The following is a 59,995-nucleotide window of genomic DNA, read 5'->3' as shown; positions in this document are numbered from 1 at the left end:
ACCTCAATTACAAAAGTATATTTGACTAGTTTTCCACTTACACCAGAAATGACCTTGATAGACATACAGTAGTTTACCTTCTACTACCATAAAGAGTTAAGGTCTCCATACACATTAGTGCATTGTTGGCCAAACCTGAAGAGAATGGTGGGTTCAGCCAACTGTTTGATGGCTATGGGGAACTCCTGACCCCCCTCCACCCATCCTTTTGTTCTCCTGGCAGATAAGCTGACACCAGAAATATCTGGCAGCAGCTTTCTCCCTTTTCCTCAATAACTACACATTTACTTTCAGCTGAGCGTCATGTGTATGTGTATGAGGGAGCTGTGAGGGAGTCAGGAGACCGGCAGCTGACTGACAGCTTTTGAATGTGTAAGGCCGCCTTGAGGGTATATTCACACAACCTTATAAGCGTTTTGAAAAATCTCAACTTTATTTTAACTTAACTTTACTAGAAAACATTGCTAAGTTCTTTAAGGCGTTTGGCATACATATCTACTAATGCATGAAGTCTTCTTGACTAGCTTCCCATAGTATATCCTTCCAATGCTGTTCCTTTACATGCTACAGATTGTTCTTAAGATATCATGTGGCAACACCTCACTGCATTCATTGTGAGATAATTATATACTGGTTTTGAAATGCAGAAGGTACCTACCATGCAGATTGTACAGTCGTGGCCAAAAGTTTTGAGAATTACATAAATATTAGAAATTGGAAAAGTTGCTGCTTAAGTTTTTATAATAGCAATTTGCATATACTCCAGAATGTTATGAAGAGTGATCAGATGAATTGCATAGTCCTTCTTTGCCATGAAAATTAACTTAATCCCCAAAAAAACTTTCCACTGCATTTCATTGCTGTCATTAAAGGACCTGCTGAGATCATTTCAGTAATCGTCTTGTTAACTCAGGTGAGAATGTTGACGAGCACAAGGCTGGAGATCATTATGTCTGGCTGATTGGGTTAAAATGGCAGACTTGACATGTTAAAAGGAGGGTGATGCTTGAAATCATTGTTCTTCCATTGTTAACCATAGTGACCTGCAAAGAAACGCGTGCAGCCATCATTGGGTTGCATAAAAATGGCTTCACAGGCAAGGATATTGTGGCTACTAAGATTGCACCTCAATCAACAATTTATAGGATCATCAAGAACTTCAAGGAAAGAGGTTCAATTCTTGTTAAGAAGGCTTCAGGGCGTCCAAGAAAGTCCAGCAATCGCCACGATCGTCTCCTAAAGAGGATCAGCTACGGGATCGGAGTGCCACCAGTGCAGAGCTTGCTGAGGAATGGCAGCAGGCAGGTGTGAGCGCATCTGCACGCACAGTGAGGCGAAGACTTTTGGAAGATGGCCTGGTGTCAAGAAGGCCAGCAAAGAAGCCACTTCTCTCCAAAAAAAACATCAGGGACAGATTGATCTTCTGCAGAAAGTTTGGTGAATGGACTGCTGAGGACTGGGGCAAAGTCATATTCTCTGATGAAGCCCTCTTTCCAATTGTTTGGGGCATCTGGAAAAAGGCTTGTCCAGAGAAGAAAAGGTGAGCGCTACCATCAGTCCTGTGTCATGCCAACAGTAAAGCATCCTGAGATCATTCATGTGTGGGGTTGCTTCTCATCCAAGGGAGTGGGCTCACTCACAATTTTGCCCAAAAACACAGCCATGAATAAAGAATGGGTACCAAAACACCCTCCAACAGCAACTTCCTTCCAACAATCCAACAACAGTTTGGTGAAGAACAATGCATTTTCCAGCACGATGGAGCACTGTGCCATAAGGCAAAAGTGATAACTAAGTGGCTTGGGGAGCAAAACGTTGACATTTTGGGTCCATGGCCTGGAAACTCCCCAGGTCTTAATCCCATTGAGAACTTGTGGTCAATCCTCAAGAGGCGGGTGGACAAACAAAAACCCACTAATTCTGACAAACTCCAAGAAGTGATTATGAAAGAATGGGTTGCTATCAGTCAGGAATTGGCCCAGAAGTTGATTGAGAGCATGCCCAGTCGAATTGCAGAGGTCCTGGAAAAAGAAGGGCCAACACTGCAAATACTGATTCTTTGCATAAATTTCATGTAATTGTCGATAAAAACCTTTGAACGTATGAAGTGCGTGTAATTATATTTTACTACATCACAGAAACAACTGAAACAAAGATCTAAAAGCAGTTTAGCAGCAAACTTTGTGAAAACTAATATTTGTGTCATTCTCAAAACTTTTGGCCACGACTGTATATGTTCATATGTCTTAAGAACTGAAGCTTACTGGTTTCTATGCAATATAGCAACTTCTTAAAACCCTTAACAATAATTTAGCCCCTATCCACAGCTGGACCCCCACCAATCAGAAGAATGTGTGTTCTGTGTTTGAATGGAGTGGCAGTCAAGCATGCACATTGCTGCTTCATACAAACTCTACGAGACTACCAGAGATACTCAAGTGCTGTACTCAGCTATCTCCAGCAGTCCCATAGAGATGAATGGACAGTATGTATGCTCAACTGCCACAACATTTATATCAGTGGATTACCCCTTTAAATGTGCATTGTATTAGAACTCTCATATAATTGTCCCTGCAAGCAACCCATGTTCAGATGTATGTCCCAGTGTAAATCACATGTTCTCATGTCATATGTCTGCTGCAACCAATCACTGCCTCAACAATGAGGTTTCGACTGCACTGACATGAGCGCTGCGTCCAATGATTGGCTGCAGTTGAGATAATGTCAAGTTAATAAAGACTGGTTGCAAACCATGGAGACATCAGTACAGGAAGAGTAGACAATCTGAAAGGTTAGTATAAGTCGTTTATTTTATTTTTTTACACAATAGTCATCTGATTTAGAAAAATGTATTGGAATTCACAGTAAAACAAGTCCCCAATGTAAAAAAAATTATCACATAACGTTCATATGTGTTTCTTTTGCTACCTATGTTAACATTTCCACACCACTAAGGCTACTTTCACACTTGTGTTTTTGCCTGATTCTGCAGGGATCAGCAAAAACACTTCAATTTGTGATAATACAACCGGCTGCATCCGTTATGAACGGATCTGGTTGTATTATCTTTAAAATAGCAATGACAGATCCGGCATTAAAACCATTGTAAGTCAATAGGTGCCAGATCCGTTTTCTATTGTGTAATTTCGGATCCGTGTTGCTCCGCATCCCATGTTTGCTGTGGTTTTTTCTCTCCGGTATGAGAACACAACCAAACGGAACAGAATGCATTTTGGAGCATTCCGTTCTGTTTAGTTTTGTCCCCATTTACAATGAATGGGGACAAAACGGAGGTACCAGAACTCAATACCAGAAAAGTTAAAAGCAAGTGTGAAAGTAGCCTAACACACCAAGAATCATGCAACATGAAGCTCCATGACTCAGAAGCTCTTGTTCCTGACTAAACCAGTGGCAAGTATCTGGCATTATCTGCAGATAATGAATCAAGTAAAGATTATGGGGGTCATTTACTATCAGAAATAGGCCTATATTAGGCGTCTTTCTGGCGCAGATTCCAGAGCAAAGGTTATTTGCGCCATAATCTGTGCTTTTCCCCTCTCACACCAGGTCTAAAAAAAGTGGGCATGGTGTGGGTGTGGAAGGGGACAGGGCGATAGGCCTGTCTCATTCATTATTCTCTACGCTTGTTTTAGGCATAGAAAATGGGCTACATTTAAGCCATCTAGAAACCTGGCTTACATTTAGATGGGCGGTGGATATGCTTAAGTTATGTAGAGGACTGCACCTCTTCATAACTTCGACAGATCGAAACGCCAGCTAAAGGGCTTATTAAGACCAGCGTCTAAAACGCCGGTCTTAATAAATGACCACCTATGTCCCCCTGGATTATTTATTTTAATTTATTTCACTAACTTTATCAATGAAATATAAAAAAAGCAATAAACTATGTAGACCAATCATTAATTATTGTTAACATTAAAAATATTGGCAGGTGTTAAGAAATTTAGTGAAATAAAGTAATATATTCACTTAATCCCAAATAACTACACTAGAGATGAGCAAATCAATTCTTTACAAATTGAATTCATTATGAAAATTTGAATTTTGGCTAATCCAAAACTCTTGTCATTTTTTTCTGTATGAACCGCTCAAAATAATTGCCACCATTTTACAGATCGGAAGACATAGAAGAAGGCATGTGCCACTAAAAAGCGATCATTTTTAGATTGTTTTTAATTTGAAAAAATCTGAAGTTCAGTGTGTTTTTAAACATTTTTATTTATTTTTTTACCACTTCCTAACATCTGTTTATCCATAGCCATATATGTTCCTGTTACTTTGACATTACTAATGCTGTCTTGGTGTTAAAGAGCTTGAAACAGGTTAGATACAATCCTCGAAAACTTCAGAGTGTCATACAGGTATTTTCAGAACAATCGGGACACTTGATTCAGACCAAATTTGTTTGATAGCCTGACAGTCTGATAGCCCATCGACCAATTCGGATGAAAATCTAATTTTGGGAAATTCGCTTGTCTCGTAAAAGGTACCATTTTTACCTCTGCATTTGCACACTGCAGGATTTAGTGCAGGTATGACAACAGATTTCCTTCCTTCTTTAATGATTGCCATGAAACAGAACCATTGTTTATCCATCATTGACTCCTGGTAAACACTATTGGGTTGATTTACTGTTTCAAATGTGTTGCAGATAAATTATTTGCTTCGGTAGACAAGGGGGTGGAAAGTGACATGATTTAGCAGTGAAGGTGGCATGGCTTTAGATGTGCCAAAATTTAGGCACAGAATTTTGGAACAAAGTAAGCCACTTAAGAACTAAAGGTGTACGAGATTTTCATCTATCATCAGTCATTATGATAAATCTGGTGCATTTTTATAAGCTACTAGCTGTTTTAAGGGGTTGTCAGCTTTTATATATTGATGACCTATCCTCAGGATAGGTCATCAATATCAGATTAGTGGAGGACCGACTGCCGGCACACCCGCTCATCAGCTGTTTGAAGAGAACTCAGTGCTCATATAAGTGCAGCCTTCTCTTCAATATTAAATTGCTTGCTGTTGACATTGCAGTAGCGAGCAAGTGTGATTACAACTCCGCTATTGAAATGAATAAGGATGGTGAAGTTGAACAATTTCAACGGCGCACAGGTCAACAGTGGAGAGAAGGCAATACTCATACAAGAGCTGCGTTCTGTTAAAACAGCTGATCAGCGGGGGTACCAGCAGTAAGCCCTCCACTGATCTGATATTGATGACCTATCCTGGGGATAGGTCATCAATATAAAAAAGCTGACAACCCCTTTAATTTGGTACAAAAATAATTTCAAAATTTTTTCCAGTCACAACAGAATACAGAGGGATTATCTATTCAGGATTGTCATCTATTGGCCAGAGTAGGGAATGAGTACAGAGGGTGCCAACTGGTTCAAGGCCCTTTTACATGGACCGATGTACAGGCAATTATCAGGACTGAAAAACAAGTACCTGATAATTGCTCGTCCCCATACAGATTCATTGTTTGCCAGCAACACATTCCTTGTTTACACAGCACAAAGTTCTCCTGGCAAACAATGCTTTTATGTGATGCACATTTGCAAGTTGATCGAAGGCATTTTTACACAGGGCAATTATTGGGAACGAGCATTTGTTTTCATCCCTCATAATTGCCGAGATCCTCAACCCATGTGAAAGGGCCTTCACTTCCTTTTCCTTATGGTGGTTCTGCAGTGAAAGTGAACATTTACTTCTAGGTTTCTCCACAAGTTACAGCTAGTCAATGGGCATCCCGTCAGAGGGGTACTTTGTAAAGCACTTGTTTTCAAGGGGACAATCTAATAAATAGTTTCCCAAAAAGGATAGCCCTTTTTAGAATTTAACTGAACAAGCAAGGTGGACAATCTTTCCTTATTTATTCCACTTTGTGGGTGGTTTACAACACAACTGAATATGCTAAAATTCAGCAAGTGCAGAATAATTTAATTGCTGATTTGTTCATTATTGAAACTGTAACCTGCCATGTCTGTAAAATCTTGGCAATCTGTACCCTGGTTAATCTGCTCTGTCAGTTATCCAAACATTCAGCTCATGTTCATCTGGTTGCTTGGCAGTTAGTGTTTTGTTTTTCTGCTTCGCACACCAGGCCTGCACTAGGTGTACCCTGCCCGAGCTGGAGCCTATGACTATTTCTGGACAGCTAAAAATATTGTACAGCGTCCCTCTTCCAAAGTATGTGGACTGGCCTTATAGCGACCTTTAAAACTTAAGAATAATATACACCATGCACAAAGACCTTTCTGACATATACAATACTTGGAAGAAGAAATAATGCTGTATATTAAGGGGTATACCCGAAAACACATGAGAAGTTGCAGGTTGTTCAGCACTCGTCCAAAAAATACTGCATAACGTCTTTATTTAATCTCAGGACATAGTAGAATAAAAACATTTTGCAAAAATAATGTCCTGAGATAAAATAAAGACTTTTTATACAATATTTTTGGATGAGTGTTGAACAACCTACAACTTCTCATTCATTTCTACTGGGAATCAGCCCTGTGCTTGTCCACCCCCTGTTGAATCAGGTGAGCTGATCCTGTCTCTTCTTTTCATCTAAACTGGAAACCGTTGTCTGTAGCAGAAATACATGTGTACGATATATTATATTATTATATACATCATTACTTACATTCCACCTTATAACCAAAGAAGAGTTAAAGACTATAGACACGGTTGGGGGCAACACAATCTATCAGAGAGCTGCTCTGGCTGCTCAGTCTGCCTTTATCTGTGTTTTCCTAAAAACTCATAATTAATTATAAATATATCATTAGAGCTAAATTCTTACCAGTTTGTTAAACATTTATCTTACATAAAAATAGAGAGTAAGCAGCATGTTATAGAGCAGAAGTAGAAGAGTAGAATGATGTATAGTTTTATGGGAAAAGATTCAATAAAATGTGTGATTTATTCATTTAAATTCCTGCTCATTCTGGGCTTTGAATTCCAGGAGGACCTATCAGTGATAACAGCCTTCCCTTTATGACTGTGTATACAGAGATAGTTGTCATCACTGATAGGACTACCTCCTTGACTACAAAGCCCAGAATGAACAGAAATATAAATGTATAAATTACATTGGCAGATTACACAGTATTTTCATGGTGACAGGCTTCCTTTAAATAACTGTGTATGAGCTGTCAGGAGTTCGCCAATTTTTACTTCCTGTGAAAGGGCATATCTGGGTATTACTACTGTAAAGGTGCACATCTGGGTATAACTACACTGCGTGCAGAATTATTAGGCAAATGAGTATTTTGACCACATCATCCTCTTTATGCATGTTGTCTTACTCCAAGCTGTAAAGGCTCGAAAGCCTACTACCAATTAAGCATATTAGGTGATGTGCATGTCTGTAGTGAGAAGGGGTGTGGTCTAATGACATCAACACCCTATATTAGGTGTGCATAATTATTAGGCAACTTCCTTTCCTTTGGCAAAATGGGTCAAAAGAAGGACTTGACAGGCTCAGAAAAGTCAAAAATAGTGAGATATCTTGCAGAGGGATGCAGCACTCTTAAAATTGCAAAGCTTCTGAAGCGTGATCATCGAACAATCAAGCGTTTCATTCAAAATAGTCAACAGGGTCGCAAGAAGCGTGTGGAAAAACCAAGGCGCAAAATAACTGCCCATGAACTGAGAAAAGTCAAGCGTGCAGCTGCCAAGATGCCACTTGCCACCAGTTTGGCCATATTTCAGAGCTGCAACATCACTGGAGTGCCCAAAAGCACAAGGTGTGCAATACTCAGAGACATGGCCAAGGTAAGAAAGGCTGAAAGACGACCACCACTGAACAAGACACACAAGCTGAAACGTCAAGACTGGGCCAAGAAATATCTCAAGACTGATTTTTCTAAGGTTTTATGGACTGATGAAATGAGAGTGAGTCTTGATGGGCCAGATGGATGGGCCCGTGGCTGGATTGGTAAAGGGCAGAGAGCTCCAGTCCGACTCAGACGCCAGCAAGGTGGAGGTGGAGTACTGGTTTGGGCTGGTATCATCAAAGATGAGCTTGTGGGGCCTTTTCGGGTTGAGGATGGAGTCAAGCTCAACTCCCAGTCCTACTGCCAGTTTCTGGAAGACACCTTCTTCAAGCAGTGGTACAGGAAGAAGTCTGCATCCTTCAAGAAAAACATGATTTTCATGCAGGACAATGCTCCATCACACGCGTCCAAGTACTCCACAGCGTGGCTGGCAAGAAAGGGTATAAAAGAAGAAAATCTAATGACATGGCCTCCTTGTTCACCTGATCTGAACCCCATTGAGAACCTGTGGTCCATCATCAAATGTGAGATTTACAAGGAAGGAAAACAGTACACCTCTCTGAACAGTGTCTGGGAGGCTGTGGTTGCTGCTGCACGCAATGTTGATGGTAAACAGATCAAAACACTGACAGAATCCATGGATGGCAGGCTTTTGAGTGTCCTTGCAAAGAAAGGTGGCTATATTGGTCACTGATTTGTTTTTGTTTTTGAATGTCAGAAATGTATATTTGTGAATGTTGAGATGTTATATTGGTTTCACTGGTAAAAATAAATAATTGAAATGGGTATATATTTGTTTTTTGTTAAGTTGCCTAATAATTATGCACAGTAATAGTCACCTGCACACACAGATATCCCCCTAAAATAGCTAAAACTAAAAACAAACTAAAAACTACTTCCAAAAATATTCAGCTTTGATATTAATGAGTTTTTTGGATTCATTGAGAACATGGTTGTTGTTCAATAATAAAATTAATCCTCAAAAATACAACTTGCCTAATAATTCTGCACTCCCTGTAGTGTGAAGGGGCACATCTATGCATAACTAGTGTGATAGGGCACATGTGGGCATTACTACTGTAAAGGTGCACATGTGGGCATAACTATTGTGAAGAGGCACATCTGGGCATAACTACTGTGAAGGGGCACATATTGTATAACTAGTGTGAAGGAGCACAACTAGTGTGAAGGTGCAGAAGGAGCACAACTAGTGTGAAAGTGCATGTGTGTGCATAACTGGGCACATCTGGGCAGACCTAGTGTGAAGGGGCACATCTGCGCATAACTAGTGTGAAGGGGCACATCTGCGCATAACTAGTGTGAAGGGGCACATCTGTGCATAACTAGTGTGATGGGGCACATCTGGGCATTACTACTGTAAAGGTGCACATGTGGGCATAACTATTGTGAAGAGGCACATGTGGGCATAACTATTGTGAAGAGGCACATCTGGGCATAACTACTGTGAAGGAGCACATCTTGTATAACTAGTGTGAAGGGGCACATCTGGGCATAACTAGTGTGAAGAAGCACATCTGGGCATTACTACTGTGAAGGGACACCTCTGGGCATAACTAGTGTGAAAGGGCACATCTGGGCATAACTAGTGTGAAAGGGCACATCTGGGCATAACTGTTGTGAAATGGTGCATCTGGGCATAACTAGTGTGAGGGGGCAAATGTAGGCATAACTAGTGTGAAGAGGCATATCTGGGCATAACTATTGTGAAGGGGGAAATCTGGGCATAACGAGTGTGAAGGGACACATCTGGTCATAACTAGTGTTAAAGGGCACGTGTGGGCATTACTACTGTAAAGGTGCACATCTGGGCATAACTATTGTGAAGGGGCACATGTGGGCATAACTATTGTGAAGAGGCACACCTGGCCAAAACTATTGTGAAGGAGCACATCTGGGTATAACTAGTGTGAAATGGCACATCTGGGCATTACTACTGTGAAGGAACACATCTGGGCATAACTAGTGTGAAAAGGTACATCTGGGTATAACTATTGTGAAGGGGGAAATCTAGGCATAACCAGTGTGAAGGGGCACATCTGGGCATTACTACTGTGAAGGGACACATCTGGACATAACTAGTGTGAAAAGGCACATCTAGGCATAACTATTGTGAAGGGCATCTCTGGGCATAACTAGTGTGAAGGGGCACATCTGGGCATTGCTACTGTAAAGGTACATATCTGGCCATAACTATTGTGAAGGGGCACATCTGGGCATAACTGTTGTGAAATGGCGCATCTGGGCATAACTAGTGTCAGGGGGCACATGTGGGCATAACTAGTGTAAAGAGGCACATCTGGGCATAACTATTGTGAAGGGGTAAATCTGGGCATAACGAGTGTGAAGGGGCACATCTGGGCATAACGAGTGTGAAGGGACACATCTGGTCATAACTAGTGTGAAGGGGCACGTGTGGGCATTACTACTGTAAAGGTGCACATCTGGGCATAACTATTGTGAAGGGGCACAACTATTGTGAAGAGGCACACCTAGGCATAACTATTGTGAAGGAGCACATCTGGGTATAACTAGTGTGAAATGGCACATCTGGGCATAACTGTTGTGATGGGGCACATCTGGGCATTACTACTGTGAAGGGACACATTTGGGCATAACTAGTGTGAAAAGGCACATCTGGGTATAACTATTGTGAGGGGGGAAATCTAGGCATAATCAGTGTGAAGGGGCACATCTGGGCATTACTACTGTGAAGGGACACATCTGGGCATAACTAGTGTGAAAAGGCGCATCTAGTTATAACTATTGTGAAGGGGGAAATCTGGGCATAACCAGTTTGAAGGGTCACATCTGTGCATAACTAGTGTGAAGGGTATCTATGGGCATAACTAGTGTGAAGGGGTACATCTGGGCATTGCTACTGTGAAGGGACACATCTGGGCATAACTAGTGTGAAAGGGCAAATCTGGGCATAACTGTTGAAATGGCGCATCTGGGCATAACTAGTGTGAAGGGGAAAATGTGTGCATAACTAGTGTAAGGGGGCACATCTGGGCATAACTATTGTGAAGGGGGAAACCTGGGCATAACTAGTGTGAAGGGGCACATCTGGACATAACTAGTATGAAGGGGCACATCTGTGCATAACTAGTGTGAAGGAGCACATGTGGGCATTACTATTGTGAAGGGGCACACCTGGGCATAACTATTGTGAAGGGGCACATCTGGGTATAACGACTGTGAAGGGGCACATCTGGGCATAACTAGTGTTAAGGGGCACATCTGGGCATTACTACTGTGAAGGGACACATCTGGGAATAACTAGTGTGAAGGGGCAAATCTGGGCATAACTGTTGTGAAATGGCACATCTGGGCATAACTAGTGTGAAGGGGCAAATGTGTGCATAACTAGTGTGAAGGGGCACATCTGGGCATTGCTACTGTAAAGGTGCATATCTTGGCATAACTATTGTGAAGGGGAACATGTGGGCATTACTATTGTGAAGGGGCACATCTGGGCATAACTACTGTGAAGGGGCACATCTGGGCATAGCTATTATTAAGGGGCACATCTGGGCATTATTACTGTGAAGGGACACATCTGGGCATAACTAGTGTGAAGGGGCAAATCTGGGCGTAACTGTTGTGAAATGGCGCATCTGGGCATAACTAGTGTGAAGAGTCAAATGTGGGCATAACTAGTGTGAGGGGGCACATATGGGCATAACTAGTGTGAAGGGGCACATCTGGGCATTACTACTGTGATGGGGCACATCTGAGCATTACTACTGTGATGGGGCACATCTGGGCATTACTTCTGTGTTGGGGCACATCTGGGCATAACTACCGTGAAGGGGTACATCTGGGCATAACTAGTGTGAAGGGGCACATCTGGTCATCATAACTACTGTGAATGGCACACGTGAGCACAGCTATTGTGGTGGCAAAAAGAGGGAATAATTATTGTGTGGGGGCATTAAGGGGACTAGGTGTGAATGGGTGTGTATGATCATATTTTGGGTTACAGGCTTAGCTTATTATGAAAAAATTTGCTGCTGTGCGCTTTGTGCGGCACACAAAATTTCACTCTTTGTACTTTTCAAAAGTTGGGATGTATGCTTAAAGGAGTTGTCCCACTGACCAGCTCATATCTCCAGAGCGGGACCCTGAAGTGAAGGGAGAGCAAGCCATGCATGTGTGGCAACTACTATGGGAACGCTTGCTCAGCTGTTTTCAGAAATCCTATAGCAGTGAATGCATATAAGGGGGGCTGCCCCTTCACTTTGCTGACCCTGCTCTGGATATCCTAAAGATAGGCTATAAATATCCCAGATGGGACAACCCCTTTAATTATGTGAATCACAGCATCAGCACAAGAAGGAAAATAAAAGTGAGACACAGAAATGGTCAGAGACAGGCGTATGCTATCACTATATAACCAATAATACTGCCATACCGTGACCATATAGTGGTCAGATACCAGTTCTACAGAGGTGATATACAGAGTATAATCATACCACACACCTTACAAGAGAAATGTGTACTATAGATGCAGAAATGTACCCACATAACACTCATGTGAAACTGGCCATAGAAGCATTTCAACTGTATTGTCAGGTCCTCTTATGTTAATGTTGAACATTACATATGTACACAATGCAGGTGAAAATGAGACATATGTCAATCCAATTCAACCAAGGGATGGGAGGGGATTGGAATTAAGGGAAGTGAGAAACTAGAATTTATATTTACTTAAAGGGCTTCTGTCACCCCACTAAAGTCATATATTTTTTTTTGGGCTAGTTAAATTCCTTATACTGCGATATATGAAAATATAATGGTCTTACTTACTTTCCTTCAGCAGTTTCTTCAGGGCGTCTACTTGCTGGTAGCCGCCGCAAAAAAACGCTGTGTTGATTGACAGGGCCAGCCGCGATCTCCTCCTCCGGCCGGCCCTGTCAGCATTTCAAAAATCGCGCGCCTGTGTTGATTCGGCGCAGGCGCTCTGAGATGAGGAGGCTCGCCTCCTCAGAACTCCCTCAGTGCGCCTGCGCCGATGACATCACCGAAAGAGAAGACGTCATCGGCGCAGGCGCACTGAGGGAGTGCTGAGGAGGCGAGCCTCCTCATCTCAGAGCGCCTGCGCCGAATGAACACAGGCGCGCGATTTTTGAAATGCTGACAGGGGCTACCCTGGCTCACTAAACATAACCCCACTATTGATTGGCAAGCAAGGCAAATAAATGGTTGGAGTGAGTTTTGCAGAGAGAATTGCCTCACGGCGTCTCTTTCAGAGGTTTCTACCAAGACTGTGCCATCTTTTCTCTCAGAATTTTCGGATGTGTTTTCCAAGAGTGATGTTCAGGAGTTGCCCCCTCACCGGGAGTACGACTGCCCTATTAATCTCATCCCAGGTGCCAAGCTGCCAAAATCGTGACTATACAATCTCTCCCAACCTGAAAGAGTCGCTATGCGTACCTATATCTCTGAGAGCCTGAGAAAGGGACACATCCGACCCTCGAAGTCATCTGTTGCCGCTGTTTTTTTTTGTTAAGAAAAAAGATGCTTCTTTAAGACCTTGTCTGGATTTCAGGGAGCTGAACCATATCACGATTCGTGACCCATATCCGTGTCCTCTGATCCCGGACCTGTTTAACCAGATTGTTGGGGCTAAAGTTTTTTCTAAGTTGGATTTAAGAGGGGCATACAACCTGGTCAGGGTCTGGGAAGGGGACGAATGGAAGACGGCCTTCAATACCCCTGAGGGTCATTTCAAGAATTTGGTTATGCCCTTTGGTTTGATGAATGCTCCGGCCGTCTTCCAACATTTTGTGAACAGCATTTTTTATCATTTAATGGGGAAATTTGTACTGGTGTATCTAGATGACATCTAGATTTTTTCTCCTGATTTCAAGACTCATCGGGACCACCTACGTCAGGTCTTGCTGATTCTGCGGGAGAATAAATTATACGCTAAACTAGAAAAATGTGTGTTTGCGGTTCCGGAGATTCAATTTCTTGGTTTTCTTCTCTCCGCTTCTGGTTTTCGGATGGACCCTGAGAAGGTCCGCGCTGTGCTTGATTGGGAGCTTCCTGAGAATCAGAAGGCGCTGATGCGGTTTTTGGGTTTTGCCAATTATTACAGAAAGTTAATTTTGAATTATTCCTCTGTTGTTAAGCCACTCACCTCTTGTATGATGTTCTTTGTTTTGGTTTCACTTTCTCATCTCCTTTCCTTCTGCCAGGTGTCACTTATTTCGACTAATCGTCTTCCTTTATAATCCCTCCCATACTGCCTCACTTTGCGGTTTATACTACTTCCTGGATGAGGTGTTCACTGCTGGAGGCTGCTTCTGCTGTTTGTTCAGATAAGTCTTTTACTTTATTGTGTTTCCTTGCTGGCTTGATTCTAGGTGACCCTGACTCCGTCCGTATTAAGTGCAGGGAGCCGGTGGTCGTGTCCCCTCACTATTATAGGGTTTTCAGGTGTTGCACAGGATTAAGTACGCGGGCATGCAATCGTCTACCATACAGACCCTTGCATGTACATAGCAGTCAGAGAGAGCTCTTAGGGTTTTATAGGGCTCACCTATAAGCTCCTTAGTTTGGGATCAAGCCAGTCGCTTGTTTATTTATATGTTCCAGCTATCTGCTAACTTCATCTGTGACATTCGGTCCCCTTTGTTGAATATCTCTGACACTCTCTGAAAAAACTTTTTATACATCAGATATTGTTTTTTACTCTCATATTCTTTTTAATTATATGTATAATCAAATAATTTATTACCACTACACTATAGGTGTCACGGCCACGGTTATGGCCGTGACTCCTTGGGAGCCGCATACTGTTGCCCGCGGTTTTGGGGTTGTAGTGTCAACCGCAGCTTGAGGCATAATGTAGTTAGCCTCAAGTACGGTTGCCGCGGACAACAGCTATGTGTGCGGTTCCCTCGGAGTTGTGTGCGCATTTGTAAGCACTTTTGTATGTCTGTGTGCACTTTGTTTATGTTTGGTGTGCACTGACATTTTCCCTGCACTGTGGCTGTCCGTGGCAACGTTTGGTGGTAGGATGTACATGTGGTGGCAGTGTCCCGGCCTTCGGGCTGACTCCCAGGACACGCTTGCCACCCATGTCGTTGCCTGCGGCAACAGCCACAGTGTGTTTGTTGTTTGGACACTTCCCCTTTAAAGGGTTTCTATCACTTCGTATGCCATAATTAGCTCTTAGACACTAGCGATCCGCTAGTGTCTGCTCTGGCCAACCATCCTAATATAAGAGCTTTTTGGGCAGCCGTTTTGCTAAAAAAAAGAACTTTTATAAATATGCTAATGAGCCTCTAGGTGCTATGTGGGCGTCATTAGCACCTAGAGGCTCCGTCTACCTTCATACACAGCCACCGCCCAGCGCGTCCCTCCAGCCCGCCCATCTCCTGATGAATGCGATCCTCCGTGTGACGCAACGGACGAATTCTCGCGCATGCGCCGTGCGCGGCTGTATTCGGCGCATGCGCAGAGAATGTCTGACCGCTTCCCTGCTCAGACATCTCCACTGCGCCTGCGCCGATGACGTCATAGTGCTCCAAGGAACAGGCGCAGTAGAGATGTCTGAGCAGGGAAGCGGTCAGACATTCTCTGCGCATGCGCCGAATACAGCCGCGCACGGCGCATGCGCGAGAATTCGTCCGTTGCGTCACACGGAGGATCGCATTCATCAGGAGATGGGCGGGCTGGAGGGACGCGCTGGGCGGTGGCTGTGTATGAAGGTAGACGGAGCCTCTAGGTGCTAATGACGCCCACATAGCACCTAGAGGCTCATTAGCATATTTATAAAAGTTCTTTTTTTAGCAAAACGGCTGCCCAAAAATCTCTTATATTAGGATGGTTGGCCAGAGCAGACACTAGCGGATCGCTAGTGTCTGAGAGCTAATTATGGCATACGAAGTGATAGAAACCCTTTAAGTTATGTTTTCCCTTCTGTGGTTTTGGAAGGGTTAACTCCCTTTCAGTGTGTGTGAGTCACGGGTGTGTCTGATTGTTGGGTGTGGCCTCTTGGCCCTATAAAGCCTCAGTTGTAGGCAGTAGCCAGAGTGGGTGTTTCAGCCATGCTGGCTGTAGACATCCTCCTGGTTACTTACCAACTGCCAGTGGGGGCCAACCTTCTGGTCATAAGCAAATATATATATGTCCTTTGGTGTCTTGAAGATGTGTTTGGTTTTATGCTGTTTTATTGCACCTATGGTCCTGGGTTCCCGTGTGTTGTGTGTTGAGTGCTCAGTCCTGTGTCTGTGGGCTGTATTTCCACATGGGTTCCAGGCTTGGTTGTCTGTGGCAGGTCAGTGTGATGTTTGTGGCAAGTACCTGCCATTGCCATCGGTTGCACTTGTTCTCCCTTCCTTGCAGCTTGGCCAGTGAGACTCCTGTTCCTCCGTATCCAGAAGGAACAGGATGTCTTACCCTGCTCCTTAGCCCAGGGACCGGTCGGAGGGTAAGTCAGGGATCCGAGGTTCCTGCGCATGGGTCCTCCTACCATCAAGGTCGGCCCATGCAGGTAGGAGACAGGGTCAGCGTTAGGGACGCAACAGGAGGTGACCTGCTCCCTGATTCTGTGTTCCTGGCGAGTAGCGACTGGACATCTTCCGTCACCGCACGGCTGAGGATTTCCCCCATCCTCAGCCGTGACAATAGGAACCTCTTGTATACAATTACGTTGGATGAATCCCTCCAAATGAGGTGTGCACAACCATTCTGTATTTGATATTCACTTTTTACCTTATAGACTGGGTGTGTCTATATCGGTTGGGGCACCCACTCCATGTACAACAATTAGGTGAGCCATCACAAATACATTTTATAGCATTGACATCAGTCAGGCGACAAAACACCTCAAATAAGTCTCGAGGTTCTGGTTAGTGTGCTCAGTTTCTCTATTCGACTGAGGATGGAAAGCCAAAGAGAAAGACAACTGAATAACCAGACGAGTACAAAACGCCTTCCAAAACCTGGAAACAAATTGCGTCCCCCTATCGGACACAACATCAGAGGGGATGCCATGTAATTTCACAATGTTTTCAACAAACACCTGAGCGAGAGTTTTAGCATTGGGCTAGTTGTCTTGTGAAGGCCTTTCGCAGGGCACACCCGGATAAGGTTGGTCCTGGGTGCCCGGAGGTCACCCGTAGTAGGGGGGGTACTGTCACACCCTGCCCTGTGAGAAGCCTGAGAAGTTCTGACAGACTTGCTACACGTGAGTCTATCTGACAGATTATTCTGTTTCTCTTTGTTGAGGTTTTGGGCAGGATCCCACCTCCCCACAGGTTCTGCTCATTAGCTATTCAGTGGTGCTATTTTTTACCCTCCTCTCACTATAGCCCTTGCGGTATATATTTGCTACTAGAGTTCTCAGCTGGTGTTTGGTGGATCTCCTGCTCCCCGTCCGTCTTAGGGTCCATTCACACGTCCGCAATTTCGTTCCGGATTTTGCGGAACGGAATTGCAGACCTATTCATTTCTATGGGGCAGCACGATGTGCTGCCCGGACACGGAATTATAGACCCGCACTTCCGGGTCCGCAATTCCGTTCCTGAAAAAAATAGAACATGTCCTATTCTTGTCCATAATTGCGAACAAGAATAGGCATATTCTATTAGTGCCAGCAACGTGTGGTCCGCAAAATGCGGAACGCACATTGCCGCTGTCCGTGTTTTGCGAATCCGCAAAACACATTGTGGACGTGTGAAATTTCAACTTGCATAGGTTCGTCTTGAGAGACCCGTACAAGGACTTTGAAATGTGAGAGCAAGCTTAGGATTCTGGCACGCCTGGTCAGTCTCATACAGTCTTTCACAAAGCCTTATGTTGACCAAATTCGTTAGTAAGATAAGTTCAGCCAGGAAGAAGGCCTGCCGATCTATCTTTAATACGACCTGCCAAACCTTTCCAAAGTAAGAGATTAAATGGCATGTTGGCCCATCACAGGGGTACCGTGAGGTAGTTGAAGGAGCCATGAGCCAGCTGAGGAAGCTCCCTCAGGGTCTTTATAAACCTGAATTAAAATCAACAGGAACAGATTAAATCACCAGCTTTTTTTTTGTTCTCAAAAGAAGAGAGGCTCTGCTCACAGATTTGTCGAATGACTAAAAAGTTATGTAAGTGATCTGAAATGGCAAGCCAGAACGTAGCCAGAGAATAAATAGTGTAATGCTGAAGAAATCATCTGCATTGTTTAGGGGTTACCATCATATTGTGTAGGTATAGGTAGATGAACAAGCACAGATGTTTTCAAGAGGGGCATCAGCGGGGCCCATGGCTTGAGCAAGCTGAAATGGCAGCCAACTAGTGATTGGCTATTCCAGGGAGCATAGCTTAAGGGATTGTGCGTTCTTCACTCTTAAATCCCACAAGGGGGAGTGAACTTTCCCACAGGGAATCCCCATGTTGCTACCCTTGAGGTAGGCTCTGGTAGAAACAGATGGCCTGAGGATGACCTGATCACAGGATGAGGTGATCAAGGCAGAAGGCAGGAATTGTGGTCGGCCAGAGAATGAGTTGAGGGAGCCAGAGTTTGGTCATGAGCAGTGATCAGAGGTGAGTGTAGGGTCGAAAACACAAGCCTAGTCGATACTAAAATGGAGCGGGATCAAGCATACCACTAAAGACTTAGGAACCAAAAGGACCTAATTGCTCAGGCACAGACTGACGGGTGAAGCATAAGGCAGAGAGGTGAGCAAACCTATTGTGATATTAGTCTTCATTAGCTAAGCCATTCCATGGTTAGAGACTACAAACATGCCCTATTGCAACACATTTTGGGGGGAAAAACCTTAAACTTGTACGAGAAAATCAAAATACAGCAAGAAAACTGGCAGACTATAGAAACCACCTGCGTTTCAACCTCAGATGCCGAAAACAGGGGCTGGTACCATGCAGCATCCGTTTGGACTCCATGGTGAAGGGTCACAGAGCTGAGATGATTCTACAAAAAGCCCAGAAGCAACTACTAAATGAACGGGTACGACAGACCCATTTCACAGTTGAAGCCTTGAAACAAACTATCAGTCAGCTGGAAGAGGACCTGACTTTGCAGCTACCCACTGAAACGTGGAGGAAAGTAGCGGATTTCACAGTACATGCACAGCTAGCTCAGCACACTATGAGCAAGGAGAGGCAGAAGAACAAGTTCTGCATTTTGTTATCCCGAACTGCAAACAGTCATACCAGTGAGGAACTGACATGGAGGCAAAAGGAGGAAACAAGGACAGTGCAAAACAAAGAGAAATGGGTGCAGAATCTTTCAGACCGGGTTCTCACCCAGCCTGAGATGGATGTCCTTGCTAAAGGGTTGAATTTCGCAATCACACCAAGAACCATACCAATAGTTGATATTATTTCAGCCACTGAAGCCTCAATCCACAGCAACAAAGTACCACAGGGTGAGGCTGAACAACTTCGCCCTAAAGTGTCTGCAGCTCTGGCCAGTGCCAAACCACCTCCTTCAAACTTGACTAGAGAAGAAAGGAAGGTGGTTACATCCCTGAAGAAAGACACAAACATCACCATCCTGCCTGCGGATAAAGGAAGATCCACGGTTGTACTTAATACATCTGACTACGATGCCAAGGTGACCACTCTCCTGGATGATAACAACACATATAAGGCGCTAAGACGAGACCCAACCTGTGGCTACAAGAAGAAGGTTATAGAACTACTACAACAACTAGAAAAGGTCAAAATCATTGATCAGGCCATGTATCATCGCCTCTACCCTGGGGAAGCCCCTCCATGTATTTATGGACTTCCTAAGATACATAAGGATGGGACCCCTCTCAGGCCAATTGTCAGCAGCATCAACTCTGACCTACAATGTGGCAAAATACTTAGCCAGAATCCTAGCGCCCTTGGTTGGAAACACACAACATCACATACAGAACTCTCAGGATTTCACGACCAAAATCCAGAACTTGGTATTGGGCACAGAAGAAACAATGGTCTCCTATAATGTTACATCCCTCTTCACCTGCATACCCACTACAGAGGCAATTGAAACAGTCAGGAAACAGTTGCTACTAGACAACACCTTAGGCCTTAGCCCAGACCAAGTGTGTGCCTTACTGGACCTTTGTCTGAGTACCACCTACTTCAAGTTCTACAAGCAAAAATATGGCTGTGCTATGGGATTGCCAGTCTCACCTATTGTAGCGAACCTGTATATGGAGGAAGTAGAAAGGAAAGCCCTGACCACTTTCAAGGGAATTACACCGAGTCATTGGTTCAGATATGTGGATGACACTTGGGTTAAAATTCATAAACAAGAGTTACAGGCTTTCACCGACCACATCAACTCAGTGGATCATAACATCAATTTCACGCGGGAAGATATGCAGAACAACAAACTGGCGTTTCTGGACTGTCTTATAACAGTGGAAGAGGGAAGGAAGCTGGGAATAGAGGTCTATCGAAAACCAACACACACAGACCACTACCTGCTATTTGATTCCCATCATCCTCTAGACCACAAACTGGGAGTCATCCAGACTCTACACCACCGGGCAGAGAAAATACCTATCAGCACAGAGGCCAAGGCGAAGGAATTCAAACACCTCAGAGGGGCACTTAAAACTTGTGGGTATCCAAATTGGGCCTTTGTCAAAACATGAAGGAGAAGAAAGAGCACTACCAGTGAGGGTGAGAAGCATGACAGACGCAAGAATATGGTTATCCCATATGTAGCTGGGGTGTCTGAGAAACTCAAAAGGATTTTTAACAAACATCACATCCCTGTCTGCTTTAAACCTAGCAACATACTGAGGCAACAACTGGTTCACCCAAAAGACCCAACGCCTAAACACAAGATGGACAACATTGTGTAGGCAGTCCAGTGTAATGAGGAATGCTCAGAACTGTATATTGGCGAAACAAAACAACAACTACATCAGCGTATGAATCAGCATAGAAGAGCCAAAACCTCTGGTCAAGATTCAGCCGTGTACTTACATCTAAAAGAAACAGGTCACACCTTTGAAGACAGTCAAGTCTGGATGCAGCTGCCATTAGCGACCTTGGCTTGCAGAATAAAGATCAGGGAAGACCCTTGGTGTCTGTTCCAAGAGGTGGGACCCACACCATCAACCATTTATTGATTTGATGCTCAAGGCCAAGCTTCGGACATTCCTATAGATATGTTAACCAAATTGCAGTTACCACATACTCAGTTTACAATGGTCGTCTCGTGGTCAATAAATATTGTAACTTCATTTAGTAGGTTGTGCTCATAATTTGTGTCAACCAGCTGTCGTGACCTGAATTTAGGTCAATCTTATAGTGGACTAATGACATAAATCATTTGTGGCACTCACTCTGCAAAGAGTTTTGTGTAGGCTGCTGGATGTCTACTCTTTATTTATTAAGCAGCAGGAAAATCTTTTAAGCAAGAAATAGTGCTTCAAATATACAATTACACGAAGAGCAGAAAATGTAGCTATGACAACGGCAAAATCAAAATGTCCTCAAAGAAAAGGTCGATAAAACTGACAATGAAAAAAGGTTTATGTATGGAAGCAGAACGGGGTGCACTGAAGCAGAACTGTACTTCATTTTCATACCTTCTTCTTTGAATAAATATAAAATGCCTTACATTTTCCCATTACGACTTCATCGTAATTTATTTTATTAGGAGTTTGTATGAACTGGAAAGAAACATAATGGCTGTCCGTAGTTCTGGAACAACAGTACTCTGTAGTACGCCACTGTGAATATTTTTTATAGAGCATCAGTCATCATGACCAGCCCTAGTAAACCAGGGATACTCCCTGGTAGGGTTGATCATGCTAAATGCAAAGACCCCTCTCCTACAGGAATTCGATGTGCCTTTATTTAAAAATTCCTACTTATATGTTTATGCTAATGAGGTTCTCGGAGCACTGAGGGGCAGGCCTAGCCCATCGGAGCACAGCTTCACCTCCACCTTTCTGCCTTAGTCACTTCCTGACGGAGCAAGGGATCATCGCTGTTCCATTGCATGGTCCTGAAATATCACACATGTGCTTGCTGAGAGTTCAATCGCTGCATCCGCAGTAGATCTCATTAGGCTTTCTCGCTCCGTAGAACTGAACTATGCTGCGCAAGATTTCAGAGATAGACATTGGAACTGTAATGATTCCTGGCCCTTTAAATGAATGGGAGAGAGAAAGTGACTAACGCAGGAAGGCACAGGTAAAGAGGTGCTCTGATAGGCTAGGCCTGCCCCTCGTGCTCCGAGCACTTCATTAGCCTCAAAATAAAAGCAGGAATTTCTCAATAAACACACACTGGATTGCTATAAGATAGGAGTCCTCGCACTCAGCATGATCAAGCCTACCGGGCAGTATACCTGGTTTACTAGGGTTGACCATGATGACAGCAGCTCTTTAAACCTTCATCTGTGCATTTATTATCATACTTTGAAAGAAAAGAAATGCATTTATTATCATACTTTGAAGGAAAAGTAAATGCATTCACCACTCCAATGTCCCTTAGATACTTACCACATTTAGCCTTGTCTTACATGGAGCTTGTTAACTGCGCTATGCTGCCCGCACTGAGCGATAGACCCGCTCATTTCACCAGTCTGTCACTTCTGTGATGGCAGTCATCCATGAACAGATCTGCAGGCAAGAGACGATCAGTCCCTCCACAATTTTCTCCAGGAGATAGAGTCTGGTTGTCATCTAGACATATTCGTCTGAAGGTTACATCATGTAAGTTCCCTCCTTGGTTCCTGGGACCTTTTCAGGGTCTCAATCACGGAAACTAATGCACTAAAATAATAAATGCAAACATAAAATATATGGACTAAGCCTTCACTCTAATAATATAATCTGAGACGCTTGATCAAAACACTTACCTGCCTACCCGGCCAAGGTGGTCTCAGTCAGGCAGGTCCTACGCCGTTGGGAGAGCAGACCATGCACATATAGTGTGCTGCTCCTAGTTACCTCTATGTGCATCCAGCAACCAATGAGAAGAGGAGCACACACACCTATATGTACCACCTAATCAAGGTCTCAGCCTGATTAACCCAGTCTGTTACAAGCTCCGGTTGCCTCCATCTCTCCGTATTCCGAACTCCTTCCATATGTCCCTCCTCAAACCTCTTGTGCTGAACTGCTACTCCAAATCCTCTGTTTTCACATCTGTTCCTGACGGTCTTGAGGTTGAATTTGAAGTCAAGAGTATTATGGATATGAAGAAAGTCAGAGGCAAGACTTTTTATTTGGTGGATTGGATGGGCTGTAGGCCAGAAGAGAGATCTTAGGAACCTGCTGAGAATATTGATGCTCCTCTCTTATTGAAGAAATTCTTGCAAGTATGCTGTCCATAGAAGAGAGGGTGTAAGGAGGGGGAATACTGCTACAATGGTGGTTCTTGGATGCCACTACCCTGCTCTCTTGGGAGTGCAAGGGCGCCGCTCCATTCACCCTGCGCATTTCACGGTTCCTGCATCAGTCCCCTGTATATTAGGGATATTATTCATTGAACCTCACATCACCCTTCAGCAAGGGTTAATTCCCTTTTCCTCTGCATGCAGCTGTTTGACTAATATGCTAATCAGCTCTGCCGTATATGCTGTGCTCCATTCTTTGCCTGAGCAATATGTTTCACCAGCTTGCTAGATCCTGCAAAGGAGCTATATTCCACTTGCTTGGATCCGCAAAACACGGACACTGCCAATGTGCGTTCCGCATTTTGCGGACCGCACATCGCCGCCACTATAATAGAATATGCCTAATCTTGTCCGCAATTGCAGACAAGAATAGAACATGTTCTATTTTTTTTCGGGAACGGAATTGCGGACCCGGAAGTGCGGGTCCGCATTTCTGGATCCGAGCAGCACATCGTGCGGCCCCATAGAAATGAATGGGTCTGCAATTCCGTTACGCAAAATGCGGAACAGAACTGCGGACGTGTGAATGGACCCTATGCCACCTGCCCTGACCTTTGGACTGTTTCACGAATGTACACGTACTCTGCGTGTTTATTTGCTACAGGTATTGCCTGACCTCTGGTGCTTCACACCGATGTCTCTGACTCACGTGGCTCAGCTGCCAACTACACCGGGCCTATTCCAAGAGGTAGCAGCCAGATCCCTCTACAAGGGGGAATCACCAGGGGACTGCCAGCATCTCCCTTAGGTCTAGCCCAAAAGTGAAACCGGTTGGTTGGTTGGTGCAGTGGTTCTACACCCACTGCCACGACAGACTCCAGTTGTATGGGCAGGGTTTATTACTATGTCGGGGCTATTTACATTGTAACAGATTCATGTGCCCAGTCTAAGAAGTGCAGCTCCCATTCGGTTCGGTTTTTGCAGATCATACTCGGGCAGCACACACAACCCATCCATGTGCCATTCGTTTTTCATGGATCCACTTTTTTGGGGCATAAAAAATGGATACGGCCGTGTGAATGAGCTCATAGCGCAAAGCCCCCGACTTTTTCACCAAAGCGGAGAGACGAGTGCCACATGGTTCCCCATTTATTCGGGCATCATATTAAAGGGGTTGTCCAGGATTAGAAAAAAACATAGCTACTTGCTTCCAAAAACAGCACCACCCCTGTCCGTAGGTTGAGTCTGGTATTGCAGCTCATCTCCATTGGAGTCAATGGAGCAGTGCTGCAATACTTGTGCTGTTATTGGAAGAAAGCGGCCATGTTTTTGTAACTCTCGACAACCTGTGACCAGTGCCCGGTAGGCATCACTCAGAAGGCCTGTGCTGCCAGCTGCCCTCCACCACAGAAGGGAATCCGCGCTGCTCAGTTCTTTACACTTCTTGGAGCTCTTAGAAAAGATACTCAACTTTTAGTCATGTCAAAGGGCCGGGGGCATTTGTAAAGACGCCCTCCATTAAGCAGATGTATGACGTAACCACGCTGGCGCCCTCCTGTGGTGAGTACAGTATCGGGCAGACTAGGGCGGAGGAACGGTACTTATTACTAGAAGTTTCTCACATTCCCCGTCCCCACATTCCTGCACTATTGTCTCACTGCCTCTCCGTTACGTCACTCGCCGTAAGTCACGCCCACTCCACACCTCCCTCCCCGTACTATTGTCCTTTCCCTCCGCCCCGCCACTGGACGCCGTGGTTCGTTCAACCAAACTTTGGACGTCACGACGTCACGATGCGAAGGGTCTAGAACACGTTTGTCATCTCTCTGCCCCGCCCCTTAGTTGTAATTGGCTGAGCGCCGTCTTGTTGATGACTAACGAGCGGTAGCAGGTTAGGTGGAGTCCCTATCAGACTGAGGGGAGCCCCGCCTGTCCAGTCACACCGGCAGCTAGGCTGCGGCGGCGGCAGCTTCTACAGGGCACATAACGTCCCGGAAGGAGACCAGGGACAGACAGCAGTGACCATGGCCGTGGTAAAGACTCAATGTCCTCAGTCCATGTGGTGACAGATAACTCAGTTCCGTCCGTCTACATAGCGACTACTTGTATGTGTGTGTCACTCTGTGTGCGGGCTCCTGATGCGACACTTGCTTACGTGACCTTCCATGTTGTGTGTGGCTGCTCTTCCTGTTGGTGGCTTCCTCATGCTCTTCCTGCCTTGTGCTCGTACGTTACTCTGGCTTTGTGTGCGGGTCAACGTCCATGGCTTTCATTCCTCTCGTCTTCCTGTCCTGCCTTAGGAGAACTTACCTCTGTGGGAGGGCAGTGACTTACTGTACGCCTGCTAGAGGGCAGATGTGTTTTCTGTACTGCCAAGTAGTTATGTTATAGCCTGTTTTTTACCCTCCCCTTTAAAAATTTAGAGGGGACTTCACACCTGGGGACATGTTTACTTTTTGTTTCAAATATGGGTCTCGGGGAACGCCAGCAGGTTGTGTTTTTAGAGAGAACCCATGAAACTAGTTAGAACTATTGTCTGTGAGGCGCGAGTTAAAATGCTAACAAAAAGTTAACTTGCCTTCTTAAAAGGCGCCCCACCGATCAGTTGTCACCTCTCTGCCGGGCTTCAGCTGTGATGTATTGTTCTGTCTGCAGCGGTGACCTATTGTATACCACATGTGAGCGCTGCAGCCAATCACAGGTCTCAGTGTTGTCTAGCATGAGACCGCTGAGACCAGTGATTGGTTGCAGCAGTCATGGGCAATATAAAGCTCATCACTAGTGTTGAGCGAACTTGTGTTTTAAGTACAGCGTACAAGGTTCAGGTTTTGAATTCCGCTACCACGGGCTATAACAGAATTCTATGACGGCACATACCACAGGAACCTAAGAGGCATCTGTCCTAATAAAAGTCTGTGGCCAGTAGGGGTGGGCGATATAGATGATATGCGATATAAACAATATAAATTTGGCCAACAATAGAGATTTTGTTTATATCGCCATATTGCAGTAGAACATGACATGCGATGCTCTCGGCACGCACCATGTTCTCCTGAGCCGCCACAGTGGAGAAGGAGAGAGTCCCTACCTCCCCACTGTGTGCGGCTGCCGCTGACCACCAATGAGAACAGAGTAGGAGGAGGAGGGGCTGTGGCCACTTCGCCACCAATGGGAACAGGGAGGAGGGGCTGTGGCCACTGCGCCACCAATGGGAACAGGGAGGAGGGGCTGTGGCCACTGCGCCACCAATGGGAACAGGGAGGAGGGGCTGTGGCCACTGCGCCACCAATGGGAACAGGGAGGAGGGGCTGTGGCCACTGCGCCACCAATGGGAACAGGGAGGAGGGGCTGTGGCCACTGCGCCACCAATGGGAACAGGGAGGAGGGGCTGTGGCCACTGCGCCACCAATGGGAACAGGGAGGAGGGGCTGTGGCCACTGCGCCACCAATGGGAACAGGGAGGAGGGGCTGTGGCCACCAATGGGAACAGGGAGGAGGGGCTGTGGCCACCAATGGGAACAGGGAGGAGGGGCTGTGGCCACCAATGGGAACAGGGAGGAGGGGCTGTGGCCACCAATGGGAACAGGGAGGAGGTGCTGTGGCCACCAATGGGAACAGGGAGGAGGGGCTGTGGCCACCAATGGGAACAGGGAGGAGGGGCTGTGGCCACCAATGGGAACAGGGGGGAGGGGCTGTGGCCACCAATGGGAACAGAGGGGAGGGGCTGTGGCCACCGCGCCACCAATGGGAACAGAGGGGAGGGGCTGTGGCCACTGCGCCACCAATGAAAACAGGGAAGAGGGGAGGGGCTGTGGCCACTGCGCCACCAATGAGAACAGAGGAGGGGCTGTTGCCACTGCGCCACCAATGAGAACAGGGAGGAGGGGCTGTGGCCACTGCGCCACCAATGAGAACAGGGAGGAGAAGGAGGGGAGGGGCTGTGGCCACTGCGCCACCAAGGAGAACAGAGAGGAGGAGGGGCTGTGGCCACTGCGCCACCAATGAATATAGTTAATATGCCTGAATACAAACGTAGCCTGCATGTGCCGGCCATATCCCATACCTGGCCTCTATTACTGCGCACCATGATCCACCGCAATTAACCCCTCAGGTTAAATCATTTGTGGCAGTGGCCCCAGGGTGGCAGCTTCTGATCGGAGCCCCAGCAGTGTAATCGCGGGGCTCCGATCGGTTACCATGGCAGCCAGGACACTACTGAAGCCCTGGCTGCCATGGTCAGCTCCCTGCTGCTATGTGCACTATGCACAGGGCATCAGGGACAGTGTGAAGTCCTATTCACCCTAATAGAGCTCTATTGGGGTGAATAGGACAAGGGTTCTAGCCCCTAAGGAGGCTAATAGTTATTAAATAAAAAGTAAAAAAAATAAAGTTTACCTCCCCCCCCGAAATATAAAATATGTTGCATATCGCACATGCTTAAAATTATATCACAATATAGATTTTAGGCCATATGGCCAGCATAGACTTCTATTATGACAGATGCCTCTTATCTGCATAGAATTCCGTTATGGTCCGTGGTAGCGGAATCCATAACCCGTACCTTGTACGCTGTACTTAAAACACAAGTTCGCTTAACATTACACACAGGTCTTTGGTCGAGTTTTTTTGATGCATTATTTTTGAAGCCAAAATCGGGTGTGGATCATAAAAAGAGCAGAAGAATAAAGGCCAAATTTATACTGATTTTGTAAAAAAATAAACTAAAAATTAGCTGGATTAAGGCCTCATGCACAGAACTCTATCTGTGGAGCTACTGAACACAGGTACTGTCTGTTTACGTCATGCACTTTCCTCTATATGCCTGTTCTTGTCCGCAAAACGGATAAGAATAGGACAAGTTCTGTTTTTTATTATTTCTTATTTTTTTGGGTGGGGGGACATGGCTGCACGGATGCAGACAGCACACGGGTAATATCCGTTTTCTTTCCACATCTTTTGTGGCCCCATAGAAATTAATGGGTCCATGTGCAATCCCTAAAAAAAGGGATATTGGTTGCATTTTGAAAATGCTGTTGTATTCACGAGGCCTTAAAAAAAAAACGAACAAACCGGCATATGCAAATTTAGCCTTTAAAGGGCTTCTGTCACCCCACAAAACTCCTTTTTTTTTTTTTGGGATAGTTACATTCCTTATAGCGCGATATAGGAGAATATAATCTTATCACTTTCATGCGGCCGTTTCTTTAGAAAACGAAGTTTTATAATATGTAAATCCGGTCTCTACCAGCAAGTAGGGCGTCTACTTGCTGGTAGCCGCAGCAGAAAACCGCCCCCTCGTCGTGTTGATTGACAGGGCCAGCCGTGATCTCCTCCTCCGGCCGACCCTGTCAGTGTTTCAAAAATCACGCGCCTCTGTTCATTCGGCGCAGGTGCTCTGAGATGAGGAGGCTCGTCTCCTCAGAACTCCCTCAGTGCGCCTGCGCCGATGACATCACCGAAAGAGAAGACGTCATCGGCGCAGGCGCACTGAGGGAGTTCTAAGGAGACGAGCCTCCTCATCTCAGAGCGCCTGCGCCGAATGAACAGAGGCGCGCGATTTTTGAAATACTGACAGGGCCGGCTGGAGGAGGAGATCACGGCTGGCCCTGTCAATCAACACGACGAGGGGGCAGTTTTCTGCTGCGGCTACCAGCAAGTAGACGCCCTACTTGCTGGTAGAGACCTAATTTACATATTATAAAACTTCGTTTTCTAAAGAAACGGCCGCATGAAAGTAAGTGATAAGATTATATTCTCCTATATCGCGCTATAAGGAATGTAACTATCCCAAAAAAAAAAAAAAGAGTTTTGTGGGGTGACAGAAGCCCTTTAAGGGGTTTATTTGAGCTATGCTCAGGCTGGGGCTCCATGATTGTAAATCACTGGTTGCAGTGACATTAAGGCCTCGTGCACACGACTGTTGTGTGTTTTGCGGTCTGCAAATTGCAGATCCGCAAAACACGGATGGCGTCCGTTCCGCCATTTGCGGAACGGCACGGACAGCCATTGATATAACTGCCTATTCTTGTCCGCAAAACGGACAAGAAAAGGACAGGTTATATATATTTTTTATTTATTTATTTTTGCGGACCACGGAACGGAGCAACGGAAGTGGCCAGTGCACGAAGTGCTGTCCGCATCTTTTGCGGCCCCATTGAAGTGAATGGGTCCGCATCAAAGCCGCAAATACTGCGGCTCGGATAGGGACCAAAACAACGGTCGTTAGCATGAGGCCTAAGGCTACATCCACATGATGGTGAAAAAACCCGGATAAACTCCAGTTTTTAAAGGACGTTTTTTTCACGGATGCCTTTTTGAGAAACTGACATTAAAACAGTCCCTTTCTATTGTATGGGGGCAGTCGGTCAGTTAAAACGGACAGGATAGAAGATTTTCTGTTTTTTGACATCCATTATTCACTATCTGTCAAAAAAACCCTCAGTGTGAATAACTCCATACAGTACTATTCTTAAAACAAAAGTGGGACGGCTGTGAAAAAAGAAAAAGAAAATTGTCCGTCACAAGTCTGTTTTTCACTGTTGTGTGAATGTAGCCTAATGTTTCCCTCCGGGAGAGGGGAGACCTCATGCAACAATGGTTGGAAAACTTGACTAAGACCTTTCTCCAACTTTTAGCGCTAGCCTAAATTTATTTTCCAATTGAAATCCAGGTAAAGTCATGAAAGCAACATAGTCGTGAATTAGAAACCCTTGGCTGGCGCATTTCTGACCGGTGCAGTCCTTACCATAGTGCTGAATGAGTTTTAGAAGCTCCATGGTGCGGTCTGCTCTTATTCATTGGATCGCTAGTGTTACCGGATACTAAGACCTGTGCGCTTTACAGATGTGAGCTGGCCGCCTTATCTTTAGTCAAGAGGCTTAAAATTGCAAGAGGTCCTCTGTTTTGTTTGCAAGTTCCCGGTTAGGCTACTTTCACACTGGCGTTTTAGCTTTCCGTTTGAAATCCATCATGGGCCCTCACAAGCGGTCCAAAACGGATCAGTTTGCATTCTGAATGGAAAAGGATCCGCTCAGAATGCATCAGTTTGCCTCCGATCAGTCACCATTCCGCTCTGGAGGCGGACACCAAAACGCTGCTTGTCCGTCTGATGAAACTGAGCCAAAATAATCCGTCCTGGCACACAATGTAAGTCAATGGGGACGGATCCATTTTCTCTGACACAATCTGGCACAATAGAAAACTGATCCGTCCCCCATTGACTTGCAATGGAGTTCATGATGGATCCGTCTTAGCTATGTTTCAGATAATACGTTCAGAATGGATCCGTTTGTATGCATGCGGTTGTATTATTGTAACGGACTCGTTTTTGCAGATCCATGACAGATCCGCCCAAAATGCGAGTGTGAAAGTAGCCTTAGTTCTTTAATACTTTTGCACTTTTCATCACATTACCCAAAATCCAGTGTCCACAGCGATGACTACCTGAGACTGCAGAGATGTCATCCTGTGGGACCAGTGACAAGTGGTGTGGCCATTTTAAAATGGGAAAATTGTGTTTTTGTTTTTTTTTTGTTTTTTTTTGTTTTATTGAAACTTGGACAACCCTTTCTAAGTAATCTGATGGATCTCCCTAAGCCCTGACTGAGAGGCAGAGGTTGACCATCATGTGTTTTTACCTTTAATTATTCATATATTTAGTGTTCTACGGTTTCATATATCCTTGAAAATTAATGCATATACTACGCTGAATAGCTACGGGTAGAGCTGTGTACTGTGTAATCTGAGGAACTGAAATATAGATTAGCTTGCAGAAAATTTAGGAAATGGTTTACCACTGCATGACAACTTTACTGACAAGATGTCCTCTGGCTCTTACAATGCATTCACACCAGAATTCCCAGATTGGAAAAATTCCTCTATTCTGGAAATCTGCTGGGACCCGTGAAAGAATCTGGCCCAGTAAAATGCAGGAAACTGAAACCAGACAGACTCCATTAGGCCAGACGCATGAGGGAGTTCAATGTGAGAAACTCGCTGCGTGTGTCGGTGTGAGTTCCTGTTCTGACCTCTGCTCCTCTGACAGGATAGCGCAGCATTATAATGATTTATAAGGCTGCGTGTCTCTGTGAAACCTGGAATCTACTGGATTAGGCTCCATTCACACGTCTGCAATTTCGTTCCGCATTTTGCGGAACGGAATTGCGGACCCATTCATTTCTATGGGGCCGCACAATGTGCAGCCCACCTCTGGAAATGCAGATCCGCACTTCCGGGTCCACATTTCCGTTCCCGAAAAAAAATAGAACATGTCCTATTCTTGTCCGCCCAAAAAAATAGGCATATTCTATTAGTGTCGGCAATGTGCGGTCCGCAAAATGCGGAATGCACGTTGTCGCTGTCCGTGTTTTGTGGATCCGCAAAACACGTTACGGACGTGTGAATGGAGCCTTACACTGACATAATGCTGTCAGTGTAGTACAAATGATTCCAGGTCTCACAGCAACACAGACTTCTAAACCATAATGCTGTGTTATCCTGTCAGAGGTCAGAACAGGAACTCGCACTGACACGAACTCACTTGTGTGTGTCTGGGCTTGTAAGTAAAGGGGGTCGTGGTCGTTCAGATGCTCCTGGGGCCCGTCATGAAGTGGATCTGGAGCTTCTGTTATTTTTGTTGTTCAGCTATTATACTGGATCAGAACGATCAAAATAACAAGAGTCATGAACCAATCCTAAGGCCACCGCACATGTTCTGGATTACACACGTTTTTCTGCACAGATTCCCGTAGGGAAAAACCGCAGCGTGGTATAGAACTAGCAAAGTGTATGAGATGAAATGTGCAGATATTGAGCTGCCGTGTGGATTTCAACATCTGGAGCGTGTCAAGTATGTTTGCGGTTTTAGCTGCAGTTTTCAAGTGGCATAACGGGTAGGTCCACACGGCAGGTCAATTTCATTACTCTGGCTAAAAGAAGGGGTTCTTATATGGACACCCCACAACTTCTGTCTACTCCACCTGTGTAGCTTTCCTGAATGAATAGTTCCTCTAACGTGAGTTAATCGGTGAGGCTAATGGAAGGACCATCTTCATGGATCTACTTCTGTGACACAACCTTGATTCTACAGAAACATCAAGAAGAACTTTGTGGTAGGCTTCCCCTTACCATGCTCCTTTTCCTTCATTACTGGGGCTTCATTGTTTTCCGCGGTACATCAAGAAGATCCCACACATTGGCCCGTGTACAGAACATGGGCTCATTTTTGGGGAGACAGGTCGAAGCGCCAGAACAGCATTTTGCACACGTCATCAGGTCACATAGGCGCCTTGTTGTAGCATGACTGATCCCCTTGCCAGTTACTGCACTGCTGTGATATAAGTACTGTGTATTACTTAGTACCTGGTGGCTGTCTATAAGGGATGCTAATGGCGCTCTACTAAGTGTACTAATATTGTTTTCTTTTCTCTCTTTTTCAGCTTTATGCATATGTAAGTCCTTATTTATGCTTCTCCTGAGACATAGGACTGAATCATCTTAATTTTTCTTGTGTGCCTTTTCTGGAAAATTCTGGCTGTCATTGAAACAGATTTGGTCTCTTTTAACACAGACACGTCTTTCACAGTAGAGCAACCATGGATCTCAAGACGGCAGTTTATAACGCTGCTCGTGATGGCAAGCTGCGCCTTCTTTCCAAGCTGCTGGAAAACAAGGCCAAAGATGAAGTCGTGATGCTAATGGCAGAGAAAACCAATGGGGCCACACCACTTTTAATGGCGGCTCGATATGGCCACCTGGATATGGTGGATTACCTGCTGGATCAGTGCAGTGCCTCTGTGGAAATTGGGGGATCTGTCAATTTTGATGGGGAGACCATAGAAGGTGCACCCCCTCTCTGGGCAGCGTCTGCAGCGGGTCACCTGAAAGTTGTGCAGTCGCTTCTGGACCACGGTGCTTCCGTGAACAACACAACCCTTACTAATTCTACTCCTTTAAGAGCCGCCTGCTTTGATGGGCATCTGGAGATTGTGAAGTATTTGGTAGAGCACAAAGCTGACTTGGAAGTTGCCAACCGTCATGGTCACACTTGTCTGATGATCTCCTGCTACAAAGGTCACAAAGAGATTGCTCAATTCCTACTCGAAAAAGGAGCTGATGTTAATAGGAAGAGTGTGAAAGGTAAATGTTACGTAACAGCCGTGCAGTGTGTATGGGGAAATGGTTCTCTTAGGCCTCATTCAAACAGTCAGTGATTTCCATCAGTGATTGTGAGCCAAAACCAGGTGCGGCTCTAAACGCAAAACAGGAGCAGATTTTTTCCTTATGTCTGTGGAGGCTCCAATCCTGGTTTTGGCTCACAATCACTGATGGAAATCACTGACCAAACACTGATGGGTAAATAAGGCCTTATTCTAATATTTGATGTTTAGGTGAGTGGGTCAGTATCCTGCATCCACATGTATGGCATCGAGGAGTTTTTTTTTCTTCTTTAAAGATCTATACACAGATTAAGTGCTGTTTTTCCTATATATGGTGTCAGTTTCAGGCCTTACGTTTTCAGTAGGACGACACAAACTTGAACTCTGAAAACTGGTCGATCCAGTTATAGAAAAAAAAACCATAAACAGTTGCAAGAAAAAGTATGTGAACCCTTTGGAATGATATGGATTTCTGCACAAATTGGTCGTAAAATGTGACCTGATCTTCATCTAAGTCACAACAATAGACAATCACAGTCTGCTTAAACTAATAACACACAAAGAATTAAATGTTACCATGTTTTTATTGAACACACCATGTAAACATTCACAGTGCCGGTGGAAAAAGTATGTGAACCCTTGGATTTAATAACTGGTTGAACCTCCTTTGGCAGCAATAACTTCAACCAAACGTTTCCTGTAGTTGCAGATCAGACGTGCACAACGGTCAGGAGTAATTCTTGACCATTCCTCTTTACAGAACTGTTTCAGTTCAGCAATATTCTTGGGATGTCTGGTGTGAATCGCTTTCTTGAAGTCATGCCACAGCATCTCAATCGGGTTGAGGTCAGGACCCTGACTGGGCCACTCCAGAAGGCGTATTTTCTTCTGTTTAAGCCATTCTGTTGTGGATTTACTTCTATGCTTTGGGTCGTTTTCCTGTTGCAACACCCATCTTCTGTTGAGCTTCAGCTGGTGGACAGATGGCCTTAAGTTCTCCTGCAAAATGTATTGATAAACTTGGGAATTCATTTTTCCTTCGATGATAGCAATCCGTCCAGGCCCTGACACAGCAGAGCAGCCCCAAACCATGATGCCCCCACCACCATACTTCACAGTTGGGATGATGTTTTGACGTTGGTGTGCTGTGCCTCTTTTTCTCCACACATAGTGTTGTGTGTTTCTTCCAAAAGACTCAACTTTGGTTTCATCTGTCCACAGAATATTTTGCCAGTACTGCTGTGGAACATCCAGGTGCTCTTGTACAAACTGTAAACGTGCAGCAATGTTTTTTTTGGACAGCAGTGGCTTCCTCTGTGGTATCCTCCCATGAAATCCATTCTCGTTTAGTGTTTTACGTATCGTAGATTCGCTAACAGGGATGTTAGCATATGCCAGAGACTTTTGTAAGGCTTTAGCTGAAACTCTAGGATTCTTCTTCACCTCATTGAGCAGTCTGCGCTGTGCTCTTGCAGTCATCTTTACAGGACGGCCACTCCTATGGAGAGTAGCAGCAGTGCTGAGCTTTCTCTATTTACAGACAATTTGTCTTACCATGGACTGATGAACAGCAAGGCTTTTGGAGATACTTTTATAACCCTTTCCAGCTTTATGCAAGTCAACAATTCTTAATCGTAGGTCTTCTGAGAGCTCTTTTGTGCGAGGTATCCTTCACATCGGGCAATGCTTCTTGTGAAAAGCAAACCCAGAACTGGAGTGTGTATTTTATAGGGCAAGGCAGCTGTAACCAACACCTCCAATCTCATCTCATTGATTGGACTCCAGTTGGCTGACACCTTACTCCAATTAGCTCTTGGAGATGTCATTACTCTAGGGGTTCACATACTTTTTCCACCTGCACTGTGATTGTTTACATGGTGTGTTCAATAAAAGCATGGTAACATTTAATTTTTTGTGTGTTATTAGTTTAAGCAGACTGTGATTGTCTATTGTTGTGACTTAGATGAAGATCAGATCACATTTTATGACCAATTTCTGCAGAAATCCATATCATTCCAAAGGGTTCACATACAGTTGAAAGAAAAAGTATGGGGAAAACGGCAGATTGAATAGAAAGAGCTCAATGTGCATAGGTACAACTATATGTGTCTGTATTGAGCCTCTTGAATCCCGGGGTCCTGCACAAGGATATCCCACGATGTATTATGCAGCTGACACGATCATCCATGGTTTGCTTCCTTAATACCTGACCTGGTGGCAGTGGTTCCTTGCTGGAAAGCATATTACAATTATAAAAGATAAAAACTGTATGTGCATTTTATGTGCTTGCGTTTTTCCTCTTGATGTTTGTTTAATGAAAAATCCAATATTGTTAGGTGGTTCAGTGGTTTGCGCTGGGGTCCTAGGTTCGAATCAGACCAAGGACAACATGTGCTTGGAGTTTGTATGTTCTCCCTGTATTTGCCTGGGTTTTCTCTGGGTGCTCTCCCAAAAATATACAAATAGGCAAAATTGGCTTCCTATGAAACTGACCCTGTTGTGTGTTGGGGTTGAGTGCCTATATGGCAGCCACTGACTTCCCAGGGAGTCACCCCGGCCACACAACTATCCTGCGCGTTGAGTTCCTGTGAGTAAAACGCATTAGGCTACTTTCACACTAGCGTTTTTTGCGGATGCGTCATGGATCTGCAAAAACGCTTCCGTTACAATAATACAACCGCATACATCCGTCATAAACGGATCCGGTTGTATTATGTCTTCTATAGCTATGACGGATCCGTCATAAACACCATTGAAAGTCAGTGGAGGACGGATCCAATTTCGATTGTGCCAGATTGTGTCAGAGAAAACGGGTCCGTCCCCATTGACTTGCATGGTGTGCCAGGACGGATCCATTTTGCTCCGCATCACATCGTGGACAGAAAAACGCTGCTTGCAGCATTATTCTGTCCACTATGGGATCATAACCTAACGGAACAGAATGCATTTTGCTGTTCAGTTCAGTTCTGTCCCCATTGACAATGAATGGAGACAAAATTGAAGCGTTTTCTTCCGCTATTGAGATCCTATGACTGATCTCAATAGCAGAATTGAAAACGCTAGTGTGAAAGAACCTTACACATGTTTGTCATTCATATAGTACATAATAGTAGCATCAGATTCATAAGAGTGTGTTCACACTGGGGATTTCTCTGATGGAAAAATAATCCTCATCAGAAGGTTTCTACTGGGTTTTAGCCCCATTTAGTTGGGATAACCTGCGGGCACACACCCTGCCAAGGAAGTAGATATCCTTTCTTGGCCCATTTTGGAAAACCACATGGAAATAAACCATGGCCATGTGAGTGGCACTGCTGACTCCCATTGAAAACACTAGGAGGTGGTTACCACACGGCCACTGGGAGGTTTTTGGCGTAGAGATTCTGCAGACAAAGACTCTGCGTGGTCTAGGTGTAATTGTGTTCATTAAAAGTGCAATGATTAGTAGTGGTTTAATTCCAGTATGTGGAGTCACATAGGTGTGGGGTATTACCATCTCTAGTACCCGTAGAGGTAAACCAGTAGGGTTAAAGGGTTGCCCACCAGAAGAATGTGGATGGTGGGAGTGCCCCTGCAGATTACAGTGCTCTGGTAGTTCCATAGACAATGAGTGGGAGCATGCAAGACCGTCCCTAGACTCCAGGACCCCAGCGTTGCTTGGATGGTACACCAAAACTAGAAGGCTTCGACTTGAACCAGATGTAGAGGAAAAGGGTTGCATGTACAGTAGGGATCGACCGATATTGATTTTTTAGGACCGATACCGATAATTTGTCAACTTTCAGGCCGATAGCCGATAATTTATACCGATATTCTGGGTATTTTTATTTTTGAGGAAAAAAAAAAATTTCCTACACAAATCTGCTGAAAATTAATGTTTATTGTTAACGTGTATTATTATTTTATTTTTTTTGTAAATCTTTTTCATTTATACTTAATATTTTTGTGTTGTGTGTGTTTTTTTTTTTTTTTTTTTTTTACTAACTTTTAGCCCCCTTAGGGACTAGAACCCTTGTCCCATTCACCCTGATAGATCTCTATCAGAGTGAATAGGATCTCGCACTCTCCCTGCTGCCCTGTGCTCTGTGCACACAGCAGCATGGAGCTGACTATTGCAGCCAGGGCTTCAATAGCGTCCTGGCTGCCATGGTAACCGATCGGAGCCCCAGGCTTACACTGCTGGGGCTCCGATCGGAGGAGCAGGGGAGAGGGGATCCTGTGGCCACTGCCACCAATGATTAGAACTGGGGGGGGGGGGGCGCACTGCGCCACCAATGTTTTTACTATTGGGATGGGGGTGGGGGGCGCACTGCGCTACCAATGACTAATACTAGGGGGCTTGAGGGGGGGGCGCACTGCGCCACCAATGTTTTTACTATTGGGGTGGGGGGCGCACTGCGCCACCAATGATTAAAGGGAATCTGTCACTAGCAATGTTTAAAAATTTTTTTTTTCATGGATCCATGTTTAATAAAGTACCTTTTTTCCATCTGTGTTCTTCTTTTCCATGTCAGTCTTGTCCTTTCTTCTAAAAATCGATTCTTAGGATATGCAAATGACGCTGTAAGGAGCCCAGAGGGGTGTTTTTCTTTCTCCACGGTGCCCATGAACGCCCCTCTGAAGTGCCGTGTCCGCCTAAATATGAAAACTACTAACGCCTCCATGTTTAGCTGAATCGCCTCCCAGAGGCGCGGCTAAGTCCTCAACACCCCCCCTCCTCCTCCTCAGCGCCGCGCTCTGCGAACACCCGATCCTACTCTCGTCGGCGTCCCAAATCCCGCGCAGGCGCAGTGCCGGCGATTGCTTGCGCTCTGATAATACGGCTGAGGGCAACAGCTTCAACATCGTCACTGGGCATGCGCGGGATTTGGGACGCCGACGAGAGGAGGATCGGGTGTTCGCAGAGCACGGCGCTGAGGAGGAGGAGGGGGGGTGTTGAGGACTTAGCCGCGCCTCTGGGAGGCGATTCAGCTAAACATGGAGGCGTTAGTAGTTTTCATATTTAGGCGGGCACGGCACTTCAGAGGGGCGTTCCTGGGCACCGTGGAGAAAGAAAAACGCCCCTCTGGGCTCCTTACAGCGTCATTTGCATATCCTAAGAATCGATTTTTAGAAGAAAGGACAAGACTGACATGGAAAAGAAGAACACAGATGGAAAAAAGGTACTTTATTAAACATGGATCCATGAAAAAAAATTTTTTAAACATTGCTAGTGACAGATTCCCTTTAATGCTGGGGGGCTTGGGGGGGGGGGGGGCACTGCGCCACCAATGATTAATACTAGGGGGCTTGAGGGGGGGGGGGGGGGCGCACTGCGCCACCAATGAAGATACCTCTCTTTCACATACAGGAGGCGGGAGCTGGCTGCAGAATCACATAGCCGGCTCCCGACCTCTATGAGCGGTAGCTGCGATCCGCGGCACCTAAGAGGTTAACTACCGCGGACCGCAGCTGCCGTTCATAGAGGTCGGGAGCCGGCTATGTGATTCTGCAGCCAGCTCCCGCCTCCTGTATTTGAATTAATGAAAGACTCATCTTCATTGGTGGCGCAGCGGCCACAGCCCCTCCCCTCCTCTTGTCTTCCGTCCTGTCATTGGAGGCAGCAGCATCACAGGGGGAGGAGACACTGCTTCCTTCTCCCCTTTGCTGCGGAGGGAACACAGAACGCGCTGAGAGCAGCGCGTTCTGTGTTCCCAATACGTTATCGGTATATCGGCAAAATAGATGCCGATACCGATAACGTTCAAAATCCTCAATATCGGCCGATAATATCGGCCAAACCGATAATCGGTCGATCCCTAATGTACAGGATGGTGCTAATTTGTCTTTCCCAGCAGTGATTTACTTCACCATGAAAATGCAGTGCAGTCTGCGGGCAGCTTATTACCAGGCCCGAAGATGCCGAGTAGATGGATAGTTTTGTGGGAAAAGATTCAATATAACTTTTAATTTTTAGACTTTTAAAGGAGTTGTCCAGGACTGGAAAAACTTCTTCTGTTTTCCAACAAAAGCGGCACCACATGTGTTGTACTCGGCCACTACACAGAGGATGGAGCCTTCTGGCCGGCCACTGTTACACTGCTGATCGGTAGGGGTGTCGCACCTCCACTGATCTCACACTGATGACTGGGTGAATAATGTGCATAACCAGTCTGGGATGCTTACACTAATATAGACCTTTATAAATAGAATATTGCAGACTTCTTCCAGGTCGATGAGTCTTGGCATAGAGGCAGAACTTGTCCCTGTGACGGTGTGAAGTCCTGCATTCCTGTCACGCATGGGTTGCGGCTGTTGGCTATTTGCCCAACTCCTCCCATGAAGTAGGGTAAAATATTTACAGCTATTTCAGAAGTGTCAGAATCCATGTGCTTGTTTTAAAAGTCGCCTTTTAGACGAGCCTTAGTCCCTGCTCTTATCTACGTCGCCGTCCTTGGAACAGTTTCTGATCTGTAATCAACTATGGATCCATAAACCCCTTTGTGTGTGTGTGTGTGTGTGTGTTGTTGTTTTTTTTTAAAAAGGTTTAGTTACCCTTTTTAGGCTACTTTCACACTTGCGTTAGGAGCGGATCCGTCTGGTGTCTGCACAGACGGATCCGCTCCTATAATGCAAACGCTTGCATCCGTTCAGAATGGATCCGTTTGCATAACTGTTTATTTCAGATCTGATTTTTCACTTCGGAAAACTCAGATCCGACAGTATATTCTAAACACAGAAGCGTTCCCATGGTGATAGGGACGCTTCAAGTTAGAATATACTGAGAACTGTGTACATGACTGCCCCCTGCTGCCTGGCAGATGCTGCCAGGAGAAAGGGGGCAGACCCCCCCACCCTCCTGTATTTAACTTATTGTTGGCCAGTGCGGGCCCCCCCTCCCTCCCCAGTATTAATTGTAACCAGTGCGGCCCCCCTCCCTCTATATTCATCGGTGGCCAGTGCGGATTCCCAGTATTAAATATGACCAGTGCGGCCTCCCCCTCCCTCCCCAGTATTTAAATATGACCAGTGCGGCCTCCCCCTCCCTCCCTCCCCAGTATTAAATATGACCAGTGTGGCCTCCCCCTCCCTCCCTCCCCAGTATTAAATATGACCAGTGCGGCCTTCCCCTCCCTCCCTCCCCAGTATTAAATTTGACCAGTGCGGCCTCCCCCTCCCTCCCTCCCCAGTATTAAATATGACCAGTGCGGCCTCCCCCTCCCCTCTATATTCATTGGTGGCCCGGCCAGTGCGGATTCCAAGTATTGTGACCAGTGTGGCCTCCCCTCTTCCCCTTCCCCCCCGCTAATTGAAATCACCCCCCCCCCTTCCCCCCCCATCATTGGTGGCAGCGGAGAGTACCGATCGGAGTCCCAGTTTAAATCGCTGGGGTTCCGATCGGTTACCATGGCAGCCAAGACGCTATTGCAGTCTTAGCTGCCATGGTTACTTAGCAACAAATACAAGCATTATACTTACCTGAAGAGCTGCGATGTCTGTGTCCGTCCGGGAGCTCCTCCTACTGGTAAGTGAAAGGTCTGTGCGGCGCATTGCCTATAGCACAGACCTTTCACTTACCAGTAGGAGGAGCTCCCGGCCAGACACAGACATCGCAGCTCTTCAGGTAAGTATAATGCTTGTATTTGTTGCTAAGTAACCATGGCAGCCAAGACTGCAATAGCGTCTTGGCTGCCATGGTAACCGATCAGAGCCCCAGCGATTTAAACTGGGACTCCGATCAGTACTCTCCGCTGCCACCAATGAATGGGGGGGGGGGGGGGGGGGGGCCGCACTGGCCGGGCCACCAATGAATATAGAGGGAGGGGGAGGCCGCACTGGTCATATTTAATACTGGAGAGGGAGGGAGGGGGAGGCCGCACTGGTCATATTTAATACTGGAGAGGGAGGGAGGGGGAGGCCGCACTGGTCATATTTAATACTGGGAATCCGCACTGGCCACCGATTTAATATAGAGGGAGGGGGGCCGCACTGGTTACAATTAATACTGGGGAGGGAGGGGGGGCCGCACTTGCCACCAATAAGTTAAATACAGGAGGGGGGGATCTGCCAGGCAGCAGGGGGCAGTCATGTACACAGTTCTCAGTATATTCTAACTTGAAGCGTCCCCATCACCATGGGAACGCCTCTGTGTTAGAATATACTGTCGGATCTGAGTTTCACGATGTAACTCAAATTCGATGGTATATTCTAACATAGAGGCGTTCCCATGGTGATGGGGACGCTTCAAGTTAAAATATACCATCGGATTGGAGAAAACTCTGATCTGATGGTATATTAATAGAGACTCCGACTTTACATTGAAAGTCAATGGGGGACGGATCCGTTTGAAATTGCACCATATTGTGTCAACGTCAAACGGATCCGTCCCCATTGACTTGCATTGTAAGTCTGGACGGATCTGTTTGGCTCCGCACGGCCAGGCGGACACGAAAACGCTGCAAGCTGCGTTCGGGTGTCCGCCTGCTGAGCGGAGCGGAGGCCAAACGGTGCCAAACTGATGCATTCTGAGCGGATCCGCATCCACTCAGAATGCATTGGGGCCGTTCGGGCCGCTTGTGAGAGCCTTCAAACGGAACTCACAAGCGGAGCCCCGAACGCTAGTGTGAAAGTAGCCTAAGATGTTTCATTAGACCAGGGATCAGCAGCTGTGAAACTACAAGTCTCTGCAACTGCAATGTCCTCTGCACTGTGACAGGGTCAGGCAGTATATAAGTTATCACACCTGGCTCTGTCATTTAAAGTGCAGAGGGTGTGGCCATTGCAGAGAGAGCAGAGCCTCGAGGTGTAACCGCAACGCCCCCACTGCTCCTTTTCTCAGCAATGCGGGCACATAAGAACATGGGACCAACAAAGATGTCTTCAGCTGACAAGTGCACGTGTAACAAGTCAGCCAGTGTCATAGGTACAAATCTGCTGACAGAAGCCCTTTTAAGGGGAATGTATCGTCTATATATAAAAAAAAAAAAAAAAAAAAAAAAAAAAAAAAATTCTACTAGTTAAGGACTCGTGACCATATGTATTTTGCGGTCCACGGAGCCACAAAAACAGATACCGGCTGTGTGCATCCTGCAATTTCCGCCGGCCCCATTGTCAGAATGCCTGTTCACTGGTCAAGTATAGGATATGCACTACTGTCCTTGTTTTTTATGACCCCCATTAAAATGAATGGCTCCACATCCAGTCTGGGGAAAAAAATGGTTAGGTGCACGAGCTCTCAACTAGATGGCGACACATCCTTTTTCTAATATTTTATTTTCTAGTTTTAGAATTAAAAAAAAGTTTATTTCCTGAACATGATTATAAGGGGGCCATCGTGCCTGAGCTGTTAACAGAGAGGTGCTTTACAGCAGCCACCATGGGCTTTAGACACAGTAGTCTAGAACTGTATATAGAGGTGTTATCGGTCAGTGTAATCCTGCCTGTGATGATAATAGTGATCTGTACAGACCAAGAAGTGGTGCATATTATTAGGCTTAGTAACTCGTGCAAAATCTGCAGGTTTTTTTTTTTTTTTTAAATGGTGGCCTGGAAAGTTACCAAAAATTCTTGAAAAGTACTCCTTGCCCTAAAAAAATGAACACACCCAGATAGAAATGTCTGCAAAACTCAACACACGGTTATGTCTAAGGCAGATAAGCAAATTATTACAGGTGTGTTTTGGTTAGGCACTGGGTCTTGCCACAAGAGGGTGTAAAAGTGTCTCTCAGAGGCTACTTTTGGGTAGTGTACCCCATGGTGAGAGAGCGTTGACTGCTAGATATGCCTCTACGATGCACTTGTAGACATTTTGCTCAGTTGACAGACTTTGAAAGGGAGCGAGTCATTGGACTGGGAGCAGCACTAGAGTCGTTTGGACTAATTGCCCACCATTTAGGCCACTCTGACTTAGCTGTTAGGAGCAGACAGACCACCAGTAGAGAGGATGGTTTTACTGCACCTAGGAGCAACAGGGGTCTTGCCGTTACACCTAGAGACTGAGGTCTGTGCAACTGCTGTGCCCCCTAAACATTGATTGACACAGCCAGGCAGGGAAAATCATCTTAAAGCCTGGCCCTGTCAAAAGTGCAGAGGGTGCAGCAGTTGCAGAGAGAGCAGAGCCTCTAGATGTAATGGTAACGCCCCCGTTGCTCCTAGAGGCTAATTTGCATATATTTAAACATAATTTTTCTCAGCAATGTGGGCACATATGAACATGGGACCAACACAGATGTCTTCAGCTGCCAAGTGCATATGTAAAAGGTCAGCCAGTGTCATAGGTACAACTCCTAAAACCATATTTATTGCAATACAATTTCTTAAATTTTCTAGATTCCTGTAAGTAAATATACAATCCACTATGCATTTAATAACTGGAAAACACTGTTTCTACACTAAGGACTCATGCACGTGACCATATCCATTTTGTGGTCCTTTTTGCGTAACAGACATTCATATGCGGACCGGAAAAAAATGTCGATCAGACACGGATACAAAATAGTCATGTTCATGAGGCTCAGTTGGAAGAAATCTATGAATTTGTCCTCAAATAGAAAATCTCTGTATGTATGTTCTGGAAATGCAGAGAATCGTGCAAGGCTAAATGGGAACAAAAGAAATGCATAAAAAGTGTAGCTGCCATGGGTGTAACTATAGCCATTGCACTTGCTATGAGGCACAGAGTTTTTTATATATATTTTTTTTTTCGCACGGGTCGCCGATGCCGATACCTGATGGCCGTGCAGCGGCGTGTCTCAGATGATCAGCGGTGGGGACGGCGGCTGCGGGTCCTGTGTCGGCTTCCATGCGGCGGCGGTGTTCCATGAAATTTCCCTACCCTCATCACTTCCTGTTGTGACGCGGCCGCACCGGACATGACGTTCCCAGCTTTGGAAGGATATGCGCCGTGCAGGTGCACAACGACTGGGTAGGGAAATTTCACACCAGAGTTGGGGAGAAGGGGCTACCTAATGCGCTTGCGCCTTACCTCTCAGCTGGCTCTAGATGATCGTGTCCCAGCTGATCGGCGTGGGAGCGGGACTTCTGTGCGGCGGCTCTCAAGTCCCATGCGGTTGCCTAGCACTGGGAGGAAGTTAAAGCCACTTCCTCCCAGTACTGTGGTGCATCCGCATGGGAAGGATTACAGCAGGCCTGGTGGGTGTGGTTCATGAAATGGAGTTCGGTTAATTTCTCTCCATTTCATGTTCAAACAGTGAATATAAAATAAGGTGGGGGGCATATAATAGTGATTCCCAACCAGTGTGCCTCCAGCTGTTGTAAAACTATACCTTCCAGCCTTTGGCTGTCCGGGCATGCTGGGAGGTGTAGCTTTGCAACAGCTGGAAGCACGCTGGTTGGGAAACACTGTTTTATATGCCCATTCCCCTCCTTATATGCCAGTGTTTCCCAACCAGTTTGCCTCCAGCTGTTGCAAAACTACATAAAACTGTTATAATTGGTATCGGTGAGTATTTAAATAAAAGAATGCTGTTGTTGTAAGTTTTGTTATACTAGGCGATGGGGGCCCCACCTTATTCTGTTATGGAGTCCTATAAATTAGTTATGCTCCTGGTAGCTGCTATATTCAGGGTTATCTGGGAATAAGTAACTTTGCCCAGGTGCCTGCCGCCGACCTCCTCTATGGGAAGATTCTTCCTTACCTGCTACTTCCTCTCTGCCATGGGAATGATCATCTGCTCCTCTGCAGCCCATAACTGGACTCAGCGGTGACTTGTCCACAAGAGACACATCACCACTGAATCCAGTTAGTGGCTGCTGCAGAGCAGATGATCATGCCCATGCCAGGGACAAATTAAACAAGCCATGGACCGGAAGGTGGACACATGGGAGCTGGCACGCAGAGCGGCAGGGAGTAGATGAGTATGAAACGTCCCATAGCAGAGACTGGCTGCAGGCACCCCTTGTAATGCTGTCTTCCTGTTCTGTCTAGCAGTTCTGAGATGACCGCAGGCACGCCCAGTAGTGAACTGCCTCCTCTGGTCCTTAGATGAGGAACTTGCCACTGAGCATGTGCAGAGCAGTTTCAGGCATTGTAACTAAGGGTCTTGGAGCAGCATGAAGATGCCGAGTATAAAGGCCGCTTTACATGGCCCAATGGAGCAGATCATTGTCGGGAGGGAAGCGCCTGCTCGTCAGTGAAGGAGACCGCTCCTATTACATGCAGTGATCTCCTCCACAGTATGGGGAGCAGTTATCGCTAATGCCAACGCTCGTCCCCATACAGAATCCTTGTTTGCTGGCAGCAGAGGCTGTTTTAGACAACACGATGAAGTAGGTGACGGTAAGAATTTTCATATTACCCAATGAGCGAGCATATCATTCGTTCATCAGGTAATCGGCGGCACTTTTACATCAGCAGATTATCGCTAACAAGCAATCGACTGCAAAAGCCACATTCACAGGTGTATTTTGCACCCGTATTTGTATGTCAGTTGGATCCAATACGCACAGGATATGTTTATACCATTGTATGTTGTCTGATTTATTCTCCGGTCACAACATAGGCAAGAATGAAGAAGGCCTGCTGAAGAATAGTGTCCATGCGGATACTGGCAGCAGATTGGGTTATTTTATTTCTTTGTAATATTTGGGATAAAAACTAACATGCAAACATGTGGAGTGAACGGAGCCTGTGACGGTGGCCTTCCTGCTTTTGTTGGTTTTTTGATTGTAAGGCAGGAGAGGTCTCCAGACTGACTGCAGCTCGGCAGCACGCCATTGCTTCGTACACCAGGGCACGGCTTTTTAATCCTGATCAGATGCTTGTCGGCCTGCGGACAAGCCCCGGGTTCAGCTGTCTAGAATTAGTCTGGAGTTAAATTCAGGGTCTCTACACAGAAGCCAAGATAACCTTTTATCATGTAGAGACCCCTTTACACGACAAACGACCCATTACCGTTCGAACGGTGTATAAATGTGCGATCGTGTATTAGTTTGTCAGGCAAACGATTGCATTTACACTAAAAGATAACTGTGTGGGTGCTGTTTGTGGGAAGAACGGGATTGTTAAACTCTTCAAGGTGTTAAAAAGGTGTATAAAGACCCGTTGTTCCACCTTCTTTACCCCCCCCCTCCCCCCAAAGATCGCCTTCCCTCAGGTAAGCAGTCTTCATTTTGTCTTCAGTTGTGCCATAGTTAACATAAGTAACGTCACGATTTTACACCCACTGTGGAATCGCCTGCGCTGTAAACCATACCTGTTCACACTAGTGTCATTCTGTACGAGGAACCACGATTTGGTGTCTGTCGTTCTTGCGATTGCTGATGCAGACTAAACACTACTCGATAATCACTTTCACAGTGTGAGTTGTCACGATCTGTTCAGGGAAAACTTCTTCCTTTTTTTCCCTGCAATTGCGTTCAGTGTGTGCTGCTTTTTTTTTTTTTTTTTTTTTTCTCGTCCTGTTTGCATGAAATGAAACTGCCCGTGAAGGAAAACTATAACAATCTACATCTCCCAGCAACCATCAGTTGCCTTTCGTCTTTCACTCAAGCCCCATTCACTTCTATGGAGCCAGGGCTGTGTGGAAAAATGCACAATAGAGAACGCGCTGTGATTAATTTGTTTATTTTTTTATATTTTTATAAAAAGAAATTTTTCCTGAATGCAGAGATCGTGAAAAATGTTACTCATGTACACTGACCCATTAAAATGAACGCTTTAGATGCAGTATGGAAAAAACGGGAGGCACTGAACACGATAGCAGACAAAGCTGATTCAACTTAACTGGTCCTGACACAATCCGTATCGCCCTGTAGTGCACATTTGGATAGTGGAGTGTCGTCCAGAGTCAGAGGCTGGAAGACTCTGGAAGTTTGAAAGGAATCCAGCAGGGATCAGCTCTTTCTTTTGAGTTTTGTTACCCGACATGGATGTCTTCCTTGCATGGTAACAGCCACCTTAAAATAACTACTGAAAAGGTATCTACTGATCCTTCCAGTTATTTATTTCTCTCCAGATGGCGGCACGTGTAATGTATACTATTTCATAATCTGTGCTGCCACCTAACACCTCTTCATGCACACATACAGTATCTCACAATAGTGAGTACACCCCTCAGATTTTAGTAAATATTTTATTATATCTTTTCATGGGACAACACAGAAGATCTGACACTTTGATACAATGTAAAGTAGTCGGTGTACATTTGGTTTACCCTCAGAATACTGCCCTGCGGCAGTTTCCGAAGGGAGGGGATCATGCTCAGCTTCAGTATGTCACAGTACATGTTGGCATTCATGGTTCCCTCAATGAACTGTAGCCCCCCACATCTTGCAGCACTCATGCAGCCCCAAACCATGACACTCCCACCACCATGCTTGACTGTAGGAAAGACACGCTTTGTACTATCCTGGTTTCCACCACACACGCCTGACACCATCTGAACCAAATAAGCTTCTCTTGGTCTCATCAGACCACAGGACATGGTTCCAGTAATCCATGTCCTTAGTCTGCTTGTCTTCAACAAACTGTTTGCGGTCTTTCTTGTGCATCATCTTTTAAAGGAGGCTTCTTTCTGGGGCGACTGCCATGCAGATGAATATGGTCTGAGCACTGACAGGCTGACCCTCCACCCCTTTAACCTCTGCAGCAATGCTGGCAGCACTCGTATGTCTATTTTGAAAAGACAACCTCTGGACAGGACGCTGAGCATGTGCACTCAACTTCGTTGGTCGACCATGGCGAGGCCTGTTCTGAGTGGAGCCTGTTTTGTTAAACCGCTGTATGGTCTTGGCCACCGTGCTGCAGCTCAGTTTCAGGGTGTTGGCAATCTTCTCATTGCCTAGGAGGCCATCTTTATGTAGAGCAACAATTCTTTTCTTCAGATCCTCAGAGAGTTGTTTGCCATGAGGTGCCATGTTGAACTTCCAGTGACCCGTATGGTAGAGTGTGAGGGTGATAAAACCAAATGTAACACACCTGCTCACCATTCCCACCTGAGACCTTGTAACACTAATGAGTCACATGACACCGGGGTGGGAAAATGGCTAATTGGGCACAATTTGGCCATTTTCACTTAGGGGTGTACTCCCTTTTGTTGCCAGCGGTTTAGACATTAATGGCTGTGTGTTGAGTTATTTTGAAGGCACACCAAACACCGTCCCGTTTCCGTTATACAGGAGAGGACTCCCCTGCATAACGGAAACCGGACAGATCCGTTTTGCAGCCCATAGACTTCTATTATGATGGAATGCCTCTAAAGGCATTCCGTCATAGAATTGCGTTATGGGCCATGGTAACGGAATCCATAACGCAGTTCACCCTTTACCAACAAACTAAGTGTGAACGAATTTCAAAATATGAAATTCGCTCATCTCTAGTAGACAACTATTTGTTCCTAGACACTTGTGAAGTGACGGGTGATGGACTATAAAGCTTGGCAAGATTCCTATTTTCAATAGACAGGCCAGAACCCAATGTACAGTACCCTAAGTACAGGCACATTCCTTCTCTGGGTGTGTGTGCAAAGAACATGGAAAGCTTGTGCAACTTCTAATAAAGACTTCACTCGGGGATGGACGTGTTACTGTATGTTTTTAGCCTACACTGTTCGGGGGCCTGGAAATTACATTTTCATATAATCGGCCAACTTTAAAAAAAATTAAATTGTATAATTTTTTTTGTTTGCCACCAATTTTGACTTTTTAGAGTTTGTAACCAAAGGTGGCCGGGTTGTGGCAATAGAAGAATAAGTAAGCTAGTGCCAGACGGCTCTGGTGGCGGCCAATCTCCCTTGAGAGCCATAATACTGAGCATATTGAAACCCACCGCCATCCTGCTGACATTCATTGACAGACCATTAATCCTGTAGTCATGTTATTTTCTTCCATCCCCCCCCTCTTGCTAAACTGTCCGTAGTGGTGTCTTGCATCCAGCTGAAAAGGACATTGCATTGTGCTACGATCACACGCTATATAAGGCTACATTCACAAGACCGCACGTGTTTTGCGGTCCACAAATTGCGGATCCTTAAAACACGGAACGTACATGGCCGGCACTTTCATAGAAAATGCCTGTTCTGGTCTGCAATTGCGGACAAGAATAGGACATGTTCTATTTTTTGGGCAGAAGTGTGGATGCGGACAGCACATAGTGTGCTGTCTGCATCTTTTCCGGCCCCTTGGAAAATGAATGGGTCCGCACCCGTTCCGCAAAATTGCAGAACGGATGCGGACCCATTCATGCAGACGTGTGAATGGACTCTAATTGAGGATAACCATAAGACGCCTGTAAGGATTAAGATGCACATGGCCTTACTGTGGATGCATATTTTGCATCCTATGGCTTTGGTTGGGCCTGTACTGCACCTCTGTGCCCCTGGTTATTTTTTTATCCGATTCCATGAGAATCCACAAGATCACAGTTTATATCACTTAGGCCCCATATAAAACCCCTGAAAATGGGGGTCCCCTGTCCCGATGGAGCAGGAGACCAAGCATGTGCCATACCCCTGCATTTATTCTCTATGGGACTGGTGGAAACAGCGGAGCACTGTACTTTCTCCGGCAGTCCCATAGAGAATGAATGGAGCAGCAGGGCAATTGCTTGGTCTGCCTCTCTATAAAGACTACGGGACCCCCATTCTCAGGATCTGTGGGGAGCAGACCCCCAGCCATCAGTTGGTTATCCCCTATCCTATGGGTAGGGTATAACTATGATACTTTAAAGTAAATGTGTCATCAGAAAATGACACAGTGGACATTACTCACCTATTGAATATATCATAAACTATATGGATAAACAGTGGAATTGTCAAAAGAAGAAGTTCTCACCTAATAAAATTATATTCTTTGGGTGACTAGAAAAAACACAATCATGATCTTGAGCTGTTTATATAAAATACCTTCATTTTATCATCCATATCTGTACCAACTCTACTGGGAATTATATATATATATATATATATATATATATATATATATATATTTATACACACACACAGAGCTGTAAATATATATATATATATATATATATATATCTCCAATTGTCCTAATCTATACAAGCGTGCTTTATATGTATCTAATATCTGTATTGAGTCAATAATATTTCCTCATTTCATTTTATATTCTTTTATTCTTACTTTTTTATACTTTTTTTTTTTTTTTTTTTTTACTAATTAATATGTAGAAGAAAGTAATGGTTGCATAATAAACGTTTATATAAAAGATACATTTGTTCTGAGTGATTCACAAGTGAGGAGTGCCTGTCCTGAATATAAATATAATTCTACCTATTGCTATTGACGGGGTGAATCAATTCGACAGAGCTCCATATCCGTAATTACAAGTGGGTGAGCCGCTATAATCAATTTATTTGAAGTCATCAGAAAATGACCCATTGTTTAAATCACGTTTAACACATTTTTAAAGAATTTTTGATATTTTTAATTTTCCATGTCAATATCTATATTTAAAGAGGACCTTTCACTAGATTAAAAAATCTAAACTAACTAGACAGACATGGAGAGCGGCGCCCAGGGATCCCCCTGCACTTATTATCCCTGGGCGCCGCTCCGTTCGCCCGGTATAGGCTCCGGTATCTTCATAGTTAGGCTCCACCCAGGGGAACCTGCCGGCGTCTTTCTCCCATGCTGTAGCGCTGGCCAATCGCAGCGCTCAGCTCATAGCCTGAGAGGTTTTTTTTTTCTCTCGAGCTATGAGCTGAGCACTGCGATTGGCCTGCGCTACAGCATGGGAGAAAGACGCCGGCAGGTTCCCCTGGGTGGAGTCTAACTATGAAGATACCGGGCGAACGGAGCGGCGCCCAGGGATAATAGTAAGTGCAGGGGGATCCCTGGGCTCTGCTCTCCATGTCTGTATTAGTTTAAATTTTTTTATCTAGTGAAAGGTCCTCTTTAAGCAATGAAACCATAAAATCCTGCAGTTTTCCCACTGACCACTAAGCCAAATAATTGGCGCCACTTCTTGATCCGATCACTTTACTGCAGTTATCTGCCTATCTGTACACAGAGGTGATACCATTACAGGCAGGATTAGAATAACAGATGAGACAGGATCCACCATTCACAATAGTTGATCGTACAATGACCTCTGAGGTCCCCTCCTGACCACTGTCTATGGCCCATGTGGCTGCCGTAAAGCAATTTTTTTTTTTTTAATGCTGTTAAGAACAGCTCGGGCAAGATGGCTGCCCACATAATAATGTTCAGGAAATAAAATAAAAAAATTAGAAAAAACTGTGCATTACGATCTGATTTTAACTGGCAGATAAAATTTTGGGTGACCAATTTCCTTTAAGGACAGCTCAGGCAAGATGGCTGCCCTTACAACCATGTTCAGGAAACAGAATAAATCTGCAATTGGTAAAGGAAAAACAAATTGATAGAAATACATATCCTTTTTTTAAAAAATTTTTTATCTGGTTTTAACTTTGGGAAACCATTTTTGGTGACGCGTTCCCATTGAGTCGCTGACAGTACAGTCCTGACCGCATTAAGCGTCCTATTCCCTCTGTGCAGTTAATTAGGATTCTCCTGCTTAGTTCTCATCTATTTTCAGCATTACAGCGTGAAACATGGAGGCGCAAGGTTAACAAAGAAACCAGCAGAAATGTTAAAATTAGTATCTGCCTAATTATATGATCTTTAGTTGTTTGTTCAGAGATTTTAACTCTTTGTATTCCACTTATCTGATGTTAAACTCATTAGTACAGATCTTGGAGCTTTATAAACCTATATATGGACGTTTTGCTTTGTATAAAATATTGACAGGCTAGTGATAAATGTCTGTAACACAATAGACTTCTGAAACGGGCAGTCAGGGTTTGCTTGTCCTAACTGTTGAGACTAACCGCCACACATTCCCACACCCCTTTTTTTAAAATGCCAAAACATCTAAAAAAAAAAAAAAATAATAATATATATATATATATATATATATATATATATATATATATATATATATATATATATATTTTTATATATATATTATAATATATTTTTTAAACAAATAAGCATATAGTCAAGATGATGTCTATAAAAGAACTATATCATATTGGCACTGCCCCAGATAAGGTCCACCCCAGGTCTCTAATGGGAATGTCTTGGAAGTAGGGTTGGGCGATTATCAAAAATATTCAGATGATAACGATATTAAGAAATTTATCGCGATAACTATATATATTGCGATAAATACCCGTTTAAAAGAAAAAAACACAAGGAGACGTTATACTGTATGGGGGGGCCACAAAGACGTTATACTGTATGGGGGACGTTCTAATAAAGTCTTGTGGCCACAGGCCACCATACATACAATAATGCTTTACAATATACTTTTCCCGCGGCTGCTTCGCTTGTGTGCGCCGATTCTGACATGAGATGTCGGTGGGCGGAGATTTGAATATGGGAGCAAGTAGGAGGGAGAGTCGGGGGCTGCGGGAAGTAATGAGTTTGTAATTTTGTCATTAGCGCACACTACCGAGGCAGCCACAGGAAAAGTCTCCAGAGACACCCAGTACTCACACAGAGTTCTCCACATAGAACCGGCACGGGTGGGTGACGGACGGTGATGTCAGATGGTGGGTGGAGTCTGGAGACTTGAATAAGGGAGGCGGAGCAAGAAGAAGCCAGGAGCGAGAGGAAGTAATGTGTTTGTACTCAGCGCTATGCAAGGTGCAGGGGCGGGCGGACGCAGATTTAGAAGCTAGAAGCGGTCAGCACACATGCCCGCTTCGATGACGTCACAAAATACAGCGGTAATTAGGAAACGGCGATATCGCTGTTTTTTTAATACCGCGGTATATCGTGATCACCCGTATACCGCTCAACCCTACTTGGAAGTGCGTGAAAGTTGTCGCTGGCACTGGGGAGCCACTGAATTAATTTTGTAAGGTCCACATCCTATCCGCATCCATTCATTTCAATGGTGCCGCAGAAAATGCAGACCACACCGTAGGTTGTCCGCATCTGCATGTCTGTTTCGCAGTCTTGCAAAAAAGAGAGAACATGTCCTATTCTTGTCCGTTTTACAGACCAGCACAGGCATTTTAGCAATGGATCTGCAAAAAAATGAAAAACAAAAAAACAATGCAACAAAGGATGTCACCCGTATTTTTTGCGGCCTGCAAAATGCATACAATCGTGTGAATGCACCCTTAGTCTGTAATTGTCTGCAGTGTTTTTACTTTCTCTTCTGTTTTTTCCATGTCGTATGACTTTTCATTTTAACTCTGGTATTTCTCTTTTCAGGAAATACCGCCTTGCATGATTGTGCTGAATCAGGAAGCTTGGAAATAATGAAAATGCTTCTGAAATACGGAGCTCGGATGGAAAAAGATGGGTATGGAATGACACCACTGCTTTCCGCCAGCGTGACCGGCCACACAAATATTGTTGATTTCCTTACCCTACACCCACAGACCAGTAAAACTGAGCGCATCAATGCGCTTGAACTCCTTGGAGCTACATTTGTTGACAAAAAGCGGGACCTTCTTGGTGCCTTAAAGTATTGGAAGAGAGCTATGGATATGAGGTACAGTGATAGGACTAATGTCCTCAGTAAGCCTGTGCCGCAGGCTCTAATAATGGCTTATGACTATGCCAAGGAGGTTAATACTGCTGAAGAATTGGACAACCTTATTGCTGACCCCGATGAGATGAGGATGCAAGCGCTTTTGATAAGGGAGCGAATCTTGGGTCCATCACATCCAGATACCTCCTATTATATCCGGTACCGAGGTGCAGTTTATGCAGACTCTGGGAACTTCAAGCGTTGCATTAATTTATGGAAGTATGCCTTGGAGATGCAGCAGAACAACTTGGATCCTTTAAGTCCCATGACCGCTAGTAGTTTGCTATCTTTTGCTGAGCTTTTTTCCTTCATGCTTCAGGACCGAGCCAAAGGCTTGTTTGACACTACAGTAACTTTTGATGACCTTATGGGTGTTCTGTGCAAAAGCGTTTTAGAGATAGACAGAGCAGTCAGACCTGCAACCACGCCGCCTGACCAAATCCAGTTAAACAAGGCCCTTTCTATTATTTTGCACTTGATCTGTTTGCTGGAGAAGGTACCCTGCAGCGCAGAGCAAGAGCACTTGAAAAAACAGAATATCTATAGGTTCCTTAAGCTGCATCCCAAAGGAAAAAACAACTTTAGCCCTCTGCACCTGGCTGTAGACAAAAACACCACTTGTGTTGGCCGCTACCCTGTTTGCAAATTTCCCTCTCTTCAGGTGACCGCCATTTTGTTGGAATGTGGCGCCGACGTTAACGTCAGAGACTCCGAAGAGAACAGCCCCCTACACATCGCAGCACTCAACAATCATCCGGATATCATGAATCTGCTTGTAAAGTCCGGGGCACACTTTGACTCTACGAACGTGCACAACCAAACTGCCTGTGACTTATTGGATGAGAAGGAAATGGCCAAGAACTTGATCCAGCCCATCAATCATACCACCCTGCAGTGTCTGGCGGCACGCGTGATCGTCAAACACAATCTACAATACAGAAAGCAAATCCCTGAGAAGCTGGAATGCTTTGTGCTGCTTCATAGATGACGCTTCTGTGGGACTTCTGGGAGTACAACTGGAGGGGGGGGGGGGGTGCTCGGACTGTTGGTTTCTTACAAAAGTACCGTTAATGGGGAAACATCAGTTATGCATCGGCTGGTAATGTCTGAATGTCTAATCTCGTTCCATCAGCGGTGAAAGGATTGGTTGACCTGTATGAAAATTTGATAAATGATTTATTTTTATTTTTTTTCCTCCACAATTTGAAACTTCAGCACCTTGACCTGCAAAATCTGCCAGAATCTGTTTCCATTTGGTTTCTTTTCTGTGGCTTTTTTTCCATCCTTGGCCATGCTGATTTAGTGGATATTTTTTTTTTTCTCCTTTATACATGTCTAAGGTGTGTGCTTTTTTTTTTTTTTTTCTTTTTTCTTTTTCTTTTTTCTGCTCTTGTAATCGCCAGACCTTTCACTTCCAGTGCGTGGATGGGTATCTCTCTTTCTATGGACCATTTGCTAAGTTGTAAAAGCTTTATGAACATGTTAATGTTTGCAATTACCATAAGTGCTTTATCTCCTCTATGCACTGGCTTAGACATGACTGTTGTGTGTATTAGCATACTTCTATGCAGCATTTTGCCAGCCCAATTAAAACCCGATTCGCAGTTGGTTGAAATTTCTACTCTGCACTAAGCAGCATGGCTATTTTTATTGGATTTCTTGCTGTATTTCTGCAGGCAAAAACATCTTCTTTCAATATTGCTTTTCCTTTATCTGATGTGACTGGCGATCTCTATAGGTTGAGAATACTCTGCCTTGTTAAGTCCTTAGAATTAAATTTAGCACTTAACATGCTTGTGCAGAAGGCCTGGTATTCCTTTATTGCTTTCACCTAGTATTTTGCTTTGAAGGGACATTATCCTACCAGTTTTTTAGGCTCCTCGCTCTAGGCGTGATCCTGTATAAAATAGGCTTAAATGACCATATTCTTTTTGTCCGCGGTCTCGCTGACGATATATATTACGAAAGCGGTGATTTTAAGCTAGTGACGAAATGGAGAAGGATAGCTAGTGAGACGGCTGAGAAAAAGCTAGTTCAACCACCTTAAAAATTACCAATGGATTGGATTTTTAAGGACATGATGGGTACTTTTTTTGGGCGGGGGGGTCCCTTTAAATTAAATGTGCAGGAAATGCAGAGATGGTTGCCCATGTGGCATGCTGCATAATACATAGGGAGGGTGTTCAGAAAAGGGTAGGAAGTCAGTTTGCCAGGGCTTGTCATATATATATATTTGCATTAATGTCCTTTCTGTTTTCAAGTAAGCCTTTCCCGCACGCCTTGGCATGGCTTTTTCATGGGCTTCAGGCCTTTTTGAAGAAGTTTTCATAACTTTACATTTGCAGTCCATAAAGTTGTTGGTTTGTCACGTTCACCCGTTATACCCTCCTATTTTTTTTCTCTATGGCAAGAAGGGCTTGATGTGGTCATAAGGAGTGTAGAGCGCACAAACAAGATTCAGGTGATTAACAGCACTTTATTGTTCCGGAATAACCTTTATATTGGCCCTGCAAATGTCTTACAATAAAAACTATTCAATGAAAAAAAAAAAAACGTGGATTGCTTGAAGAAAATACTGAACTGACTTTGGATTATTATTATTTTTTTTAAATATACATACTCATGTAAGATTCATTCAATTTAGTAAAGAGTGTGCACCTTTTAGTACATATTTCTACCTAATGCTGTGACAGGAAGGAAAGGGCTAGAAAATAATAGCTAGAAAGTTAGTTTCTCATTTTCGGTAAATGGCATCTATTATGTAGTAAGTGTTTATACAGTCAGGTCCTTAAATATTGGGACATCGACACAATTCTAACATTTTTGGCTCTATACTATATACCACCACAATAGATTTGAAATGAAACAAACAAGATGTGCTTTAACTGCAGACTGTCAGCTTTAATTTGAGGGTATTTACATCAAAATCAGGTGTGCATCATATGTGCTTCCCACTTGTTAAGGAACCAAAAGTAATGGGACAATTGGCTTCTCAGCTGTTCCATGGCCAGGTGTGTGTTATTCCCTCATTATCCCAATTACAATGAGCAGATAAAAGGTCCAGAGTTCATTTCAAGTGTGCTATTTGTATTTGGAATCTGTTGCTGTCAACTCTCAATATGAGATCCAAGGAGCTGTCACTATCAGTGAAGCAAGCCATCATTAGGCTGAAAAAAACAAAACAAACCCATCGGAGAGATAGCAAAAACATTAGGCGCGGCCAAAACAACTGTTTGGAACATTCTTAAAAAGAAGGAACGCATCGGTGAGCTCAGCAACAACAAAAGACCCGGAAGACCACGGAAAACAACTGTGGTGGATGACTGAAGAATTCTTTCTCTGGTGAAGAAAACACCCTTCACAACAGTTGGCCAGATAAAGAACACTCTCCGGGAGGTAGGTGTATGTGTGTCAAAGTCAACAATCAAGAGAAGACTTCACCAGAGTGAATACAGAGGGTTCACCACAAGATGTAAAGCATTGGTGAGCCTCAAAAACAGGAAGGCCAGATTAGAGTTTGCCAAACGACATCTAAAAAAGCCTTCACAGTTCTGGAACAACATCCTGTGGACAGATGAGACCAAGATCAACTTGTACCAGAGTGATGGGAAGAGAAGAGTATGGAGAAGGAAAGGAACTGCTCATGATCCTAAGCACACCACCTCATCAGTGAAGCATGGTGGTGGTAGTGTCATGGCGTGGGCATGTATGGCTGCCAATGGAACTGGTTCTCTTGTATTTATTGATGATGTGACTGCTGACAAAAGCAGCAGGATGAATTCTGAAGTGTTTCGGGCAATATTATCTGCTCGTATTCTGCCAAATGCTTCAGAACTGATTGGACGGCGCTTCACAGTGCAGATGGATTATGACCCAAATCATACTGTAAAAGCAACCAAAGAGTTTAAGGGAAAGAAGTGGAATGTTATGCAATGGCCAAGTCAATCACCTGACCTGAATCTGATTGAGCATGCATTTCACTTGCTGAAGACAAAACTGAAGGGAAAATGCCCCAAGAACAAGCAGGAACTGAAGACAGTTGCAGTAGAGACCTGGCAGAGCATCACCAGGGATGAAACCCAGCGTCTGGTGATGTCTATGCGTTCCAGACTTCAGGCTGTAATTGACTGCAAAGTATTTGCAACCAAGTATTTAAAAAGTGAAAGTTTGATTTATGATTATTATTATGTCCCATTAATTTTGGTTCCTTAACAAGTGGGAGGCACATATGCAAACTGTTGTAATTCCTGCACCGTTCACCTGATTTGGATGTAAATACCCTCAAATTAAAGCTGACAGTCTGCAGTTAAAGCACATCTTGTTTGCTTCATTTCAAATCCATTGTGGTGGTGTATAGAGCCAAAAATGTTAGAATCGTGTCGATGACCCAATATTTATGGACCTGACTGTGTGTGTGTTTTATTTTTTTTGTTTTGCAGGGGAACGTATGTACGGATGCCGACAGCACATCTTTTGCGGCCTCGTTGAAGTTACTCGGTCACAATATGCAGCTCCGATGCAGACCCAAACTACATTTGTGTGCATAAGGCCTGAGGGCTCATTCAGACTGCTGTATGAATGAATCCGCATCCGTTCCACAATTTTGCGGACCCATTCATTTCAGTGGGGCCACAAAAGATGCAGACAGCACACCGTGGCTCTGTTCCTCAGCCCCACAAAAAAAAATAAAAATGAATGTCCTATTCTTGGCCGCAATTGCAGAGAATAAGTATTTTCGATTATATTTGCGGCCATGTACGGTCTGCAAATTGCCCTTTGCCTGAGACTTTATGGCTTTGTTTAAGTCTTGTTCATATTGAATTTAACCCCCTTCAGAACCAGGAAAAAAAAAAAAAAAAATTTCTCCTCCCCACCTTCCAATAGCAATGCTTACCCCATTACTATAACTGAGGGCTTTTTTTTTTATTTTTTGTGGTCCTGTGCTTTTTATTAACACCATTCAGTTTACCATATCTTGTATTAAAAAGAATGGAGAAAATATTTTTTATTTTTTTTGGATGAAATAAAAAAAAAATAGCATGATGATCTTATTCTTTGTGTCAATATGGTTACAGCAACACCAAATTTATATAGTTTTTAGGGTACTTTCACACTTGCGGCAGAGGATTCCGGCAGGCAGTTCCATCACAGGAACTGCCTGCCGGATCCGGAAATCCGGACAAAAACTGATGTATTTGTGAGACGGATCCAGAGGCGGATCCGTCTTACAAATGCATTGCAATACCGGTTCCGTCTTTCCGGTTGTCATAAAAATAAAAAAAATTGATCCGATATTTATTAATTTTTCTCATTTTTAAAGTTATGTGCAGACCGCAATGCCGGATCTGGCATTACGGCATGTGTTCAAGATTTTTGGCCAGAGAGAACTGCAGCCATGCTGCGGTATTTTTGTCCGGCCAAAAAACGTAAGAGGGACTGAACTGATGCATACTGAACGGAGTGCTCTCCATTCTGAATGCATTAGGATAAATCGGATCAGTTTTTCCCCGGTATTGAGCTCCTGTGACGGAACTCAATACCGGAAAAGAATAACGCTAGTGTGAAAGTACCCTTACGATGTTTTACTACTTTAAAAAAAAAAAAGAACTTTAGAAGAAAAAAATAGCCATAATTGTCATGGGGTGAGGGTTGGCGGGAGCCTCCTGCCTCTGATTAACCTCTCATCTGCCACAGTAGCTTTTCCTTTTAAAATCCAATTTATCCATATTCCTGTGAATAAATAAAATTAACACACTTTACACTCCCTTATAAAATTTAGCAATCATCCAAACAGTATATTCGGTTGAGGAGGCATTTGCCCTTATTGTCTTCTCCTCTTCATCCAGTGCTGAGAGACCCTCCCCCAAGACAGCAGCTTAAACAGCCTCCCCCCAGACTGATCCCATATGGATCCCACGCCAGGGATGATCAGCTCAAGAATCCTGGTTGACATTGACATTATGGGTGTCACAGAAAAAAATTTATAAAAAAATATATAGTAGAACAAACCACCGGCAGCACCATCCAAAAGGAAAGAAGGAGGGTGCAAGGTCCAAGTATGGCAATAGGTGCTTACCCACTTGTATAAAACACAAATCGGACTGCACTCCAAAAGACTTCAATAAGTCAATGTGTTTTATTTCACCCATAAAGTGGCAAAGAGCGACGTTTCG

At 44.7% G+C, this 59,995-nt stretch overlaps 1 protein-coding gene and 1 pseudogene across 5 annotated transcripts; both read left to right on the top strand.

The window, feature by feature from the left end:
* Positions 1 to 2,387: 2,387 nt before the first annotated feature.
* On the top strand, positions 2,388 to 20,917 carry LOC120990748 (annotated as a pseudogene).
* Positions 20,918 to 25,045: 4,128 nt separating this feature from the next.
* On the top strand, positions 25,046 to 54,878 carry FEM1C (fem-1 homolog C). Of its 5 annotated transcripts, XM_040421646.1 has the most exons (4): positions 25,046 to 25,172; positions 32,577 to 32,588; positions 32,708 to 33,276; positions 53,501 to 54,878. In XM_040421646.1, exons 2-4 carry the CDS (start codon positions 32,581 to 32,583, stop codon positions 54,808 to 54,810), a joined length of 1,887 nt encoding a protein of 628 aa, XP_040277580.1. In that variant the 5' UTR covers positions 25,046 to 25,172; positions 32,577 to 32,580; the 3' UTR covers positions 54,811 to 54,878. The 5 variants fall into 5 exon arrangements, with proteins under 5 accessions (XP_040277580.1, XP_040277585.1, XP_040277582.1 ...); XM_040421651.1 differs by lacking the exon at positions 32,577 to 32,588 and having other exon boundaries at positions 25,052 to 25,172; XM_040421648.1 differs by having other exon boundaries at positions 25,053 to 25,216; positions 32,577 to 33,276.
* Positions 54,879 to 59,995: the final 5,117 nt, after the last annotated feature.

Source organism: Bufo bufo, chromosome 2 (genome assembly GCF_905171765.1).
Source record: "Bufo bufo chromosome 2, aBufBuf1.1, whole genome shotgun sequence".
In the NCBI taxonomy this organism is placed as follows: Eukaryota; Metazoa; Chordata; class Amphibia; order Anura; family Bufonidae; genus Bufo; species Bufo bufo.
The sequence above is the reverse complement of the archived record's forward strand: the minus strand, read 5'-3'. Positions and strand labels throughout refer to the sequence as shown.

Excerpts from the sequence above, each read along its gene's own strand:
- FEM1C (XM_040421646.1), top strand. Across the intron at positions 33,277-53,500 it reads TAATAGGAAGAGTGTGAAAG|GAAATACCGCCTTGCATGAT; the intron begins GTAAATGTTACG and ends TTCTCTTTTCAG.